Raw genomic sequence first — 72,089 nt, forward strand, 5'->3', positions numbered from 1 at the left:
GATTTTATTGATTTTTCATTCTACAAACCCCTTTTTCTTAACCTTATATGGTTAAAAGTACAGGGAGGGAGCACATACTACATAGAGCACAGGGACGGAGCACACACAAGCAGTGAAACACAGACACAGGGGACCAGCGCTGCGGAACCTGTCCCATTGGCCCATCCGCCCCGATTGCATACATAGCCACCACATTATTACATGATTAGCACCACATTACATGTATAGCACCGCACTACACGTATAGCACTCCATTACACAAATAGCACCACATAACACAAATAGCACAACATTACAGGTATAGCACCGCACTACACGTATAGCACCACATTACATACGTAACCACTGCATTACATAAATAGGCAAATCATCATGGACAGACATTGGGCAGGTATAGGGCTGAAGGACTTTGCATAAGAGATTTTCCTAGGGCAGGCTGTGAGTGCAGACTGAGCAGCTGGCATCTTGAGAATAAGGTACATCTTGCTCCTGTCCAGTCCCCAAACCATACAGTACACTGTGACCCTAACCCTTACACCATCATTATAATGCAAATAATGTAATTAAAAATAACCTCTCTGCAGGGTCCTCTTCAGTGCTCAGTTATAGCTCTGACCAGTTCAGTGAGAGTGCGGTAGCTGGGGTGGCAGCGGTTGTAGTGAACCCAGCTCCGACCATCGCTATGCTGCTGCTCCCGGGCTCGTTGAAGAGATTTTTGGCCAGGGCCAGAGAGAGGATGCTGCTGGGCTGGTTAACTTTCTCCAGGTCCCCCATTGGTAGAACAGCTTCACCACTTTTCATGGCTAGCGGCACTTGGAAGTGCCTGCTAGCCTAACTACCGGATTGCATTCCAAATGAACCGCAAGTACTGGAAGCAGTGTGAGCCAGCCCAGCCTGAGTGCAAACCGGCCTGGATGAGGGGGATATGGGACCGATCCATCGGAATCTTCATGGTGTCCTGGCAAATTCCCTGTCAATTTCTCTCTCTGAAAGGTGTTTCATGCTATACAGTATTTTGTTATCTGTAGCATTTTATTAAGGAGAAAGTGTGATTTTTAATGACTAACATGCTGTAAAAAATATCTTCCTCACAGCTGTAGCTCTTTTTAATAAGGTTATTTATTATTAATCTTACCAGACAATGCATCTGTAATAAGGACAATGTCACAGGCCTGATAGTTACAGTTGGAAGACTCTTTAAATATTTGAAGCAATTCATGAACTGCTGTATAACTTCACAGCATAACCCTGACATCAAAATTTGTTTTAAATATTATGGGCTAAAGGTAATAGCCTGCGAGAAGCTGAAAGTGCAGGACTTTGTGCGAGAATGCACGCATTTTTAAAGGCAAAACCAGTCCTGCAACTCTGGCTTCTTGCAGGCTATTACATTTAGCCCTATATGTCCATTGGGTTAGTCATACCTCTCAACTGTCCCAATTTTCACGGGACGATCACTTTTTTGGGACTGTACTGCTGACCCACCTGCGGGCCGCAGTGTCCCTCAGTAGGGTGGGGAGGTGGGGGGGCAGTGCTCTGCTTAGCAGAGCAATGGTGAATAGACACTGTAAGCATGCATGCAGCATCTATTTATGGAGACAAGAGGGACTGGGGGCATGGCCAGCAGCTCACAGAGTGCTGGCCATGCCTCCATAGTGACGGAAAATGGGGGCATTGCTTGTGATTGTCGCATTAACATGAAGCCACGACCCCTTTACTGAGGTTACACCACCTTTTCTAGGGTGGGCATGCCTACGCCACGACGGAGTCCCGCTTCCTTACTACTGAAAGTTGGGAGGTATGGGTTAGTTGATGTAACTGTTCACATTCCATTTACTACATTAAATTTATTTATATAAAATTAACTTTTATTTTGACAAAATCAAATTTGAAAAGCTTCCTTCTAGATGCATTAAATGTTCTGTAAATACTAGCAATATTATATTATCAAATAACAACTGTATTGTTTTATATTATTTTATTGCTCTAAGAAATATCATATAACTATTACAGTATTTTCAAATCAACCAATCAACAATCTTGATTTCAGTGACAGAAAGGGAATAGTGTTTCGAAAGTGAAATCATCTTTATTTAAGAATTCTATAGTTGATATGTGGCTATAATATCCCAATTGTCAAATGAAGAATGATAGGAGTTATGTATGTGCACCAGATAAACTTATCCCCTCCTCAGTAACATAATAAGAACATTTTTATGTAATTAATATGTTAAAGCAGTAATCATGTAAAAAAAGCTTATACCTAGCTTCTGATATATGCAAATTCATTCATATGTCAGGCTCCTAAGTGTATCCTAAATATTACATAGGACTCAATGGATCAGATGTATTAAGCCTGGAGAAGTGATAAGCAGTGATAAGAGGAACGTGATAACTTACAACGAGCCAATCACTACGGTTTGAAAACTTACAGTTAGGAGCTGATTGGCTGGTGCGTTATCACCTTCCACTTATCACTGCTTTGTCTCTGCTTTAGCACTTTTACAGGCTTAATACATCTGCCCCTAGTTGAATTGTAATTATACTCATACAGAGGGAGGAATAACTAAATCTCCAGTGTAACAGTTGTCAAATTTCACTCACAGGAGGAATATGATGTTCCTTGCAAATAAAATAGTAAGATGATATATTTCCTGTAACAGTAACTAACAATAGTGCCTGTAACTGAGAATATCTACTTATAAAATTCTGAAATAAATCTTCCACTCAATATTTAAGTGAAATTAGATAATTTGCTATCACGGCATCATGCAGTAAGGAACAGCAATGTTTATTCACCCTCACGGTAAATAATATATATGGATCTTGTAACAAATATTGTTAGTCAAATCTTTGTATTAACGATGAATATACTGTATGTGTACATATGTTATCTCACCATTTTCAAAGTAAACACACCTAATCTTACTATTCTCTCTTTAAATTGTAATACTATTTTTTCCATTAAAGTTTTTCATTTCCTTCTTAGAATGTGGTGCCCAAACTGTAGACCATGTTCAATGTGGTCTAACTATAACATACTGTATAATGTTTTCAACGTGTGCATTTATTACTCTATTACATGGCAGGAATTTAATTACCTTTACAGCTGCTTCCTCATGCAGTGTACAGCTGCATCATTTTCTGTCAGTTAGGAACCTAAAATTATTTTCTACAGAAATTCTCCTAAATTATATTCTATTTATTGTGTAAATTGCATAGTTATTACTATAATCCTAGGGGTCTAAGCCTCGATTTATCCATCTTTAATTTAATTTACAGTCTAGCAGTTTGCCATTTTGTCTGAATCTTTGTGTAGCAAATTACTATTCCACTCTGCAGTAATACTTCTTTATAGCTTAATATTCAGTAATACATACTGTACAAATATCTGTTTTCAGAGTTGACAGCATCTAGTGTGTGCATTGCCCCATCCACCACTACAAGTGCAGACTTGCACCTGTTCTATCCTTTTTTGCAAATGATCTATCTGAACTACTATCTGCTTGTAAGTCACACACTCTCACAATGACACTCTCACCTTGCTCCTGAATGCAGGCCCAGAGCCAGGAGAGGAATGGATAATGACAACTGGCCAAGGAAATACTGAGTGGTGTGATGTGCAGTAGGAAGCCTCACTCACTCACTCAGCCTATCATCTCTGAGATGAACAGCAGTCAGACAGCGGCAGTTAGCATTCCACTGGTGACTCTCACTCAGCCAAGGTGGGACTACTAAAGACACTGGGCCAAATTCTGCACAATTGTTCATCCACAGGGTAGGAAGGGTAAGGCAGGGGCCTTACACATCTGCACTCTGCAGACCACAAGGTGATTCTTTATGATAGGCTCCCAGCCACCTGCATCAGCCTACTCACTGCTCCTGTTTGGCTGTTCAGCATGTGACTCAAGCGTCTATTTACTAAGCCTTAGATGGATATAAAGTGGACAGAGAGAAAGTACCAGACAATCAGCTCCTAACTTACATGTCACAGGCTGGGTTTGAAAAATGACAATTGGCTGGTACTTTACCTCAGTCCATTTTGCCTCCACCCAAGGCTTAGTAAATAGACCACTTAGTCATACTGAAGCTACATGGAAATCAGCAGCATGAGCAATGCATAGGCTGAAAATGCTGTCACTCTGGGACTTGTATTGGATTGGTTGAACTCTCAGCTCCAAATCACACACAGACACACCAGTTAGCGTAGGGGCATTGGCACTTGACCACTGTGAGACCAGGCAGTGCGGATACCAGAACTAAAACTGGGACAAACTGCATCCATTCTTTAATCAATATGAGACACAGTCAGGGCCAGCCCAACTGTTACGCCAGCTACGCGGCTGAGTAAGGTGCGACAGTGATGGGGGGCGTCAGGCAGCAATGGAGCGGACCGGCAGAAAATTAGGCAGCAGTGGCTCTTTATTAGATGTTGGACAGCATAATCCAAATGGTTTGCCAACCGGCACCACATTTGAAATGGGCAGCTCAGCATCCAGTGAACCCTGAACTCCTGCAACATGTACTACGGTGGCGCCCTGAGACCCCCTGCCCTCACCTGCCTGTCGTGTGTCATCTGCTCCTGTGTGTGGGAAAGTACAATGGCATACCCAGTGTGCACCTGCATAGGTGCCGGCAGCTACCACCACTAGGACGAGGGACTCCAGCACTGCGTGACGGGGAACAAGCAGCTGTGCGGCCAGGACTGGGCTCAGGGCAGCTGCAGGAAGCACAATGGGCACCAGCTCCCGGAGGATGGGGAGGGGGAAAGGGGGAGGGCTTCCACCTGGTGCTGCAGAAGCTCCTACTCTCCTGAAGCTCATCAAGGAGGCGGGCAGAAGGCAGCACTTGTCAAGGGAAGACGCCATCACTGATCCTGATTTTGAAATCTTGCTTAGACTACGGTTCAGTGACCGCCAGTGCTCGGGAACAGCATGCTGTATGACCATGGTTTGTCAACCCTTGCCAGATAAGTAGCACAGCCTAGGATAACCTTTTAAATTTAAGGGTAATGTGAAACCTGACTCATTTATATTTGTGGGGTGTAGTATGGCTGACCGGCGGTCTCCTGACCGCCGGTCAGCTTACCGACGCCGGGATCCAGGCAGCATACCGACGCCGGGATCCCGGCGGGGAGAGGCGAGTGCAGCAAGCCCCTTGCGGGCTCGCTGCGCTCGCCACGCTGCGGGCTCGGTGGCGACCTACGGTCGCAACGGGTTCTATTCCCACTCTATGGGTGTCGTGGACACCCACGAGTGGAAATAGTCCCTGTTGGTCGGCATGCCGACCATCGGGATAGTGGGTGTCGGGAAGCTGCAGGAGGTCATGTGACCGTCGGTCTCCCGACCGTCGGTCACATGAATACCACCCATATTTGTGTGTATGTGCTGCAGCCAAATAGGTTAATTTGGTGTTTTTTTCCCCATTCTCAGTATTCCTCTCTATAGTTATTCCTATGTTCACCTCTCTCTTACCCTCACCTCTCTGCCTCTTTCTCTTGTCCTCATCTCTCTCACCTCTCTTTCTCTCACCCTCACCTCTCTGCCTCTATCTTTTGTCCTCTCTCTCTCTTCCTCACCTCTCACTCTCCTCACCTGTCTCTCTCTCGCCTCTCTCAACTCTCTCTCATCCTCATCTCTCTCTCTCATTATCACCCCTCTGTCTCTCTTTCTGTTGAACTCTCCCTCTCATCCTCATCTGTTGCTCTCACTTCTCTCTCTCTTGTCCTCACCTCTCTCATCCTCACCTCTCTCTCACCCTCACCTCTCTCTCACCCTCTCCTCTCTACCTCTCTCTCTTGTCCTAATCTCTAACTTGTCTCTCTCCTCACCTCTCTCTCCCACCTTTCTGCCTCTTTCTTTCTCTTGTCCTCTCTCGTATTCACCTCTCTCTTTCTCATCCTCACCTCTCTCTCTCCCTCCCTCACCTCTCTCTATTGTCCACTCTCTATCTTTTCCTAATTTTCCTCAACTCTTTCTCTCATTCTCCCCTCTTTCTCTCTTTCTCTTGTCCTCTCTCTCTAGTTCTCACCTCTCTCTCCCTCACTTCCCTCTCTCGTCTTCTCTCTCTCTTTTTCTCTCTTGTCCTTATCTTTCTCTCTCTCTCATCCTCACTTCTCTCTCTTTCTCTTTTCCATTCTCTCTCTCATGCTCATCTCACAGCTACTTCCATAGTTGCTCTACTGTAGTGTAACGTGTATAGGGGGCTCTACCATGACATAATGTGTATAAGTGTCTTTACTTTAGCGTCACATGTGTAATAGGCTCTACTGTGGTGTAACATGTATTAGGGGCTCTACTGTGGTGTAACGTGTCTAAGGGGCTCTACCATGGCCTAATGTGTATAATCAGCTCCTCTTATTGTAACATGTATAATAGGCTGTACTGTGGTGTAATATATTTAATGGGCTCTACTATGGTGTAACATGAATAAGGGGCTCTACTGTGGTGTAAAGTGAATAAGGGGTTGTGTTTTTTATGTGAATCATGTTTTTTATTATTTTTTCTTTGATCTATAGATTCCCTTGTATCATTGTTACATTATTACGTGTTCTTCTGATACACTGAGTAAATGACAATTATGTAAAAATCTATATCCGCTTACCAAAAAATTTAGGCTTGAGCCGGCCCTGGACACAGTGTGTCTCTAACAATTACAGGATGTTCAGGTATAATACAAGATGGGTGGCAACCCTATCCACAGTGTTCATCATGTGAGAAGCATATGTTTTTGCAAAGACTTGGATTTGCAACCTAGCTAGCTTGATCTTCCCCTGCCTCCTCTAAAGTCTCATGACTCTCCACTCAGCATCAGATTCAGGTCTGTGGGTGCCCCTAGGCAACATACTTCTGGGGACCCCTATCAATAAGTCATAAAGTGGTGCTATTTTATATTGTTATAGGTAGATACACTAAAACTTGCATATGATCTGTAGTTATTATACTAATTTGTGCACTGCAGTTTGAGTGTGCACTGAACCAACACACTCTGTGTTAGTGTCAGTGACACAGACTGAAAGGAAAGCACAGGCTACGGTGCATCACAACCATGGGTGAACTTGGCCACACCAAGCTGCTACCACCACCAGTGCCGCTGAGGTCGTCTGAGGCGAAGGGTAAATGGCACCTTACTAAGCAGCTCCGTGAGCTCCATTGGCCCTGGAATACTGTGACTCAAAGTATTCTACAGGGCCAGGGCGGATCTCTGAAGGAGAGTGTCTCACAGGATTTGAGTTCCCGTGAGATTGACTGGGTGTGCAGCTGCAGCACCTTGGTGGCTTTCGTGCCGGCGACGGCAAAGCACTGGGTTCCCGAGTTCGATTGGGGGGGACACAGAGTGTGGGGGCCATGGGATGATCACCAATCCTTTAATTTCAGCCCTGTCTCTACTGCTCCTTTCGGTCCTAATGTCCTATTTTTCTCTTCCACACATTGCAAACCCCTGAACACAGATAAATGAACTGACAAAACAGAGACACAAAATATTGGCAATTAAAAAGTTGATGTTATTATTATTATTATTATTATTATTATTATTACTACTACCAGTTATTTATATAGCGCATTCATATCAGTCTAACATTAATATCATGCTACAATTATGCACACAAAAAAAATTAATACATCAAATACTTTATACTGTAGACAGCAAACTATTCAACCTGACTAAATAGGAACAAGACTACAAAACAGAGCTTTAACTTCGTGTGTGCCAGGTGTGCCTGGCATAAAGCACAGTCGCCCTGAGGGTGCAAAGGTCAGCATTCGATGGAGGAGAAGAGGAGAGGAGCAGCGCTATGTAATTGGTAGCGGTGCCGCTGCAGCTTTCCCTCTCCTTCCGCATTGGCTGGCCAGTGCTGCTGTGAATGCTGGGATGCGCTTCCCTCATCCCAGCATTCACAGTGGCGGCGGCCAGCCAATGCAGAAGGAGAGGGACAGCTGCAGCAGCGCCAGCACCACTTACACTGCGCTGCTGCGGCTCTCAAGTCCCCCTCTCTCTTCCTCTTTCTCCCCTGCCCAAAATCTGCCTGACTGCATGCACCGAGGAGCCTGACTGCCTGAGCCAGCGGGGAGAGATGGTAAGTATATATCTGTCTATCTATCTATCTATCTATCTATCTATCTGTCTCTGTCTATCTATCCCTCTATCTATTCTGTCTGCCGTAATGTGCAAAAAGGGGATGCTGTCTGCCATACTGTGTAAAAAGGGGTCGCTGTCTGCCGTAATGTGTAAAAAGGGGGACACTGTCTGCCGTAATGTGTAAAAAGGGGATGCAGTCTGGCGTAATGTGTAAAAAGGAGACGCTGTCTGCCATAATGTGTAAAAAGGGGATGCTGTCTGCCATAATATGTAAAAAGGGGACGCTGTCTGCCATAATGTGTAAAAAGGGGGACACTGTCTGCCATAATGTGTAAAAAGGGGGACTGTCTGCCGTAATGGGTAAAAATGGGGACTGACTGCCGTAATGTGTGAAAAGGGGGACTGTCTGCCATAATGTGTAAAAGGGGCTTTACCTGGTGCAGTGGCGCTACTGTGTGGTGTCATTTGAATAATGGAGATTACTGTGCACCGTACTATGAATTGGTATTATTTTGTGGCCACACCCCTTCCCCATGAAGCCACTCCCCTATATTTTTTATGTGTGCCTACGGCGCGCACTGACCCTATATTACATAAAGGGGGGCGCCAATGCCTTTTCTTGCACACAGCGCTAAAATGCCTAGTTACGGCACTGCTACAAAATATAACAAGATAACTGTCAACAATCTCAATATTCAAATATACTTACTGAAATCCAACACTGAAATTCTCCTCTCCTACTGTATCACCTAGATCCAAATAACCCTTTCATTTTCAGGGCCAATGTAATACAACCAACCAGAAAAGGCTATTTAAAAAAAAACCTGTGTTTTTTGTATGAAACTAGCAGCATACAGTATTTGGGTTTTAAAATGGCTTCACATCAAAACAATTGTCACATTTTGATGGAGATTTTCATTTATACCTTTTAAACTGCTAAATGGTAGATTAAGCAACTTGAATGACAAAATTGGAAGAGACGTCTGTTAATTTCAAAACTCTATGAAAATGATTACATTTTAGTACATTTTGGTATTGCAGGAGGCAGTGGATGTTATTTAATATTCAGTTGTCTGGTGTGCTGATTTTTTTTTTTTTTTGTTTCTTTGCAGGTTAAAAATGTCAATAACTGACACAAGGGGGTATTTTTACTAAAAGTCAATTTTGGTCATTGGTTGATTTTTAATCGATTTTGTGTTTAAGGGTCTAAATCACATATTTATCTACAGATGATTTTTGACATCGTTTAAAAACAAATGTAAAAAATCATCTGTTAGTAAATGTGGCATTTAGACCCTAAAATACAAAATTGACCACACATTGACCAAACATCAATCAAACATTAACCAAAAATCGACCCACATCGATTTTTGGTAAATGTACTCCTAAATCCCACTTTTAGTAACTGTTTATTTTTTACATATTTTTTTTTAAAAAGTTGAGCTTAAATGGATGTAGACCTGCCCTCTCTTCTCACATCCAACTCTATTTTTACTAAAAGTCAAAAGCTCTCAGCAGAACCAATACAATATTCCTGGGGTTTTACAATACATATGTGAGAAGCCTTGGGCATTTATTTTCTAATTATCTACTACTTCCCCAGCCATCCTAGCAAAAGGGCATGAATCTGAAGGTTTCAAGGTCACACCTGTAGCCAGCATATAAGGCAGGATGGCTTACTGGCTCTATTCCATTCACACGTGTGACCATACGGGATTCCCATGATTTCCAAAAATGGGGAAAATCTCTCCCTATTATTGCATAATGTACTAAGAAAGGTACTACTCCCTCATTAACAATAGCTGAACCACAAGGGGTTTTAATTTTCACTTCAGCAGTATTGTGGGTATCACCATGCATGCAAGTTACACCCACAGTTGTTTGCATGAATTTTAAAGCATTTACCAACCCATCTTTCACAAGGGAAATTAAGCTTCCTAAGTCTTACAATGCCTCTACACAGTTTTCTTCTATAAAAATTTCACACATTTGTTTTTCGGGTTCTGCCAAAGGATGCCAGGCTAACCTGGCAGAATAAGACATTCTGCAACATTCAAGGGTAGCATCACATTGCATGGGTTCTTGAGTAACTGGGCATTTATGTCCTGGCATACCACACCTGAAACATTTAATCACAGGACTATCAAGTTTTTAAGGTGGCTGAGATCTTTCTGGCCCACTGGCTTGTCTTTGCACCGAGCACCCACAGTCTCTTCATTACTGAGTTCTATTAACCACCTATCAAAAAGCGCTGTTGTGGATCTAGAGGCCGCTGTGGTATAGCCAGTAGTTCCTTTAACACCAGATACCTCTCCAACATATCCACTAACTGGCCAGCTGTCTTAGTATCTCCTTTGCTCACCCACTTGTGCAAAACTATGGGCAGGGACTTCAAATAATGATCCATGACAGCTCTTTCCACCATCTGGGTTCCAGTTTATGTCTCTGGTTGTAACCATTATTTGGTGAGGTGGATGAGGTTGTGCACAGGGATGTTTGTCCATTTAGTACACCCAGAAATGCACATGTTGCGCTCGGACTGATAATGCATCACCAGGTTAGTTAGAATTTCTACAGTATTTTAGTTTTTAATCTGCAGTGTCTAAGTTAAAATAAGCATTTTGAAGCTCTCCTGAGAGAAAGCACTTCTTTAGGCCAACTATCCCTCTCGGCCATCCTCTCAAGCATGGTCAGATATGCCTCCACATCATCAGCCTCTGTTATTACTTGAAGGAAAAAACTAGCCATTATGGAGCTGGAGCTAGCTGGGACATTTGAGAAAGCATTTCCAGGCCATGCTACGAGATGCTGCACCACCTCTTTAACAATCTCATGTTTCTCGTGCTGTTGCTTTGGTATCTCCTGAACATCCAACTGATGTTGCCTGGTGGCTTGTTGCTGGACCCTGGTGGCTTCATGCTGTGCCACTGTAGCTTGCAGCAATGCCTTAATTACATCCACCATGTTGTCAGGTTTTTCCAGCAATTTTATATCCACTTTCACCCAGGACATGTATCAATACTAGTTTCCGAAAAGGGTGGGTCTCACCCTTTAACTGTACAGGTTTCCACAATCATGCAGACAAAGCACCACTTGAATTTGCTTCTATGTGTCAGGCTCCACAGATCCCAGCATGTCACACTATGAGAAAGCATCTGTAGACTATTGCACCTGCAGTTTTACTCTGTCATATCTTAGGTTTGGTTGAGGCTGACACAGACCTGCTTTCTGCAAGGTTCTCAAAGCTGCTGCTCTGTTCACTTATGCTCAGATTGTGCAAGCTACAGTAATTCTCCACCATGTGTAACAGGGTCTGGGGAACATCTACCATCTCCTGGAGTAGATGGCAGTGTGCAGCATCTGAGACATCACACAAGTCTGTTGGTTTGGTTCAACTGGCTTCAACCAGTTTTATTGTGTAGCAAAATAGAAATACACATCAAATAAAAATACCCTGATGGCTGGTGCTAACTAATCACAGGATAATAATGACTCACTAAATAAAACATACAAGGAGAAGTTTACCAGGCAAAGCATGTTTCTCTCTTACTATCATTTTTATGATCTGGCCATGGATCTGAGAATTATCCAACGTACAAGTCTGTATTCATCATTCTAGACCTCATTGGATATTTTCCTGGATCTCAGAAGGGACACAAGAGCATGTCGGGATGAGTGGGTTCCCACAGAATATAGGGATGACCAATTACTTTTTATGAATACTTATGGAATATAAATATTCTGGTTAAATATTTGTAGTACTATTTGTGTCGAAGCTCCATATAATCCAATTCAGCAATGATGTGATGCTGCCCACCTTTCCAGAAGAGTTCATCATTCTATACTGTCATTCCTTTTTAATTTGAGGCGCCCATCACCTCCTTTTTTTAGATGGGCTCATAAAAATAAAATTATATCTATGAATTTATATCAATAGTAAGTATTTAAGAACCTACACTGCATAATTGCCATGTTCGGATGATCATTCTGTATGTGATCCTGGCGGATATTACTAATTCCATTTGGGACGCTCTTTCAATCTTCCTATATGAATCTATCATTTTTTTTCTTACCAAATTGCAGATCTACTATTTTTTTTAGATGGTTTTATTAACCTATACTCATACTCACCTTTTAATAATATATACTTACTATATGCGGATAACTTACCTGTGTGTACCTTTGATAGGCACAAATGATTATGTGTATAAAATCCATAAAAATTCATTGATCTTTTTGAAGTTGATATAATAATAAAAAAGTAGATCTATCATAATTTTCTGATATTAATTTAAGGGATATTTAAAAGAACAGAATGGGACCCCTAGGTTTTCAAATATAACAGGGATCATCTCTTGAGTTTCAGAAGTATTAATTTCCTTATTTAGTAATGCAGATAGTATATGAAATAATATCTATGTTGTCTTTGAGGAGGCATTGGGGTGATCAGTCCTTTTCAATCTTCTGTGGATCTGGGACTGAATTGATATAGTTATACCCATAGTGTATATAAATATATATATATATATATATATATATATAAACTTTTTCAGAGTGATCCATCTTTTTGTAAATAGGATTATTAATGAATAATGGTTTGTATTAGAAAATTAAAAGTTATTACTTGAATTGGATAGAGGAGACTTGAGATACAAGCTCCCTGACCTTTATATAGATATTAAGATCATGCAATGTAGGATATGTGGAGGGTATTATGTTATATTATATATATTAAAAAGGATAATAGATATATAACACAATACATAATGTATGCTGCTTGGTAGGCTGCGCTTTTTCTCACATTTTGCTCATTATTTTATCACATTTTATTTATCTTTTAATGTTTTTTCACCAGTCTCATCACTAATTTCACACTGTTCATGACACAGTTTATTCATCATTCACTACACTTTATTTGGATATTTAAATAGTTCATTAATATTTGGTAATTTATTACCATTTCTTTTTGACAATGTTTGTTTACTTTCTAATAAAACAAGGGAACACCATTAATTGGTATAATCCCCTTTGATTATACTTCACCAAAAACAATAAAAATCACCTAACCTATTCACTTCACAATATTTTTTCACTCTTTTGTATCTCGTAAATTATTTCATTCCGTATTTTATTTTAATATTTTTTTACTCATGCTCATATTTAATTTATATTTAATTTATGGATATTAAAATTTTTTTTTTTAGCACTATTCATATATTATTATTGTTCCACCATATGTTCTTCCTTAGAATTATGCATGATCAATATTATACAATTAAACAGTTTTACAACTTTCATATATCATGCATATATATATCTTTGGACATAATCAAGGTAATGTAGTTGGGGAGCTGCAGAACAGGTCTCCTCTAAGTTTAATTATATAGAGTCTTAAATGGATATAAAATAAATATATTAATAAATAAACAAACATAATATCATTATTAATTCATAAATATAAATGTAAATGGATTTAAAGCTAATTTAGGGTTCTTTGTGATTAAATTCTTAAGGAACTTCTGATTTTAACCAATCCCCTAATTTGGATGAATAGCACGACCGAGTAGAAATAAGGACTATACACATATATGAATGTGAGTGCTGCTTGGGTACCAGCCCGTGATTGGTTTAGAACTGTCACGTGATTTGGGACAGCAGAATATGCGTTCCACCGGGACTGTTAATATATGAACTGAGAGGTTCATTGTAGCCTGAGACGATCAGTAAATCACATGACAGAGATTGACATTAGGATAGGTGGATTGCTCTGTTAAAAACACTCAGGATTGGACAATCGGGTTTGCCTCGTTAAAGCAATTGCGAAACGTGGACGTCGGCATTTCAGAGCAGTGCTGACAAGCCCGCTCGTACTGATCATTGTGCAGAAACATGCTCGAATAATCAAATATAATAGAATGTATTTATAGTAGGATTAGCAGGATTAGACAAATGTTATGTAGGGATTTATCATGATGTTAGAATAGCGGTGCTACCATAGCCATTATATGCAGCCAAGCATGAGGACTATTGAATCCTAAACGGATATAGCAGGAAAGAGCAGCTTTAGGTTTTGCATTTTGTCACACCTATCAAGTATCAATTAATTGATCCTGCTCATTAATACTTTCATAATAATGCAAAATATACCTTTTGAACTACATAAATCATAGTACATTTAATAGCTGCTGCTCATTTCCATCACAAACCCCTGGGAGACGTGTCGGACAGGAGTCTACCCAATACGGCGTGTGTGAAATAATGCAATCTTAATACAGCCATATACGGCACAGATAACACTGCAATTAGACTATTGCCATACACAGCAGACATAGGGTATACCGATTCCCTGATGGTGGCACGATTAGGGTAACATATGTGCTATGTACAAACTGTGGAGGGCACAGTCCATTATATCAAAGCTGCATTAACTCAAATGATTAAAGTGGCTATACAAGGTGGTGCGTTAGTAATACATGAACTTAGTATATAAGGTATCTACACTGAATGGCTGGTGTTACTGACGTATGCATGTACAATTTTTGTGCAGTAAATATGATCAGGGGTACAAACCCTTTATTTCTCATTAAGCTATCAATGTGTAACCCTAATTAAATACTGATGAGAGATGTATTAAAAACATAACAACCTAGCAGAAATAAAGCGACAGGCACTTAAGGCTATTTCCGCAGAGCTGCTGTGGATTTGGTGATCAGTGTAATTAAGGTGGGCAGTACGATTAGGGCTGTGGTCCCTTTATCTTCTGCCTAACAAATGTTGTGAGATCTTGGTCAATTATCTATAAGGTGTGTTAGAAATACATCAGCCTAACATAGAACCAATCCACAGATACAATTTGGCTGTAATCATGTGTGAAAAGTAAATATAGGTGCACAAGACAGCATCAATGCACGAGATGCAGTAACAAACCATGTTATTGTGATATTCAGTGGACTTACACAGCAGGGCTCTATAAAATAATGCAGACTCATTTGGAATAGAAATCACTTAATGTGCACATTAGACGAACAGACAAGGTATACGTCCTCTTATTCATGACTATATAGTCAAAATTACTATAAAAGGAACACATTGGGAAGTTATTCCTATAAAAGGTGTCATAGATAAATAATTGATGGGACCTAGGAAGTTAATCAGAGATAGTGGTGACAAATAAAGCTAATGTGGCTTTTAACCACATATTGGATGTAATAACCCCCAAATTATTAAGGGGACTCTTAAAGGCGGAAAATAATAGTGTATGCCTATAATGAGAGTCTCTGCACTCAAAAATGCTTATTTGATACGTAAATGGTGCCTATAGGATCAACCTGTCTAATAGACGTGACCCAATTTATACATAAGAGTTGGAGTAATTTATCAATCAGAGACCATTATTAATGGATCATGTTACGATCAGATCTATAAGAGAAATACAGTGTCATTGCCTATGAAGTCTCATCATTGTACGTCCATACCATTCCATAGATATACATTTTTGACACCTACCTTTGCCGTCTATGTGTGGAAAACATGTTGTCTAAACCTACATGAAATATAATTATTATATATAGTATCAACAATCGTGGAGCTATATGCACATATGCAATATAATAAAGTGAGCAAAAAGAGTTGAAGCACAGTGAATCAGTTTTTATTACTTTGTATCACAGAATTTATTTAATTTTTCTCACATGATCAATTCACGTTATTTCACATTTAGGTTTCTCAATTGCTATATTTTAAGATTAGTATCAATACAAGTTATATTTTAGACTTTATAAAAATTCATAATAAACAAATATCTCTTCCTTTTCTTTCAAGTGCACCAACGAAGAGACAATCTTTTTCTGTCCTTATTGTTCTTCTCTTACAGAGAGTAAGTCTCTTCTCTTTCCCCAGGCAGTATGAGAGAAAGATGATCAGTCTGACAGCCTTTTTAACACACACCTACAGCTGAAAGTCCTAATTAGCCTTCGGTGAAACTAATAGCCCAAAGACCCGGACTGGGCATAAATGGATGGAGTCCCTCCCTTTCTTCTCACATGCAAGCACAGGCCCCCTTATCTGGATTTTACTAAAAGCCAAAAGCTCTAAGCAAAACCAATACAACATTATTGGGGTTTTAAAATACATATGTAAGAATCCTGGGAAAAATTATATCTGCCTTCCACTGCTATTTCAGTGACCTTGTCACAATATGCAGTATGCATACTGTATATGGTTAGGTTGGATCCCGCCACGTAAATAAAAATTTTAAACAAGAACAGCACTCCAAACAGCTAGATTGCCCAAACAACTTGAGAATTAATCCAAAATTAGCAACACTGTTCCCAATTGTTATGATTCTTTATCAAGCTGTGCACAGATCCTAAATATTTCTACTAATTTTGCAAATAAACATATGTAGTTTATACAGTTCCAGACCAAGGAGGACCTGCCTATTTTGTCAGTCCCTAGCCCCACAATTTCTGATGGCAGCCCTGCATGTCACTGCTATTTAGGGGGCGGAAAAAGACCATGCATTGCTATGGTTGTATGGCGATTTCCTTTCCTCTGCGATGGGTGGATTGCATGACACCATGGGTGCCACAAGCCACCTGATGAGTGAGTGATCCAGTGTTGCGTCCTAGGATGCAGGTCAGATCCCTACTGTAGAAGGAGGCGTCTGCTTGTAATAAATGCCCCCTGCTGCTTTACCATACAGAGCAATCACTGCTGCTTCCAAGAAAGCAGTGTTGATAGCAACTCCAGCCCCATCTGAATCAGGCCCAGAGTACTCCAGTGCTCAATTGTGGCACATGAGGGAGAAAGTAGAAAATATGCAGAGGAAGAGAATAGAGTAACAGGACAGAGGAGGAGAGTAGAAAGGTGTCAAGGAGCGAAACTGACTGATGTAGTGATGAATGATGTTGTAGGGAAAAGGAAGAAAATAGAAGTAATAGAAGTGGAGTGGGAGAAATGAGTTAAAGGAGGATAGAGAAGGATGAAAGAGCATTAAGCAGATGAGGAGAATACATAAAAATGATGGAGAGAAATATACAAAAGGAGAAAGGAGGAAAAAGTAGGTGGTTTAAAAAGGAGGAGTTTAAATTTATTCCTATCTCTTAGTAGCATGAATGAAAAAGATTGTGATTTATCTATTTTATGGCAGCGTAGAATCAGAAGTGGTTGAAATAGGGAGAATGGTAGTTGCACTCATATACAGTAACACAGGCAGATAATGATCTGTGTAGACATGTAATTATGATGTTCTGTGTATATACAGTGCCTTGCTAAAGTATTCATCCCCCTCCTCCCCCCTTTGCATTTTTCATGTTTTGTTGCCTCACAACCTGGAATTAAAATTGATTGTTTGAAGATTTGCATCATTTCAGTCACAAAACTTGCCTACAACTTTGAATATGTTTTATTTTTTTACTGTGAAGCACACAACAAACAGGACAAAACAACAGAAACTTCAGCATGCATAACTATTCACCCTGCTAAAGTCAGTACTTTGTAGAGCCACCTTTTGCGGCAATTACAGCTGCAAGTCACTTTGGATAAGTCTCTATGAGCTTGCCACATCTTGCCACTGGGATTTTTGCCCATTTCTCAAGGCAAAACTGATCCAGTTCGTTCATGTTGGATGGTTTCCGCTTGTGAACAGCAATCCTCAAATCTGATCACAGATTCTTAATTGGATTGAGATCTGGGCTTTCACTAGGCCATTCCAACACATTTAAATGTTTTCCCTTTAACCATTCAAGTGTTGCTTTAGCAGTATGCTTCAGGTCATTGTCCAGCTGGAAGGTGAACCTGCATCCCAGTCTCAAATCACAGGCAGACTGAAACAGGTTTTGATCAAGAATATCCCTGTATTTAGCACCATCCATATTTCCCTAAACTCAAAACAGTTTCCCAGTCCCTACTGCTGAAAAACATCCCCACAGCATGATGCTGCCACCACCATGTTTCACTGTGGGGATGGTGTTCTTGGGGTGATGGGATGTGTTGGGTTTGCGCCAGACATAGCATTTTCCTTGGTGGCTGAAAATTTTAAATTTTAGTTTCATCTGACCAGAGCACCTTCCTCCATACATTTGAGGAGTCATCCACATGCCTCTTGGCAAACTCAAAGCGTGCCTTCTTATTTTTAACACAAAGTAATGGCTATTTTCTGGCCACTCTTCCATAAAGTCCAGCTCTGTGGAGTATATGGCTTATTGTGGTAACACGTGCAGATACACCAGTCTCTGCTGTGGAACTCTGCAGCTCCTTCAGGGTTACCTCTGTGCTGCCTCTCTGATTAATGCCCTCTTTGCCCAGTCTGTGAGTTTTTGAGGCCAGCATTCTCTTGGCAGGTTTGTTGTGGTACCATGTTCTTTCTATTTGAAGATGATGGATTTGATGGTGTTCCAGTGGATCATCAAAGATGTGGATATTTTTTTATAATCCAACACTAACTTGTACTTCTTAACAACTTTGTCCCTGACTTGTTTGGAGAGCTACTTGTTCTTCATGGTGTGATGCCTCTTGCTTAGTGGTGTTGCAGCCTCTTGGGCCTTTCAGAAAAGGTGTGTTTATACTGACAGATCATGTAACACTGAGATTGCACACAGGTGGACTTCATTTCACTAATTATGTGACTTCTGAAGGTAATTGGTTGCACCAGAACTATTGAGGGGCTCCATAGCAAAGGGGGTAAATACATATGCATGTGCCAATTTTCACATTTTTATTTATAAAATTATTTTTTATATACATTTTTATCATTTCACTTCACCAACATATGCAGTATAGGATGTGCTGCGCTCAACCCGGTGTTGTGATGCTCTTATACTAATACTCTGTGAGAGTAAATAATCAGTCTGAATTAATGTAAAACACTTTTACTTCGAATAAACAATTAAAAGAAATATAGTTTTAAATTAGTTGTATATCTTGAATTGTACACATTACATAGTTCATATACTTAACGTGGTGACGGATTTGTAAATGAGGGAAGCGGGGAGAGAATAAAAGAAGGAAGAAAGAAAGGTAAGTAATAAAGAGAAGTGTTAAACTGGAAGAAGTAAGTAAATGAAAAAATATGAATGGAACAACAATGGTATACATGCACTTTTGTGGCTATGATCGATCACAGGTGTATGAAAAATAGAAAAATGTAAAATTAAATAAAAATGAAGAATGGAAATCCCAATGCTGAAAGTCTCTTTATGAATTGTAAAAAGCAATGTATATGTTCCCTGGATTGCTGAATTGTAAATAATGTCTTTTAAATAGTGATGGCAGTGGCTCCAAATGATGAAAATGAGATTAGGTAGATAAAAAATTTAAAAGTAAGTCTGTGGGTGGCGGCGTGCCGCTCATTCACTATTGAATACCTTATGAGTCTGCAGTGTCTGTCTGGGCTGGATGGTTATTACCGCCTGTGTGCTCCTGAGCTCTGGATTTGATGCACTCCCAACGGGGCCACCGTCGAGGGGAGTGGTCACAGAGTGATCGTCCACTAGGATATGGAGCCCGGGCAAGAGCTGGTTGTTATCTGGGAAAAGGAACTAACAAGGTCAGATTTGACAACCTTTCCCTGAAGCTCCTCTACGCTATGGAGACATACCAAGGGCACCTCACAGGGGATGTCTTTCCTTCTCTCAGTCAGCGCTGCGGCTTGTTAGTTCTCAGTGGGTCCGTGCATGGATCTCCCTTGCTTGCTGTAGTAGTGCCTCCAATGTGTTTCAACCAGCAATTGGTCTTCTTCTGGGAATTGTGGGTAGTGTAGTATTTTTTGCTGGGTATTTCTACCATCTGGAGCCTTTTGATTGGTCTGATCTTTAATTGGTTGGTTTTGCTGTCCAAAAAAAAAAGTGTGTGGGAATGAGTGGGATATATTTAATGTTAAAAGGCAGACCAATTATGGAAGGGAATGAAAATGTGAAAAAAACAATGAAAAATGGAGAGTGAAAAAAGGGGGAGATAGGAAAGACATCCCCTGTGAGGCGCCATTAGTAAGTCTCCATAACAGAGAGGCGCTGCAGGGAAAGGTTGTCAAAACCAGACCTTGTTAGTCCCTCTCCCCATATAACGACCAGCTCTTGCCCGGGCTCCATGTCCTAGTGGGCGATCACTCTGTGACCGCTCCCCTGGATGGATGGAAGCGCGTCAAAGCCAGAGCTCAGGAGCACACAGGCGGTGAAAACCATCCAGCCCAGACTGACACTGCAGACTAATAAGGTATTCAAAAGTGAGTGAGCAGGATGCCGCCACCCACAGACTTTCTTTTTAATTGTTTATCTACCTTATCTAATTTTCATAATTTGGAGTCGCTGCCATCACTATTTAAGAGACATTATTTACAATCCAGGGAACTTATACATTGCATTTTACAGTTCATAAAGAGACTTTAAGCATTGGGATTTCCATTCTTCATTTTTATTTATTTTAATTTTTCTATTTTTCGATCATAGCCACATCAGTGGCTATATACCATTGTTGTCATATTTTTTCATTTACTTATTTCTTCCAGTTCAACACCTCTCTTTATTACTTACCTTTCTTTCTTCCTTCTTTTTTTCTCTCCCCTCTTCCCTCATTTACAAATTTGTCACCACATTAATTATATGAACTATGTAATGTGTGCAATTCAAGATATACAACTCATTTAAAACTATATTTTTTTTAAATTGTTAATTCAAAGTAAAAGTGTTTTACATTAATTCAAACTGATTATTTACTCTCACAGAGTACTAGTATAAGAGCATCACAACACCGGGCTGAGCACAGCACATCCTATACTGCATTCTTGTTTACGTATAGGCTGGTTACCTATTGATGTGCAGCAGCTAGCCACAACATTGTATTAAGGCACAGTGCGCAGGTGTATAACACTACTTCACAAACTTAGACTATTTTTTGCATATCCATCATATAAAATACAGATTAAAAAATAAATAAATTACAGGTTGTAATGTAACAAAATAGGTAAAAAGCCAAGGGGTGAATACTTTAGCAAGGCACTCTATGAAAGTCAGTTTGATGCTCTCTATATTGTACGTATTGCTGTCACTAGAATGCTTTCTACAATGTATGACTGACGAACTGTCTAATGATCATTGTATTGCATGGTATTAAATACGATATCACCTGTATTGTGTATTTGTCAACAGTATTCTTTCTTTATTGTATATCAGTCACTGAAATGTTCTCTGTTTTGATTGGTTGTCAAAAATATGCTCTCTATATTGTAAAGTGGTCACGGGTGCTCTCTTTACAATATATTGTCACAATAATGTTCTCTGTATGGTATAGTAGTGGGTGAGAGGCTTGGTTTATTTTATTGTGGTTACTGAGATGCTATTCTAACAAACAGAGAGATCAATGATCAGTACAGTATGTTCAATTTTTACATTGCTCTGTCTATTTCATAGAATTCATTAGGATAGAGAGCTGCCTTACATTTGTATGATGGCTATGCACACTCTGGTGGCATGGTGTGGAAATCCATGCAAAATTTTATGGTGTTGGGAGGCACTATCAATGTATTAGCCCAGGTTAGTGGTTCTCAAACTGTGTGCCTAGGCACCCTGGGGTTCCTCGGAGCACTTGCAGGGTGCCTTGGATTAGTGGTCCAGGACTAAATAAAATTTTTCAATGAAATAGGCAAAACCAATGCTTTTGGCTGCAATTGATAAAATATGTTGGCAAACAGAATCAAATCTCATCCCTTACCATACAATTGTACCTAAGGATGAAATATACAAAACACAATTTACAATTTACTTAGTATGTCTTTCTAAATTTCTTAATAAATAAGAGACTATTGGCCTAGGAGTGTGTCATGAAAAAAAATCCTGATGATCTAGGGTGCCATGATTGAAAAAAGTTTGGGAACCACTGGACTAGGTTGTCTGGAACCCTTCGTCAGGCCCCATTGCAGACACTTCCTCCACAATGAGGAAATTACCATATTAATTCAGTCTGTATAAATTTATAACATTCAGACTCATTTAAACTTTTGTAAATCAATTCACTTCTAACTAGTTGATGAGGCCTTACTCAAATTTACATTTACAGCAAATGGCCATTAGCCATGTCCATAATCCCTAGATATCTACATTTATTTGTAATAAAGCAAAGTACTGATGTATAACTTTTATGATACAGTGCATCGAGCGGCATAATAACAAACCTAAATGTTTAACTCATATTACATACTGCGATTAACTTCATCTCCAAACAGTTATTTTGTGTGCCTAATTACCCAAGATGCTATGAATATGCAATTATCTTTCCAAGAGCAGGTGCACACAGAAACGTACATGGTAAATGTCATAGGGAAAGCTAGACCACACAGAAACAATTTGCAAGTAATATGCTTAAATTTTAAAAAATGTTACAAGCAAATATTCAGCTTGAAATCAAAGAACAATGTACAATGAAATCATAAAATGCAATGATATATAGATATAAAGTCCCAAAATGTAATAAAGATTAATTGTCAGAGATTTTATCCAATTATTGAACCACCTTTTCCCTAATTTTGCAACAGCTGTGACTCCTTTGAGAAACAGTAACTGCAAATAGTGAAATTTCATCAAAATACACGTTGCTTTGTAAACAAAATATCTCAGCTTGATATAATCTTCCATAGAGAGAACACAAACCAAGAGCCCATATTTTTAGGATTTTAAAGCCAGGAAAACAAATTTTACCATAAAATACAAACAGAGAAATACATCTAAAATGCCACAATCTCTTCTTCTTACATTTGTACTATGAGTATTCCATGTATAGCAATATCAGAATTTTAACTTATAAGACTGTGCATTCAAAGAAAACACACACTCTACAGTACATAGTTATATAACATGGAAATGCAGAAAAGCATTAGTCTAAAGAAGATTGTAGTAGTTAAGCAAAAATTAGCTTATGGGGCTGATTCTGAATTCGATGCAGCGGCGTCCATGTCTGCACTTGTTGTGTTCACATGCTTGCTGCTACAAACCCTTTCCAGTTGTACAGCTTTGCATCTGAATGCGCAAGGACTCTAACTCCAGCTTCAGTGTCTTTAGATGCCCAAATACTGTTTTGTGCAACTTTAGATGCAACCATTGAGCATACCATCAAAACTTACACCAGACCCATTGTTCCCATCAAAGTATAGCCTCAGTGTGAACAATTGTGCACCTGATTTTGCAACTACTGCGACACACCCGCAACACTCCCATATCATTCCCATAGGATGGACCAACTTCACGTATCTTAATAGCCACTGCCCAGTCACTGCCTATTGATATTTTTGATACCATGCCTCTCCATACATCGCATTCTCAACTCTGGACATACAGACTCTAGACACATGTGCAGTGCAACTCAGATGTATGCAGCACAAAAAAAAATGGCTCAACTGTGTCCTATATGTGAAAATTATCCCTAGTAAAATAACTGTATGTGGGAGGAAGAGGGGAATGGAAGACTGGAGTACTGGTATGAAAACTCAAAGAATCATTGAGGATGGTAGGTATATTCCACAGTAATTGGAGATACAACTCAGCGCTAAATGAGATTACAATCCCAGCCTCGTTCTTTAAAGACTTGCAAAAACTAGTCTGTGATTTTATCTGGCACGGTGTTATGCACACCAGTGCCTGCAGGAAAGTACTGGTGTCAGAACTGTTATGCACTCCAGTGTCTGCAGGAATGTACTGGTGTTTGAACTGTTATGCAAAACAGATGGACTCACAGACAAACTGGGGGATATGACATAATGTACACAGAAGGTGATAGGGTAACAAAATACACACAAAGTGAACAGAGAAGCCCAGAGGCTAAGGAACTGGGTATCTCCCTTGTATTAGAACTGCTCAGATGGAAAAGCAAGATGTTGTGTTTTAATACGTAGAGAACCCGAAATGCTGTTGCTAAGGGCAACAGCAAAACCCTAAAGGGTTACCAACGGGTGTGGCAGTAAACTCCTTGGTCAGAGATGGAATGATAGACACAAGGAGAATCTCCACAATCCTAATTCTCACTTGCAGTGCACAGGTTTTAGCTTACTGCCACTAAACTGACCCCTGACACCTAGCACAGTGAGACAGGATTAGACAGGCAAGTCTTAGAATACAGCCGCAAACTTGCTAAGTTCACAGAGTAGTAACAGAACCCCAGCAAGCTAAACGACTGACTCCAGTCTTACTGCTAGGTCTGGATTGGCAGAGTGTAATACCAAATCCCCAGGCCTATTTGCAGTAAGCAACAAACAAATACAAAGCTACACAGTACTGGCTAACTTTCATGAACTGACTAACCAACAAAGATTCAGCAGCATCTGCTTACCCTGAAAAGAGGCCTTATAAAGCAGGTGCTGTCCACGCCCCACTCAGACCTCACAGACTGTGAGCACAAAAACCAGCACCGGATCCCCTGCCGTGCACAGAGCCTATAACCACTGCACAGCAAAAGACCCGAACCGGAGTATCAGCTGCGCTCAGGTTACACCACTAGCACTTGTCTCCCGGTTGCCATGACGACGTGGCAGCACAGGGCAGGAGACCCTAACAGTACCCCCCCTCTGACGAGGGGTCAAAGAACCCCTACCACCGGGTTTATCGGGGAACTGCGAGAAGAAAGAGCGTATCAGTCTGGGGGCATGAAGATCACAACTGCGCACCCACGACCGCTCCTCCGGGCCATACCCCTTCCAGTGCACCAAAAATGACAGCCGACCCCGAACCACCTTGGAGTCAAGAATCCTTTCAACAACAAACTCCCTCTGGCCACGTATCAGAAGAGGGGAAGGTCTTCCACTGGAAGAAGGATTACTAATCGCCCGTTTTAAAAGGAAACAATGAAATGTTTTATTGATACCCAAAGAACGGGGCAGATCTAACTGAAATGCCACCGGATTGATAACCCTGGTGATCTTATAAGGGCCGATGAACCGGGGCCCTAACTTATGAGATGGCTGTCTCAACTTCAAATTCTTGGTAGACAACCAGACGAAGTCTCCTAATTTGAAGCTGCAGGGTCTTTTCCGCTTATCAAAAACCCTTTTGGTCACTAATGACACAGACACAAGGGCTTTCTTCACTTTCCGCCAAATACCTCTAAGGACCGAAACCACAGAGGAACCACCAGGCGTGGAGTCCAGGGGGTCAAAAGAATTGGCCTTAGGATGATGCCCATACACACAAAGGAAGGGAGAGATCCCTGTAGCAGAGTGAGCCGCGTTGTTATAGGCAAACTCCGCCATGGACAGATGAGCAACCCAGTCAGTCTGACACTTGGAGACATAACACCTGAGGAACTGCTCCAAGGACTGGTTCACCCTTTCAGTCTGCCCATTAGACTGCGGATGGTAGCCTGACGACAAGCTGACAGAAATCTGGAGATCGGAACAAAATGCCCTCCAGAATTTGGCCACAAACTGGGATCCGCGGTCAGAGACCACATCAAGTGGCAACCCGTGGAGACGCACAACATGCAGCATAAATAATTCAGACAGGCGTCTGGCTGATGGTAGCCCAACCAGTGGAACGAAGTGCGCCATCTTCGAAAACCTGTCAACGACAACCCAGATGGCTGTCATCCCCGAGGATTTGGGCAAGTCCACCACAAAATCCATTGAAATGTGGGTCCATGGCTTAGATGGGATAGAGAGTGGATGTAATGGGCCAACAGGAACCCCTCTAGGAGTCTTATTTCGGGCACAGATGTCACATGCCCGAACCCACTGATCCACATCCTTAGCCACCGAGGGCCACCACACCGCCCTAGATAGCAACTCCCGAGTTCTGGCAATACCCGGGTGACCTGCCGACTTCTTGGCATGGAATTCCAGGAACACTCGCTGTCTTAACCTAGGAGGCACAAACAAAAGACCTACCGGAAGGTCTGGAGGAGCCTGCTCCTGTGCTCTAAGGACTAATGATAAGAGGTCCTGGGTAATGCCCACTTTAATACATGATGGGGAAACAATGGGCAACGGCTCCTCGGTGGTCTCCTGGATTGGAGCAAAACTCCGCGAGAGCGCATCAGCCTTGATGTTTTTTGACCCAGGGCGATATGTTATCAAAAAATTAAAGCGAGCAAAAAACAAAGCCCATCGTGCCTGCCTGGCATTGAGACGCTTCGCTGACTCTAAATATGCCAGATTCTTATGGTCAGTGAGAATTGAGACCACAAACTTAGCCCCCTCAAGCCAGTGTCTCCACTCCTCGAGTGCATCCTTAATAGCCAACAATTCCCGGTTACCCACGTCATAATTCATCTCGGCAGGCGAAAATTTACGGGAAAAGTAAGCACAGGGATGAAGGCGATTATCAGACACTCCCATCTGAGAAAGCACTGCCCCAATACCCATCTCAGAGGCATCCACCTCCACCACAAAAGGACGCTCTGGATCTGGGTGTCGCAGCACCTTGGCCGAAACAAATGCCCTTTTGAGACGGGCAAAAGCCGCTTTAGCCTCACAAGACCAGTGAGCAACATCCGCCCCTTTCTTAGTGAGTGCCACCAAGGGCGCCACTATAGACGAAAATCCAGCGATAAATCGTCTATAAAAATTCGCAAAGCCCAGGAAACGCTGAAGCGCCTTCAAACTAGTGGGCTGCACCCAATCCAGGACTGCCTGTACCTTGGAACCCTCCATTTGGAAACCTTCTGGGGAGATAATATATCCTAGAAATGCGATTTGCTGAACTTCAAATTCGCACTTCTCCAGCTTCGCCCCAAGCCGGTGGTCTCTGAGTTTCTGGAGGACTAAGCGTACATGCTTCCGATGTTCCTCCAGGGAATGGGAGAAGATTAGGATGTCATCTAAGTATACAACTAAGAATCTATCCAAATATTCCCTGAGCACATCATTCATGAAATCCTGGAAGACTGCCGGGGCATTACAGAGCCCAAAAGGCATCACCAAATATTCATAATGCCCTGAGTGGGTATTAAAGGCAGTCTTCCATTCATCCCCCTCTCTTATTCGGATTAGATTGTACGCACCGCGTAGGTCAATCTTAGAAAAAATGGTGGCAGTACGAAGCCGGTCAAACAAGACCGAAATGAGAGGCAGTGGGTATGAGTTTTTAATCATGATACGGTTCAATTCCCTGAAGTCGATGCAGGGTCGCAACGAACCGTCCTTTTTACCCACGAAGAAGAACCCCGACCCAACTGGAGACTGTGAAGGTCTGATAAATCCCTTAGCCAAGTTCTCCTGAATGTACTCTGCCATAGCCTGAGTCTCAGGACGTGACAGGGAGTACAACCTGCTCTTGGGAAGCTTAGCATTTGGCAACAAATCAATGGCACAGTCATAGGGGCGATGGGGAGGTAGTACCTCTGCAACTTTTTTGGAGAACACGTCCGCAAAATCTACATAACACCCTGGCAATCCTGGCAAACTTAGCTGCGAGAGCCTGACTGGAAGGCTCAAGCAACTCCTGAAACAATCAGTACCCCAATTAAGAATCTCCCCAGAGACCCAGTCAAATTGAGGATTGTGGGCCCTTAACCAGGGTAACCCCAACACCAATGGGGCAAAAGTACAGACAGTCACATAAAAGGACAATTTTTCAGAGTGTGTGGCTCCAATAAACAAAGAAATCTGGCTAGTGCAAGAGGTAATTTTACCTTGGGATAATGGTTCCCCGTTTAACCCACAAATCTCAATTTCCGATGCCAAGGGTACTAAGGGAACAGAGTGTTTCAGGGCGAATTGGCGGTCCATAAAAACCCCGTCGGCCCCACTGTCCACAAAGGCCTCAGTCTTGACAGTTTGACCGAGGATCTTCAAGGTCACCGGAATGATAAAAGTCTTCTTGGGAAATTCTGACTTCTGGCCTGACAGGATATTTCCCATCACCCTCAGGCCCTGAAGTTTTCCGGCTTTTCTGGGCATGATACTACCACATGACCTTTATTCCCACAGTACAAACACAACCCCTGCTGTCTCCTCCGCGTCTTCTCACGCGAGGAGAGGCGGGTAGCCCCAATCTGCATAGGCTCCTCAGAAAATTCCTCAGAGTCTGAGGTTCCCTTGGGAAGGAAGGAAATCTCAGTCTCCCTTTCAAGCCTACGCTCTCTCAGCCGTCTATCCACCCGGATGGATAACTGCATGAGCTGATCCAAGCTATCAGGCAAGGGATATTGTACCAGTTGGTCCTTTATCTGGTTAGAAAGACCTCTTCGGTACTGGTGTCTCAGGGCTGGGTCATTCCACTGGGTATCATGGGCCAACCTCCGAAACTCCGTACAGTAAACCTCAACTGGCCTTCGCCCTTGCTTAAGGATCGAAATCTGAGCCTCGGCTGAGGCCGTCTTGTCAGGGTCATCATACAACATGCCCAGTGCCGTAAAAAAAGCATCAACACTTTTAAGCGACGGACAGTCAGGCTGCAACCCATATGCCCAGACCTGTGGGTCTCCTTGTAGCAAGGAAATCACTATGCCCACCCGCTGAATCTCCGACCCAGAAGACTGAGGCCTAAGCCGGAAGTATAGCTTGCAGCTCTCCTTGAAACAAAAGAACTGCGAGCGATCTCCAGAAAAACGATCCGGGAGATTTACTTTCGGCTCCTTAACCCCTGCAGGTGCTGCTGCTGCGGGAGCTCCGCCAGCAGCCTGGGAGGTGTGCATTTTAATGGACAAATCATTAAATTGTCAAATCAGGACCTGCACCTGATCGACCACCTGTTGCAACGTATTTTGAGGGGTATGCTCCATATTCCCACAAAATTTCAACAGGAGTATTAGGCTGCTGAATATGTTATGCACACCAGTGCCTGCAGGAAAGTACTGGTGTCAGAACTGTTATGCACTCCAGTGTCTGCAGGAATGTACTGGTGTTTGAACTGTTATGCAAAACAGATGGACTCACAGACAAACTGGGGGATATGACATAATGTACACAGAAGGTGATAGGGTAACAAAATACACACAAAGTGAACAGAGAAGCCCAGAGGCTAAGGAACTGGGTATCTCCCTTGTATTAGAACTGCTCAGATGGAAAAGCAAGATGTTGTGTTTTAATACGTAGAGAACCCGAAATGCTGTTGCTAAGGGCAACAGCAAAACCCTAAAGGGTTACCAACGGGTGTGGCAGTAAACTCCTTGGTCAGAGATGGAATGATAGACACAAGGAGAATCTCCACAATCCTAATTCTCACTTGCAGTGCACAGGTTTTAGCTTACTGCCACTAAACTGACCCCTGACACCTAGCACAGTGAGACAGGATTAGACAGGCAAGTCTTAGAATACAGCCGCAAACTTGCTAAGTTCACAGAGTAGTAACAGAACCCCAGCAAGCTAAACGACTGACTCCAGTCTTACTGCTAGGTCTGGATTGGCAGAGTGTAATACCAAATCCCCAGGCCTATTTGCAGTAAGCAACAAACAAATACAAAGCTACACAGTACTGGCTAACTTTCATGAACTGACTAACCAACAAAGATTCAGCAGCATCTGCTTACCCTGAAAAGAGGCCTTATAAAGCAGGTGCTGTCCACGCCCCACTCAGACCTCACAGACTGTGAGCACAAAAACCAGCACCGGATCCCCTGCCGTGCACAGAGCCTATAACCACTGCACAGCAAAAGACCCGAACCGGAGTATCAGCTGCGCTCAGGTTACACCACTAGCACTTGTCTCCCGGTTGCCATGACGACGTGGCAGCACAGGGCAGGAGACCCTAACACACGGCAGGAAGCCTAGGTACTGCCATGATATCCTCTATTACACTAAATCTACTGGATGTCTACAACTTCCTAATTTTCTGTTTACTACCAAGTGGTCCATCTTAGCAGGACCTTGGACTGGTCCAAATCTACTCCGAATAAACAATGGGTCCGTCCCCTTACAAATGTTGCCATGGAAAAATGGTGGTTGTGCCCATCTCTAACCCCCTTCTGGACCCAAATTATTCAGCTAGCAAAGGATATTGCAGGTGAAGGGTTCCCAGTGAATCCAGAATTTGGTAATCTTAATTTTATTCAATAATAATAATAATAATAATAATAATTTCCTAAAATAACAATAAATTCAAAGATAAAAGGTACTGAAATACTGATGTTGGATTTTAACCCAAATAATTTCATTTGGTTTTGATTACCTACTAGCAATACTGTAATATCCAACATTCACATGTTGTGAGTCTATAATTTTTCCAACATTGTATTAACCTGCTGTTGCATTTTTTCAGCGAGTGAGACCTAAAATTTGGTCCCAGTTTTTTTTTAACCTGGGACCAAATTTGTTCATGTGCATCTATAAGCCCTGTGACTCCACGCAGTTCCAAAAAGAAAACAAATATATATTACTATTGTTTGCACTGTTTTGTACACTGTAGCCTAGTACACTGAGGCAATATTTCATAGATGTGCTATAAACTGCTGTGTGAGTGTGTGTTGCTGCTCTGTCACTTGATCATCCAGATCGCTGCAGAATTTGGCTAATATTGGTGAAAACAATATTATGAGCTGCAAGGTGGTCAAAATTGACTGGATATTACTGAAAATGTATGTTATTGAGGTTAAATAATACCCTTGGAACAAAAAAGGACCAAATTATAGGATTTTAGGCTTTTTGTCAATTTTTTTGAAGAAACAAGAACTAATGCTAATCCAAAACCAGTCACGGTGGTTTGGCAAATCTAAATCCAGACAACAAATCAGAGACAACCCCAACTCCAAATCCAGCAAAAATTGTTAGTACTATGGGCCTTATTCAGTTTTATTAGGAAACCAATAAAGTACAATAATGGGCAAAACCATGTTGCACTGCAGGTGGGGAAGATGAAACATGCAGAGAGAGTTAGATTTGGGTGGAGTGTGTTCCAGTGTAAAAATATACAGATGTAGCCACAGTCATTGTGGCTGTGCCTAGTCGCAAAGTAAGAATGCACTATTATATTACCTCTGAAACTTCCCCACTCTTATCCATTCTAACATCATATCCTTCATTGACTACTGCATTCTCTTCCAACCTGGCATTCCCCTTACTCATATGTGCCCACTTCAATACATCATAAATGCTGCAGCAAGGCTCAACTTTCTCTATCACCATTCCAGATCCACCTCACCACTATGCAAATACCTACACTGGCTTCCCATAGCCATAAAAATACTAATTAAATGTCAGGTCTTACTCAAAAACACTCAACAATATTGGCAGATGCCTACAAGTTGGTAGGTGCTTAGTGAATATGAGCAGGGAGGATAGTCCATAGTACTGCAGGCATGTCCAAACTGCGGCCCTCCAGCTGTTGAGAAACTACACATCCCAGCATGCACTGACACAGCTTTAGCATTCTCTGACAGCAAAACTCTGTCAGGGCATGCTGGGATATGTAGTTTCACAACAACTGGAGGGCCGCAGTTTAGACATGATTGCCATACTGTATGTTGATTTCAAACCAGAATAGCTTTTATTATATATAACAGGATACAGGTGATAGAAAACAAAAAGCAGTCAATACAGTAAAGTACCAATCTCTCTTGGGCTAACTACTATATAGCCATACAGTACTTTGGTGCTCCAATAACACAACAAAAGACTTGTGCACAAGCAGATACTTTTGTAGAGGCATGTAAACAAGTCTTGTACCTGGAGTCTACACAGTCTGACTTTTAAGTTTGGTAAAAAATATTTACTCAGATGTGATGCTACAGTATTTAGACAAATGAGTCATGAACACACAGCTAAGAGACAGCACCTAAATATTATCCATTTAAATACATATTAACAAAAAACACTGTTTTCCATCTCAAATCTGATTTCAAAATACTGTACACTCCTTTTAGATCTGTTTATCATCAATGCTTTGCCATATCTAAACAAATTTTATTTTCATGACAAGAATTCTGGCGTCTACTCTTCTACAAAATTCACTACCATGCATGTTTGTTCTCTATAACCTCAACTTATTTAACAGAGTATTCCTTAATACATACTTCCCAACTTTTTCTATCTGGCTTGCAGAAAATCAGGGGAGGGAGAGATCCATTCAAGAGGGGCAGAGACAAGGTGCCAGTTCATTATTCCTGGCATTACATCAAGGGTGAGTACAATAACATGATTCACTGCAAGTTGCATCATCATGCCCCTCATCATCTACTCTTCAAAGTGATTTTTGTATTCTTTTATTGTGTTTTTGTCTTTTTGCTTGTAGAACTTACAGAGAATACTGTATTTAGTATGAATGGTGTAAACATGTCCCTAACTATGTGGAGTTTGTATATTCTCCTCGTACTTGTGTGGGTTTCCTCTGGGAACTCCAGTTTCCTCCCACAATCCAAAAATACACTGGTGGGTTAATTGGCTCCCAACAAAATTAACCATAGCATGAATGTGTCTGCGTGTACATGTAGTGGCATAGCCAGAACTTTGTGGGCCCCATAGCAACATTTTGAAGAGGCCCTGTCCCAATGCTTCTTGAGAGACACTTCTCTGCATCAGGTGTTAATTTTATGCCCTATGTTAGTGCCCTAGTTCATTTTCTGAACAAGAGCCTTATTTCATGTTATGCCCCATAGTAGTGCCCTAGTTTCTTTTATGAAGTATACAAGTCGGATAAATGGCGCTCGTGTGTACGGATATTTTGTGTGGGCTGCAACCTGTAAATGAAGTACCTCCAAAAGACTTTGCATAAACAAGATTGTTAATGGTATAAGGTCAAATCCCCAAAGAGAGGGGAAAGAAAGAAGAAATCAGTTATTCCTGGCATTACATCAAGGGTGAGTACAATAACATGATTCACTGCACATTTCGCTCATAGGCTTCCTCAGTGCCCCGAGGAAGCCTATGAGCGAAATGTGCATTGGCCTTGAGCTAGTGTGTCTAATGTGCAGAACATAAATGTTAGAAATAATGTCCTACTAATGTATGTGTATACCGTACGGAAGGGAATTGCTACAATCAGCCTGTAGACAGCGTCTCAGACGAGCGGTGCAACTGCCCATCTGGCTATATAATATATGTGATTGTTAGAAAAAGAAAATCAACGACGGCACTGCCAATCTCACGGCAGCAGCTATAGGGATTAAGAACTTCCTTGCTGATATCCCACTGACGTGATGTACTATATAGGAACCATTAGAGTGAATACCTAATGGTATATCAAATATGCTGATCTAGCCGTACAACATATGAGGTTACTATATGTGAAATATCCGCAATGACACTCTGAAGTATGTGGCAGCAGCGGCAGCAACTAATAATCTTATCCGTTTAATGTTAGATATATAAACATACGGGTTTATGTGAATAATGACCTCAATTATGATACGTTGAACTGCGCATTATCAGCAGGAGAATAGCAATAATTTGACTATAGAGGCACTATTCATAACTGCAGATTGTACATTGATATGTATATATTGTGCATATCATATTAAGTGTGGCATTATATGATTATATAGGTGTGATTATTAGCCCCAATTATCGAATTAACTGACCATACTTAGGTCCTTTTGAGCAGCAGATCATATGGAAAACACAATGAAGTGATTCAACAACATACGATATCACATCAATAGGGTCTCACAGCAGATGCACAGTCTGTGTTGCTAGGACCATCGAGGCAACTGTGCCGATATAACACGAGATGTGGGCAACATAAAAAAACCTTAGCTGTCGCATTGAGTGATCGTGGTTTTTACCTCATATATATTTGCTGTGTAATAATAATAACACACAAGAAATCATTCTCAGCAATTTAATTATGCAGGCATAATATGCAATATCCCATGGGGAGGATCTTGTGGAACCCCTAATAATTACTAAAATACAGTATATGTCTTCTGTTGAAGCTATCTGTAAATTGATGTATATTTATCATCACATCTATGAATACATTACACTGTACTTTTGGGTTACATCCTATTAATGAATCCTATTGGACTCTATTATCCACGGATCTCCCAGTGAGAACATCTAATCTCAGTACAACATAATAGGAACCAGTACGGTCTACGCATATTAGGATTATTGAACAATACTATTACAAAATGCACTCGACACACTAGCGTTGTTTTTAAATCTTTATTCACTTATTTCTATTCTTTTTCACTTTCCTTACTATCTTTTATTACTTCGCTTGATTCTAAATAAAGGACAATACCAGTCTGGAAAATTATCTCAATTATATATGAAATTAATAAACATTAATTGTGGCATATTTGCCTATATGTGTGAACAATATAGGGATTTTTAATGAATTATCAATAAAGAAAATATTTTTAACACAGTAGATATGGGGTTGTGTGCACCGCACGAATAACTGATTTCTTCTTTCTTTCCCCTCTCTTTGGGGATTTGACCTTATACCTTGACCTAAATCAGTTGGTAGCACCTATAATTACCTTGTGAATGTTCCACGATTTATTCACTTAATAGTGACAGTGGTAGTAATTTATGTAAAGGTATCCCAAACATATATATTACTTGGAAAATTATATCTTGGTGCGGGTTACCCTCCAACCTGGAGGAGAGTTATACTCTCTCCATTGTTTGGGAAACTTGAAAGATTGTTAATGGGTTTTTACAGGTGCGCCTGACAAGGATTATGCCTGAAAAGAATTGTGTACTGGTCTCTTTCCTAATAGATTGTGCATTCAGTAAAATAGTGCTGCTGACAAATGAAAGCTATGGTATAGATACTGGCAATAAACAATATTGTTGAAATGAAATCCTGTTTTTTTATTTTTGTGTAAATATAATGAAATATCTACTGCTGTAGGATATGGGGGGGTAGAAAAGGGGGGGGGGGGCGGGATCCACTGCTATGAATAAAGCAGTGATAAAGTTCTTGGGTGAACAAAGGTAAGAATATGGGTACTGATGTTTCACTTCAGAAAAGGTGGCGTCCCACCTCTGAGTGGAATCTAGCTTGAATGAAAAATGTCCAGAGCTGGTAGTTAAACTGTAAAATGTCTTTGGTACAGGTGGGATCCAAAAAAAGAAAGAAACAAGGGGTACCCCCGAGTTGCCGCTGGCAGTAAGAGGTCAGGGTAGGGCTGGTGCTGTTAGTAATAAGGACTCCGGAAAGACCGTACCCCTCTACGCCCTGAACCACCCTGATGTCGCTCTAATGAGCGCAGCGCGGTGTCCCGGGCAGAAGGGGATCGATCGTGAGTCTTGGAGAGGGAGGTAGGGACTGCTTCTAGCCCTGCTTGGGCTGTCTGCCGCGCCTTCTCCTCTCCTACAGAGTCCCTTACCTTCTAGCTTCTGCTCCGTCTCCTGTCCCTCCACCAGCGGTCTGCTCTGTAGTTGCTGCTGCGCCCGGCGTCCTCCCGCACTTCCGGGTTGGTCCGACCACGTGACCAAGCTGAGATCTCACTGGGTCCCGTCTCTTTCCTCTCTCGTCCTTCCTCCTCCGGGTCTCGAATCGCTCGCTCTGTTGTTCAATTTAGAAGTATATTGTGAATTGATTTTATGCTTGTGTGCTCCAACGCGTATCGGCCAGTGTTGGCCTTCGTCAGGGAGTCCTTGTCCGCCATCTTGGATGTGGGCTATTTATACCCACATACAGCGGGAGTGGCCTGGATTGGTTTGCTGCATAATTGGAAAGGGGGAGGGTAGGGGTGGGGAAAGGAGGTGTGCTAAAGAAAAACAAATGGGAATAAAATGAAATAAAATAAAATAGAATAAATGGGTTTTAACCCTCTCATTCCTGTGTGTGTTGTATCCATAAACAGATGAATGGGAACTATCAAAATCATGCCACTTATTGCAGTGCTGTACATTAACTTCATGACAGTCATTCGTCGTGGTCTGGTTATTAATCAATAATTACAAAGAAATGATTTCTTCAGAAATAATTAGGTTAGTTTGTATGTCATGCACATATGCGTCTATGTAGGCAGCTGTACGCACACATACTTTCCCTTTTGTCACTGAGGGGGTGAGCTAGTAGGACTCTAAAGTCCAATGAGTGTCCTGTCTCGATTACTTTCCCTAAATATTTGTATTTTTAGTTGCCGGTCACTTGCCTGTGATTACTGCTCTTACCTCATTGTTTTAGCCCGTGAGGTCTTAAGGTTTTTAATGTAAAACATCCATTTCAACTTTTCCTTATTAATCGTCCTTGTGAAATTCCCCCCTCTCCAGTTGTATGTGGGCATAAATAGCCCACATCCAAGATGGCAGACAAGGACTCCCTGACGAAGGCCAACACTGGCCGATACGCATTGGAGCACACAAGCATAAAATCAATTCACAATATACTTCTAAATTGAACAACAGAGCGAGCGATTCGAGACCCGGAGGAGGAAGGACGAGAGAGGAAAGAGACGGGACCCAGTGAGATCTCAGCCTGGTCACGTGGTCGGACCAACCCGGAAGTGCGGGAGGACGCCGGGCGCAGCAGCAACTACAGAGCAGACCGCTGGCGGAGGGACAGGAGACGAGGCAGAAGCTAGAAGGTAAGGGACTCTGTAGGAGAGGAGAAGGCGCGGCGGACAGCCCAAGCAGGGCTAGAAGCAGTCCCTACCTCCCTCTCCAAGACTCACGATCGATCCCCTTCTGCCCGGGACACCGCGCTGCGCTCATTAGAGCGACATCGGGGTGGTTCAGGGCATAGAGGGGTACGGTTTGTCCGGAGTCCTTATTACTAACAGCACCAGCCCTACCCTGACCCCTTACCGCCAGTGGCAACTCGGGGGTACCCCTTGTTTCTTTCTTTTTTTGGATCCCACCTGTACCAAAGACATTTTACAGTTTAACTACCAGCTCTGGACATTTTTTCATTCAAGCTAGATTCCACTCAGAGGTGGGACGCCACCTTTTCTGAAGTGGAACATCAGTACCCATATTCTTACCTTTGTTCACCCAAGAACTTTATCATTGCTTTATTCATAGCAGTGGAACCCCCCCCCCCCCCTTTTTACTCCCCCCCATATCCTACAGCAGTAGATATTTCATTGTATTTACACAAAAATAAAAAACAGGATTTCATTTCAACAATATTGTTTATTGTCAGTATCTATACCATAGCTTTCATTTGTCAGCAGCACTATTTTACTGAATGCACAATCTATTAGGAAAGAGACCAGTACACAATTTTTTTCAGGCATAATCCTTGTCAGGCGCACCTGTAAAAACCCATTAATAATCTAGTTTCTTTTATGAATCGTAGCAGTGTTTAAGTTCACCCTATGTCACATTTCAGAGCTGCCAGTACACATTATGCTGCACAGCACCCCCAATTCACATTATGAAATATAGTGCACCCCGTTCATATTGTGCTCATTAGTGCCCTGGTTCATATTATATACCATTAAAAAATTCCATACAGTTAATTTTATACCACTCTACAATGAGCAGGTCCAGGGGCATACCTAGATATAATGCAGGCTCCAAGAAAAAAGTTTGAAAGGACCCCAAGTACTACCCAATGGCGAAAAAAGAATATAACACATGTAACTGTGACAGGGAAGGTGTGCCCCTCTCAGCTCTATGCCCCATAGCAGCCGCACTCCCTGCACCTATGGTAGCCACGCCCTGGTGTACATGTGATAAGTAAAATTACATGTACATTGGGGCAGGAACTGATGTGAATGGCCAAATTTTCTCTGTAAAGCGCTGTGGAATATGTGTGCATTATATAAATAACTGGTAATAATAATAATTCATAATTTAGTCATTCACATTAGTCTCTGCCCTAGTGGATGATTCCGTTGCCTACCACAATCAATCAATCTTTTTTTCATTCTTATTTTATTACCTCCATTTCCCTGTTATCCCCCCCCTCCCCCAGGCCTCTGATATAGTTCTTGATTAATGAAAACATTCTTGATTACTTTCTATGGGGTTGTATCTGCCACTGCACTACCATTACGTGTGTGTGCCGCCCACTGCAGGTGCTTAGCTAACTCAGCGAGCTAGCACGGTGCAACCGTTTGGCCTTAACTGGATGAAAACAATATTGTGAGCTGTGAGGTGATCAAAATTGACAGGAAGTGACTGGAAATAAATGTTATTGAGGTTAATAATACTGTAGGAACAAAAACATCCCCAAATTATGTGATTTTAGCAGTTTTTATCAATTAAAAAAAAATTGGCAAAACCAAAACCAAAATTCAAGTTACTGTAATACATATTCAAAACCAAAATACAGGGGTATTGTACATTTCTAGTTTATACTTCCTCATGGATCACCCAGTCTAACAACTGTCATTTTGATGATTATGTATATGATAATAGGATATCACAGTCCTTTCATGTACTCTAAACAAATATAATATTGGATTGTGTGAGTGAAGTAAATATGCACTATTTGACCTTTGCAGCCAACACAGCTCACTCATTATCTGTGTGTCTGAGTAGATGGTAAAGAACATGTACATTGGACAAACAGTATGCAAGGTGGAAAGAAAGATTTAGGTATGATTTTAACATAACATAACAAGTTACTGTAGGATAATCAAATTGCTCTAAAGCTCAAGTTGTCATTCAAGTCCCTTCTAATGAATGTGGGAATCCAAATCAAGCATGTTGTCTTGGATATTCCATTGTTTACAATGTGATGTAAATACAGATGTAGCCACGCTCATCCATCCCACGCATGGATGGCGTGACTAGTGTGCCTGCGTCTATGTTTACACAGGCACATGCCATAGACTTGTATGGAGCGAGCACTGGCTCCGACTAGTCATAGCCCCACGACTGCACAGCTACGAACAACTCGGAATGACCCCCTTTATGCATTATGATAATGTCGATATTATCTTAAACCATAAAGCTATTCCGTTAAACACACTTTTACCATGGAGCCGCTGCGGCCGCTAGACTTAATACACACGCTACGTACTTTGTACGCTATTTGCGTACAGCGTCCCGTACCGTGTACGTACTTAGCGTACAAACGCCGCGCTGGGGGTACAAAGTACACACAGCGCGTACACACTCTTGATATACTTTAAACCTTTTTAGTAATACAATGCAATGATATTATTACACTCTAAACCTTATGCAGCAAAGCACTGCAATGATGTTACACCTTAAACCTTATGCAGCGCTGACGGTACAAAGTACCCGCAGTGCGTACACACCTTATTAATACACTTTTAATCCTTATACAGTTAGGTAATGTAATACGCTTTAAACCCTAGCAGGGAAAAGAGGACACAACACCGATTTGTAGTTAAACACTGGGCTCCGACACCTCAGCGTATATATCTGGAAGGGGATAACAATACAATTTATACACTACAATATACAACAGAGTAAATGGCTACAGTCAATGGCCCTCATTCCGAGTTGATCGCTCGCAAGGCGAATTTAGCAGAGTTGCTCACGCTAAGCCTACGCCTACTGGGAGTGTATCTTAGCTTCTTAAAATTGCGACCGATGTATTCGCAATATTGCGATTACAAACTACTTAGCAGTTTCAGAGTAGCTTCAGACTTACTCGGCATCTGCGATCAGTTCAGTGCTTGTCGTTCCTGGTTTGATGTCATAAACACACCCAGCGTTCGCCCAGACACTCCCCCGTTTCTCCGGCCACTCCTGCGTTTTTTCCGGAAACGGTAGCGTTTTTATCCACACGCCCCTAAAACGCCGTGTTTCCGCCCAGTAACACCCATTTCCTGTCAATCACACTACGTTCGCCGGAGCGAAGAAAAAGCCGTGAGTAAAAATACTATCTTCATTGTAAAATTACTTGGCGCAGTCGCAGTGCGAATATTGCGCATGCGTACTAAGCGGAATTTCACTGCGATGCGATGAAAATTACCGAGCGAACGACTCGGAATGAGGGCCCATGTACATACGTGAGAATATTTGCATGCGCTTCCTGGTCCAGTCCTCCGCTAATCAGGTAGATAGCGTTAAGAGTCTTCTGACCGGCCAGGCAGCAACAGGCTTTTTATACACTACTTCCAAAAGCAATACAATGGATACTGTAATCCCTTTGTCCATTGGACACAGAGATGCATCTTTACATTACAGGAGAGGTCATAGGTTGATTTGAAAAGGTGGGCGATGTCATCCTCAACTGCTCTTGTGGGTGCAATGTCCGAATAAACCTCTCCTCACTCAAAAGAGTGGGTATGCCACGCGCTTGATAGAGCTGGTTTCTCCTGAGTAGCTGTATAACCTTGGACAGTCACTCCAAAACTAAACACACAACACAATACGGTAGTACTTAGAGTACTAATACAGCGCTGGAAAATGAAACTATGCAGACAGGTGAAAAGGATTAGTCAAAAATGTAATATAGATTAAAAATGGGTAAAATTATGCCCAGGGTACCACTTATTGAGCACCAATACATGCAAAAAAACTGTTAAAAAACAACAACATGGCTCATTTAAAAAAGCCTGATTAAATCAGCAATGGGACGAATCCAGTGGTTGGTGGACTGCAATTTCTTTTTACCATTAAGGATGTATGTCCTTCCACAGATATATTTACCAATCCTGGAGGTACAAATGCAAGTTTCCCAGATGGTGTCTCAGCAGATGAGTGATTTCAACACATCTATTGAAAGGGAATGGGTTAGTACTCCATTAGCAGTAGGATGGTTGTGGAGGAATGGTTCCGAGTTCCTATAAGAGTCCACCGTCCAAATGATCCTGGATAATTTATGTCCCAGTAGCCAGCAAATAGATCCTTACGCGTTTCGCTGTCTTCAGGGGGCAGCTTTGTCAAAGGTAAGTGCTCTCTGTAAAAATCATCCCTTATATAGGGCATAGATTAATTAATCCACATCACCTGTCTGCAATACCAATCAGTTACACATTTATTCAAAATAAAATTTAAATAACATAATTCTAATAAAGGAGGCAAAACTATTATCATCCTTATTTTTAATAATAAAAACGAGTGTTTTATAACAGTATTTTAATGTGTAGTACCATAAATAGCAGACTCTAACATTTGATCAAGGGGAATAGATATAGATGACAATCCACTGGACTTCACTGTCCTCGATTCTATTTGTGCTCTAGTAGCTGCACATTGTGTGGTCACGTGGAATAGCTGTCATACATCACATGACCCACACTACCAATCATACTTTAATAAATAGTTTGCAACCCTTGTTGTCATAGTTACCATCTCCCTACGTTCCGATCACATGGGACCGGCGTCATAAATCACATGACTCGAACTCCCAATCACGTGGGACCGGCGTCATAAATCACATGACTCGAACTCCCAATCAGCGCAAAGTGTACAATTATGACTATCATGGTCACATGGCTCAAAATGGACCTATCACGGCCCTTTCAACTCTATGATGGGTGACCTAAGGGCACCCGACCTGATCGCGCGTCACGGAGCCGCGTCATCTTAGCTCCGATCACGTGACTCGGAGTAGACCTATCACGGACATTCTTCCTCCACAGTAAAAGACCTAGGGGCACCCGACCTAATCACGTGTCACGGAGCCGCGTCATTTTAGCTCCGATCACGTGACTCAGTCATATGTTCCAAAGTCATTCAAACTATAGGTTAACTAACGGCTGTATTCATTGGACAAACTGCGTAGCCCACAATCATTCTTATTGGTCATTATATTTTATCTGTAATGATATTCTCTCAGACTGTCATAAACATTAGTATGCTTGAAATTATAATGCGCACACACATTGGATTAAAACGATGTCCCTAAAAGTTAATTCAAAATTAAACATTATTTCAATAGACTGATATTTCCTACATACTTAACAAATACTAATGTGGTCAACATAATTTATAATACACAGTTTCTATTGACAAGGTTAACTTAATCACAGTTACATGATTAATAGATTATATAGCTGCATAATGATAATTATATAAGTACTTGAGTCTCATAATCTACTCTTTTAATGATTAATCTATATCCTTTAATTGTGCTATTAACATTAATACACAAAATCTATCATGATACAAAAAATAATAAATAATAAATAATAAATAATAATAAATAATAGTACCTTCAGATGAATAAATATATCCTTAATGACTCTCATATTACTGCATTCAGTTCCATTCCCTCATTTAGCCCATACGGATGAAGTGTATTCATTTTAAAAATCCAGTGTATCTCTTGTTTCTGTAACCTATTGAACCTGTCTCCTCCCCTTTCAGTTTCCTTAATATGTTCTAAACATATTAATTTTAGGGAGTCCGGATTACTTTTGTGGTGTTCAAAAAAGTGTCTAGAGACACTGTGATCAATTCTTTTATTTACAATATTTCTTCTATGTTCTAAGAATCTTAGTTTGACCTTACGAGTGGTTCTTCCTACATAACCAAGATTACATTGGCACTGTAGAAGATATATCACCCAACTAGTTTCGCAATTCATGTATTCCTTCAGTACAAAATTACTTCCATCAAGTGTACATTTCATATTTTTAGTTTTATTCACTACATGTTTACATGTCAAGCATCTGGATTTATTACATCTATAGAAACCATGTGGTTTCGATGAAAGCCACATACTTTTATTGTTTGTATTCGATATTGAAATCTCTTTCAAGAGACTTGGAGCTAAGGTGTCTTTTAAGGTTTTATTTTTCTTAAAAATAACTCTTGGATTAGTGGGAATATTCTCCTTTAGGATGGGATCTTGTCTAAGTATGGGATAATTACGTAGAATAATTTTCTTAATCTCAGCCGATTTACTATTAAACTTAGATATAAATGAGATGTCATTTGATTCTTTATCTACAGATTTCTTGGCCGTTGTTTTCCTTATCAGCAGTTCTTCTCTATTCATTTTTTCTACGTCTCTTAACGCACCCTCTAATAAGTCTTCAGGATAATTTCGTAGTCTGAAAGATTTCACCATTTCAGATGCTTGTTCCAAAAACCCTGAGTGTTCCGAACAGTTACGTTTGAGGCGTTGTAATTGTCCCCTTGGAATATTCCTCTTCCAAGGGGCATAATGTGCGCTAGTGTAATTCAGATACGCATTCTTCCCTACTTCTTTAACATAATTGGAAGTTTCAATTTTTCCATCGACAATTTTCAATGTAATATCTAGATAGTTTATAGTTACTGGGTGAAAATTATAAGTGAACTGTAAATTAAAAAGGTTATTATTAAGGTGTGCTACAAATTGGGTGGCTGAATTTTGATCACCATCCCATATGAAAAAAAGATCATCAATGAAACGGCCATAGAGGACCAGGCTCGCGCCGAATGGGCCCCCCCACACGAGTTTATCTTCCACCTGACCCATGTAAAGGTTGGCGTAACTCGGCGCGAACCTGGTCCCCATGGCCGTCCCCATCCTCTGCAAATAGTACGTTTTGGAAAAAAGAAAATAGTTATGATTTAATATGAATGCAATAGAGTCCAAAAGAAATCTAATCTGTACATCTGACAGGTCACCATCCGCTCTCAATTGGTCATCAACTGCCTTTAATCCTTTTGAATGAGGGATATTTGTATACAAGCTTTGGACATCTAATGTCAAGAATGCATAAGTCGGTTTCCAAACTATATTTTTAATCAATTGTAAAAAATGGGTGGTATCACGAATATGTGATCTTAACCGAGATACTCTTGGTTGGAGAAAACTATCTACAAAAAAAGATAAATTTGATGTAAGTGACTGGATGCCCGATATAATGGGGCGACCTGGAGGGGAAATAATGGATTTATGGATTTTTGGAAGATGGTAATAAATCGGTGTAACTGGGAAAGATGGAAATAAAAAATGATATTCTGCCTTAGAGATGGTATCCAAAGACGCTGCCTTATCAAGTAACTGTTTCAGTTCTAATTTAAATTCCAATGTGGGGTCATGATCTAGTTTGATGTAAAAATTAGTGTTCTCAAGTTGCCTAGAAGCTTCTTTGAGATAATCGGCCCGATCTTGTATAACAAGACCACCACCTTTGTCGGCCTGCCTAATAACCAGCGAAGTGTCTTTACTCAATTTATAAAGGGCCCTTCTTTCCCATTTATTAAGGTTTCCTGTTCTAACTTTTATAGGGGCTGATGTACATTATGACCTAAAGCTATCCAACGTAGTCTTATTAAAAACTTTCAATTGAACTACTTTTATATGTAATAGGAAAAAATTCAGATTTTGGCCTAAATCTGCTCCTATCTATATTTATATCAAATATTTTTTGTGTTTTATACAGATCTCCAGTGGTACTTTCTTCTTGTAGTTCCTTCAACATTTGAACAAATGGCTCATCTGTTGAATCTAAAAGGATCGGCTCTGCATCATCATCTAGTCTATTTAGTCTTTTTTTAGCAAAGTACCTTTTCCTGCAAAGGGAACGTATAAATCTATTCAATTCAACAAACAGATCGAACAAATTCGGTTCTGTTGACGGGGAAAATTTTAACCCTTTAATTAACAGCAATGTTTCATTTTTGGATAAACTTTTAGATGACAAATTATGTATAGAGCCTACTAACTCATTTAATTTCTGTTTATTTAAAACCTTGTATTTTTCCTTTTTCCCTCCCCTTTTTCCTCGGCACTTAAATTTCGGTTTCTTTTGGGGGTATAGCGCTGTTCGCTTAGGTTGCTTCCCCAATCTTGGGGTGCATGTAGTCTCTGCTCTAAAAAAGATTCCTGTGGGTCTACTCTTTTGGGAAATCCTGTTTTTGGTCTTGCCCCGGAATAAGTGAAATCATTTTCATTTCTAGTAGGTCTCCTATTAATCATCTGGGTGCGAGTATCCATTTGATCCCTTGATGAAGACTCACCAGCATTATTCCATCTTGGGTTTTTTCTATAGTCCCCATTTGCTCTCTCTGGGAGTTGTTGTTTAAAAGAATAGGACCTATTTTTATTACTATTAAGGGGCTTTATGTAAGTCTGGTCATCGGGTTGTTTGATAAACTTCTTTTTATTATAAGTATACACCTCTCCTCTTTGATAATCTTCCAAATTTCTTTTAAATTTCTTAGATTTGTTATCCGTAATCTCACACTCAAATTTTAGAATCCTATCCATTATACGTTGATCTCTCATTTTAAACTCTGTATCTGCGCTTAAAGGTTCTAATTTCTGTTTCAATACTTCTATTTCTTTTTCCAGTAGTGAAAACTTCTCGTTTCTAAATTTAATCACCAATTCTATTAATGCATGGGAACATTTGTCCAAGATGGCTTCCCATCTATTTTAGTAATCTTTATTATCACCAAAGATAGATGGTTTCGTTATACGCAGCCCTCTTGGGATCATTTTAGCATCCAGATATTTCTGTAAATTCACAGCATCTAACCAATTTTTTGTTTCCATTTTTATGAGATCTTCCATTTTATAAAAATTCTCCTTTAATTCAAGATTCTCATCAGACAAACCAACAGATACTTTTTCTATTCCTCCCCATTTTGACAAATAGGTTTGCCTCCTTACAGTCCTATTATCAAAGCTGGAGAAACAGCTCATATCGGCAGCGTGGTAGTGACTAAGTGTAATGCAATGTCCGAATAAACCTCTCCTCACTCAAAAGAGTGGGTATGCCACGCGCTTGATAGAGCTGGTTTCTCCTGAGCAGCTGTATAACCTTGGACAGTCACTCCAAAACTAAACACACAACACAATAGTACTTAGAGTACTAATACAGCGCTGGAAAATGAAACTATGCAGACAGGTGAAAAGGATTTGTCAAAAATTTAATATAGATTAAAAATGGGTAAAATTATGCCCAGGGTATCACTTATTGAGCACCAATACATGCAAAAAAAACTGTTAAAAAACAACAACATGGCTCATTTAAAAAAGCCTGATTAAATCAGCAATGGGACGAATCCAGTGGTTGGTGGACTGCAATTTCTTTTTACCATTAAGGATGTATGTCCTTCCACAGATATATTTACCAATCCTGGAGGTACAAATGCAAGTTTCCCAGATGGTGTCTCAGCAGATGAGTGATTTCAACACATCTATTGAAAGGGAATGGGTTAGTACTCCATTAGCAGTAGGATGGTTGTGGAGGAATGGTTCCGAGTTCCTATAAGAGTCCACCGTCCAAATGATCCTGGATAATTTATGTCCCAGTAGCCAGCAAATAGATCCTTACGCGTTTCGCTGTCTTCAGGGGGCAGCTTTGTCAAAGGTAAGTGCTCTCTGTAAAAATCATCCCTTATATAGGGCATAGATTAATGAATCCACATCACCTGTCTGCAATACCAATCAGTTACAAATTTATTCAAAATAAAATTTAAATAACATAATTCTAATAAAGGAGGCAAACATATTATCATCCTTATTTTTAATAATAAAAACGAGTGTTTTATAACAGTATTTTAATGTGTAGTACCATAAATAGCAAACTCTAACATTTGATCAAGGCGAATAGATATAGATGACAATCCACTGGACTTCACTGTCCTCGATTCTATTTGTGCTCTAGTAGCTGCACATTGTGTGGTCACGTGGAATAGCTGTCATACATCACGTGACCCACACTACCAATCATACTTTAATAAATAGTTTGCAACCCTTGTTGTCATAGTTACCATCTCCCTATGTTCCGATGACATGGGACCGGCGTCATAAATCACATGACTCGAACTTCCAATCACGTGGGACCGGCGTCATAAATCACATGACTCGAACTCCCAATCAGCGCAAAGTGTACAATTATGACTATCATGGTCACATGGCTCAAAATGGACCTATCACGGCCCTTTCAACTCTATGATGGGTGACCTAAGGGCACACGACCTGATCGCGCGTCACGGAGCCGCGTCATCTTAGCTCCGATCACGTGACTCGGAGTAGACCTATCACGGACATTCTTCCTCCACAGTAAAAGACCTAGGGGCACCCGACCTAATCACGTGTCACGGAGCCGCGTCATTTTAGCTCTGATCACGTGACTCAGTCATATGTTCCAAAGTCATTCAAACTATAGGTTAACTAACGGCTGTATTCATTGGACAAACTGCGTAGCCCACAATCATTCTTATTGGTCATTATATTTTATCTGTAATGATATTCTCTCAGACTGTCATAAACATTAGTATGCTTGAAATTATAATGCGCACACACATTGGATTAAAACGATGTCACTAAAAGTTAATTCAAAATTAAACATTATTTCAATAGACTGATATTTTCTACATACTTAACAAATACTAATGTGGTCAACATAATTTATAATACACAGTTTCTATTGACAAGGTTAACTTAATCACAGTTACATGATTAATAGATTATATAGCTGCATAATTATAATTATATAAGTACTTGAGTCTCATAATCTACTCTTTTAATGATTAATCTATATCCTTTAATTGTGCTATTAACATTAATACACAAAATCTATCATGATACAAAAAATAATAAATAATAAATAATAATAAATAATAGTACCTTCAGATGAATAAATATATCCTTAATGACTCTCATATTACTGCATTCAGTTACATTCCCTCATTTAGCCCATACGGATGAAGTGTATTCATTTTAAAAATCCAGTGTATCTCTTGTTTCTGTAACCTATTGAACCTGTCTCCTCCCCTTTCAGTTTCCTTAATATGTTCTAAACATATTAATTTTAGGGAGTCCGGATTACTTTTGTGGTGTTCAAAAAAGTGTCTAGAGACACTGTGATCAATTCTTTTATTTACAATATTTCTTCTATGTTCTAAGAATCTTAGTTTGACCTTACGAGTGGTTCTTCCTACATAACCAAGATTACATTGGCACTGTAGTAGATATATCACCCAACTAGTTTCGCAATTCATGTATTCCTTCAGTACAAAATTACTTCCATCAAGTGTACATTTCATATTTTTAGTTTTATTCACTACATGTTTACATGTCAAGCATCTGGATTTATTACATCTATAGAAACCATGTGGTTTCGATGAAAGCCACATACTTTTATTGTTTGTATTCGACATTGAAATCTCTTTCAAGAGACTTGGAGCTAAGGTGTCTTTTAAGGTTTTATTTTTCTTAAAAATAACTCTTGGATTAGTGGGAATATTCTCCTTTAGGATGGGATCTTGTCTAAGTATGGGATAATTACGTAGAATAATTTTCTTAATCTCAGCCGATTTACTATTAAACTTAGATATAAATGAGATGTCATTTGATTCTTTATCTACAGATTTCTTGGCCGTTGTTTTCCTTATCAGCAGTTCTTCTCTATTCATTTTTTCTACGTCTCTTAACGCGCCCTCTAATAAGTCTTCAGGATAATTTCGTAGTCTGAAAGATTTCACCATTTCAGATGCTTGTTCCAAAAACCCTGAGTGTTCCGAACAGTTACGTTTGAGGCGTTGTAATTGTCCCCTTGGAATATTCCTCTTCCAAGGGGCATAATGTGCGCTAGTGTAATTCAGATACGCATTCTTCCCTACTTCTTTAACATAATTGGAAGTTTCAATTTTTCCATCGACAATTTTCAATGTAATATCTAGATAGTTTATAGTTACTGGGTGAAAATTATAAGTGAACTGTAAATTAAAAAGGTTATTATTAAGGTGTGCTACAAATTGGGTGGCTGAATTTTGATCACCATCCCATATGAAAAAAAGATCATCAATGAAACGGCCATAGAGGACCAGGCTCGCGCCGAATGGGCCCCCCACACGAGTTGGTCTTCCACCTGACCCATGTAAAGGTTGGCGTAACTCGGCGCGAACCTGGTCCCCATGGCCGTCCCCATCCTCTGCAAATAATACGTTTTGGGAAAAAGAAAATAGTTATGATTTAATATGAATGCAATAGAGTCCAAAAGAAATCTAATCTGTACATCTGACAGGTCACCATCCACTCTCAATTGGTCATCAACTGCCTTTAATCCTTTTGAATGAGGGATATTTGTATACAAGCTTTGGACATCTAATGTCAAGAATGCATAAGTCGGTTTCCAAACTATATTTTTAATCAATTGTAAAAAATGGGTGGTATCACGAATATGTGATCTTAACCGAGATACTCTTGGTTGGAGAAAACTATCTACAAAAAAAGATAAATTTGATGTAAGTGACTGGATGCCCGATATAATGGGGCGACCTGGAGGGGAAATAATGGATTTATGGATTTTTGGAAGATGGTAATAAATCGGTGTAACTGGGAAAGATGGAAATAAAAAATTATATTCTGCCTTAGAGATGGTATCCAAAGACACTGCCTTATCAAGTAATTGTTTCAGTTCTAATTTAAATTCCAATGTGGGGTCATGATCTAGTTTGATGTAAAAATTAGTGTTCTCAAGTTGCCTAGAAGCTTCTTTGAGATAATCGGCCCGATCTTGTATAACAAGACCACCACCTTTGTCGGCCTGCCTAATAACCAGCGAAGTGTCTTTACTCAATTTATAAAGGGCCCTTCTTTCCCATTTATTAAGGTTTCCTGTTCTAACTTTTTTAGGGGCTGATGTACATAATGACCTAAAGCTATCCAACGTAGTCTTATAAAAACTTTCAATTGAACTACTTTTATATGTAATAGGAAAAAATTCAGATTTTGGCCTAAATCTGCTCCTATCTATATTTATATCAAATATTTTTTGTGTTTTACACAGATCTCCAGTGGTACTTTCTTCTTGTAGTTCCTTCAACATTTGAACAAATGGCTCATCTGTTGAATCTAAAAGGATCGGCTCTGCATCATCATCTAGTCTATTTAGTCTTTTTTTAGCAAAGTACCTTTTCCTGCAAAGGGAACGTATAAATCTATTCAATTCAACAAACAGATCGAACAAATTCGGTTCTGTTGACGGGGAAAATTTTAACCCTTTAATTAACAGCAATGTTTCATTTTTGGATAAACTTTTAGATGACAAATTATGTATAGAGCCTACTAACTCATTTAATTTCTGTTTATTTAAAACCTTGTATTTTTCCTTTTTCCCTCCCCTTTTTCCTCGGCACTTAAATTTCGGTTTCTTTTGGGGGTATAGCGCTGTTCACTTAGGTTGCTTCCCCAATCTTGGGGTGCATGTAGTCTCTGCTCTAAAAAAGATTCACGCGGCTCCGTGACACGTGATTAGGTCGGGTGCCCCTAGGTCTTTTACTGTGGAGGAAGAATGTCCGTGATAGGTCTACTCCGAGTCACATGATCGGAGCTAAGATGACGCGGCTCCGTGACGCGCGATCAGGTCGGGTGCCCTTAGGTCACCCATCATAGAGTTGAAAGGGCCGTGATAGGTCCATTTTGAGCCATGTGACCATGATAGTCATAATTGTACACTTTGCGCTGATTGGGAGTTCGAGTCATGTGATTTATGACGCCGGTCCCACGTGATTGGGAGTTCGAGTCATGTGATTTATGACGCCGGTCCCATGTGATCGGAACCTAGGGAGATGGTAACTATGACAACAAGGGTTGCAAACTATTTATTAAAGTATGATTGGTAGTGTGGGTCACGTGATGTATGACAGCTATTCCACGTGACCACACAATGTGCAGCTACTAGAGCACAAATAGAATCGAGGACAGTGAAGTCCAGTGGATTGTCATCTATATCTATTCCCCTTGATCAAATGTTAGAGTTTGCTATTTATGGTACTACACATTAAAATACTGTTATAAAACACTCGTTTTTATTATTAAAAATAAGGATGATAATAGGTTTGCCTCCTTTATTAGAATTATGTTATTTAAATTTTATTTTGAATAAATTTGTAACTGATTGGTATTGCAGACAGGTGATGTGGATTCATTAATCTATGCCCTATATAAGGGATGATTTTTACAGAGAGCACTTACCTTTGACAAAGCTGCCCCCTGAAGACAGTGAAATGCGTAAGGATCTATTTGCTGGCTACTGGGACATAAATTATCCAGGATCATTTGGACGGTGGACTCTTATAGGAACTCGGAACCATTCCTCCACAACCATCCTACTGCTAATGGAGTACTAACCCATTCCCTTTCAATAGATGTGTTGAAATAACTCATCTGCTGAGACACCATCTGGGAAACTTGCATTTGTACCTCCAGGATTGGTAAATATATCTGTGGAAGGACATACATCCTTAATGGTAAAAAGAAATTGCAGTCCACCAACCACTGGATTCGTCCCATTGCTGATTTAATCAGGCTTTTTTAAATGAGCCATGTTGTTGTTTTTTAACAGTTTTTTTGCATGTATTGGTGCTCAATAAGTGGTACCCTGGGCATAATTTTACCCATTTTTTATTCAATATTAAATTTTTGACTAATCCTTTTCACCTGTCTGCATAGTTTCATTTTCCAGCGCTGTATTAGTACTCTAAGTACTATTGTGTTGTGTGTTTAGTTTTGGAGTGACTGTCCAAGGTTATACAGCTGCTCAGGAGAAACCAGCTCTATCAAGCGCGTGGCATACCCACTCTTTTGAGTGAGGAGAGGTTTATTCGGACATTGCATTACACTTAGTCACTACCACGCTGCCGATATGAGCTGTTTCTCCAGCTTTGATAATAGGACTGTAAGGAGGCAAACCTATTTGTCAAAATGGGGAGGAATAGAAAAAGTATCTGTTGGTTTGTCTGATGAGAATCTTGAATTAAAGGAGAATTTTTATAAAATGGAAGATCTCATAAAAATGGAAACAAAAAATTGGTTAGATGCTGTGAATTTACAGAAATATCTGGATGCTAAAATGATCCCAAGAGGGCTGCGTATAACGAAACCATCTATCTTTGGTAATAATAAAGATTACTAAGATAGATGGGAAGCCATCTTGGACAAATGTTCCCATGCATTAATAGAATTGGTGATTAAATTTAGAAACGAGAAGGTTTCACTACTGGAAAAAGAAATAGAAGTATTGAAACAGAAATTAGAACCTTTAAGCACAGATACAGAGTTTAAAATGAGAGATCAACGTATAACGGATAGGATTCTAAAATTTGAGTGTGAGATTACGGATAACAAATCTAAGAAATGTAAAAGAGATTTGGAAGATTATCAAAGAGGAGAGGTGTATACTTATAATAAAAAGAAGTTTATCAAACAACCCGATGACCAGACTTACATAAAGCCCCTTAATAGTAATAAAAATAGGTCCTATTCTTTTAAACAACAACTCCCAGAGAGAGCAAATGGGGACTATAGAAAAAACCCAAGATGGAATAATGCTGGTGAGTCTTCATCAAGGGATCAAATGGATACTCGCACCCAGATGATTAATAGGAGACCTACTAGAAATGAAAATGATTTCACTTATTCCGGGGCAAGACCAAAAACAGGATTTCCCAAAAGAGTAGACCCACAGGAATCTTTTTTAGAGCAGAGACTACATGCACCCCAAGATTGGGGAAGCAACCTAAGCGAACAGCGCTATACCCCCAAAAGAAACCGAAATTTAAGTGCCGAGGAAAAAGGGGAGGGAAAAAGGAAAAATACAAGGTTTTAAATAAACAGAAATTAAATAAGTTAGTAGGCTCTATACATAATTTGTCATCTAAAAGTTTATCCAAAAATGAAACATTGCTGTTAATTAAAGGGTTAAAATTTTCCCCGTCAACAGAACCGAATTTGTTCGATCTGTTTGTTGAATTGAATAGATTTATACGTTCCCTTTGTAGGAAAAGGTACTTTGCTAAAAAAAGACTAAATAGATTAGATGATGATGCAGAGCCGATCCTTTTAGATTCAACAGATGAGCCATTTGTTCAAATGTTGAAGGAACTACAAGAAGAAAGTACCACTGGAGATGTGTGTAAAACACAAAAAAATATTTGATATAAATATAGATAGGAGAAGATTTAGGCCAAAATCTGAATTTTTTCCTATTACATATAAAAGTAGTTCAATTGAAAGTTTTTATAAGACTACGTTGGATAGCTTTAGGTCATTATGTACATTAGCCCCTAAAAAAGTTAGAACAGGAAACCTTAATAAATGGGAAAGAAGGGCCCTTTATAAATTGAGTAAAGACACTTCTCTGGTTATTAGGCAGGCCGACAAAGGTGGTGGTCTTGTTATACAAGATCGGGCCGATTATCTCAAAGAAGCTTCTAGGCAACTTGAGAACACTAATTTTTACATCAAACTAGATCATGACCCCACATTGGAATTTAAATTAGAACTGAAACAGTTACTTGATAAGGCAGTGTCTTTGGATACCATCTCTAAGGCAGAATATCATTTTTTATTTCCATCTTTCCCAGTTACACCGATTTATTACCATCTTCCAAAAATCCATAAATCCATTATTTCCCCTCCAGGTCGCCCCATTATATCGGGCATCCAGTCACTTACATCAAATTTATCTTTTTTTGTAGATAGTTTTCTCCAACCAAGAGTATCTCGGTTAAGATCACATATTCGTGATACCACCCATTTTTTACAATTGATTAAAAATATAGTTTGGAAACCGACTTATGCATTCTTGACATTAGATGTCCAAAGCTTGTATACAAATATCCCTCATTCAAAAGGATTAAAGGCAGTTGATGACCAATTGAGAGCGGATGGTGACCTGTCAGATGTACAGATTAGATTTCTTTTGGACTCTATTGCATTCATATTAAATCATAACTATTTTCTTTTTTCCAAAACGTATTATTTGCAGAGGATGGGGACGGCCATGGGGACCAGGTTCGCGCCGAGTTACGCCAACCTTTACATGGGTCAGGTGGAAGACCAACTCGTGTGGGGGGGCCCATTCGGCGCGAGCCTGGTCCTCTATGGCCGTTTCATTGATGATCTTTTTTTCATATGGGATGGTGATCAAAATTCAGCCACCCAATTTGTAGCACACCTTAATAATAACCTTTTTAATTTACAGTTCACTTATAATTTTCACCCAGTAACTATAAACTATCTAGATATTACATTGAAAATTGTCGATGGAAAAATTGAAACTTCCAATTATGTTAAAGAAGTAGGGAAGAATGCGTATCTGAATTACACTAGCGCACATTATGCCCCTTGGAAGAGGAATATTCCAAGGGGACAATTACAACGCCTCAAACGTAACTGTTCGGAACACTCAGGGTTTTTGGAACAAGCATCTGAAATGGTGAAATCTTTCAGACTACGAAATTATCCTGAAGACTTATTAGAGGGCGCGTTAAGAGACGTAGAAAAAATGAATAGAGAAGAACTGCTGATAAGGAAAACAACGGCCAAGAAATCTGTAGATAAAGAATCAAATGACATCTCATTTATATCTAAGTTTAATAGTAAATCGGCTGAGATTAAGAAAATTATTCTACGTAATTATCCCATACTTAGACAAGATCCCATCCTAAAGGAGAATATTCCCACTAATCCAAGAGTTATTTTTAAGAAAAATAAAACCTTAAAAGACACCTTAGCTCCAAGTCTCTTGAAAGAGATTTCAATATCGAATACAAACAATAAAAGTATGTGGCTTTCATCGAAACCACATGGTTTCTATAGATGTAATAAATCCAGATGCTTGACATGTAAACATGTAGTGAATAAAACTAAAAATATGAAATGTACACTTGATGGAAGTAATTTTGTACTGAAGGAATACATGAATTGCGAAACTAGTTGGGTGATATATCTACTACAGTGCCAATGTAATCTTGGTTATGTAGGAAGAACCACTCGTAAGGTCAAACTAAGATTCTTAGAACATAGAAGAGATATTGTAAATAAAAGAATTGATCACAGTGTCTCTAGACACTTTTTTGAACACCACAAAAGTAATCCGGACTCCCTAAAATTAATATGTTTAGAACATATTAAGGAAACTGAAAGGGGAGGAGACAGGTTCAATAGGTTACAGAAACAAGAGATACACTGGATTTTTAAAATGAATACACTTCATCCGTATGGGCTAAATGAGGGAATGGAACTGAATGCAGTAATATGAGAGTCATTAAGGATATATTTATTCATCTGAAGGTACTATTATTTATTATTATTTATTATTTATTATTTTTTGTATCATGATAGATTTTGTGTATTAATGTTAATAGCACAATTAAAGGATATAGATTAATCATTAAAAGAGTAGATTATGAGACTCAAGTACTTATATAATTATCATTATGCAGCTATATAATCTATTAATCATGTAACTGTGATTAAGTTAACCTTGTCAATAGAAACTGTGTATTATAAATTATGTTGACCACATTAGTATTTGTTAAGTATGTAGAAAATATCAGTCTATTGAAATAATGTTTAATTTTGAATTAACTTTTAGTGACATCGTTTTAATCCAATGTGTGTGCGCATTATAATTTCAAGCATACTAATGTTTATGACAGTCTGAGAGAATATCATTACAGATAAAATATAATGACCAATAAGAATGATTGTGGGCTACGCAGTTTGTCCAATGAATACAGCCGTTAGTTAACCTATAGTTTGAATGACTTTGGAACATATGACTGAGTCACGTGATCGGAGCTAAAATGACGCGGCTCCGTGACACGTGATTAGGTCGGGTGCCCCTAGGTCTTTTACTGTGGAGGAAGAATGTCCGTGATAAGTCTACTCCGAGTCACGTGATCGGAGCTAAGATGACGCGGCTCCGTGATGCGCTACAGGTGTGCCAGCTGCCATCATGAAATTTCTGAGGCGCCATAGGGCCCCGAAATCATGCACTACTCCAAAGGCATACCTAGAATCTGTATATTTATTGGCTGACTTACCCTTGGCCAATTCACATGCTCTGGTTAAGGCGACCAGCTCAGCAACTTGTGCTGAGTGCGGTGGGCCCAGGGGTTTAGCTTCTATGATACCTCTGTCATCTACGACTGCGTATCCAGTACACTAATCTCCCGAGTCCGTCTGTCTGTGGCAACTACCGTCAGTATAAAAGGTAAAATCTGCACCTTCCAGTGGGTTGTCACTAATGTCGGGTTTTGCAGTGAAAGTCTGGTTCAGATATTCCATACAATCATGCGTGTCAGTATCTGCACTAAATCCTCCTTCACCATCATTCTCATCCTCCACCCTTTGTGCCTGTCCAGGCACACCCGGCAGATAAGTTGCAGGATTTAGTGTGCTGAATCTCTTTATGGTGATGATTACAGGGGCCATTAGTGCTAACTCCCACCTTGTAAACCGTGCTGATGAAACATGTCTGGTTTGGGCGGAGTTCAGTAAGGCTGACACTGCATGAGGCGTATGGATTGTCAGGTTGTGTCCTAACACTACGTCTTTGCTTTTACTTACTAGCAAAGCTATTGCTGCAACACTTCGCAAGCATGTGGGGAGAGACCGCGCTACGGTGTCCAACTGTGCACTGTAGTAAGCTACCGGCCTGCTGGCATCACCATGTCTCTGGGTTAGGACATTTGCCGCACACCCAGCACTTTCCATACCGTACAGTTCAAAGGGTTTCCCATAATCTGGCATGCCTAATGCAGGTGCCTGTGATAGGCACTATTTGAGTCTCTCAAATGCCAGTTCGGACTCATCTGTGTGCGAGATCCGATCTGGTTTGTTTGAAGAGACCATTTCTTGCAAAGGTAAAGCCAGTATGGAGGACCCTGGGATCCAGTTTCGGCAGTACCCACACATTCCAAGAAAAGTGCGGATCTGTTGCTGGGTTTGTGGCAGAGTCATGTCGCGAATCACCTGTATTCTATCAGCGGTAAGGTGTCTAAGGCCTTGCGTCAAGCAATGTCCCAAATATTTTACCCTGGTCTGGCACAACTGCAACTTATCCTTTGAAACCTTGTGTCCCGTATTAGAAAGGTGAAACAGAAGCTGTTTCGTGCCTTTCAAGGACGATTCGAGTGAATCAGAACACAGCAGTAAGTCATCTACATACTGTATTAATACTGATCCGCTCTCAGGTTGAAATGATTGTAAACAGTCATGCAGAGCCTGGGAGAAAATACTTGGGCTGTCAATGAAACCTTGGGGGAGACGAGTCCAGATGTACTGTACTCCCCTGTATGTAAATGCAAACAGGTATTGGCTGTCAGGGTGCAGAGAAACAGAAAAGAAAGCAGAACAGAGGTCAATGACAGTGAAAAATTTTGCAGTAGGGGGAATTTGCATGAGGATGACAGCTGGATTTGGCACTACTGGGAATTGGCTCTCAACTATTTTGTTTATCCCTCTTAGATTCTGCACTAGCCTGTAACCCCTCCCCCCACTCTTTTCACAGGGAAGATGGGACTATTGGCAGTGCTGGATGTCCTAACTAGGATGCCCTGTTGTAGCAAGTGCTCTATGACTGTGTACACTCCTAATTCCACCTCTGGCTTCAGAAGATACTGAGGGATTTTTGGAGCTATCCTACCATCTTTTACTTGCACTACTACTGGAGCTACATTCGCCATCAATCCAGTGTCTTGTCCATCTTTGGTCCAGAGGGATCCCGGTATTTGTGAGATCATTTCCTCCACCTTGGATGGGCACCTGTCTATACCAGCAGAGTGCGACATTAGCCTTTGTGGGGTGTCTAACATATCCTGCACTTCCTGAACGTGATTCTTGGGTATATCCAAGAAGACACCCTCAGGAGTACAATATATGACACACCCCATATTACACAATAGATCTCTCCCAAGTAGATTAGTCGGAGCTGATGCAGCTAACAAAAAGGAATGCTTGGTCTGCAAAGGCCCTATCGTAATCTCCGCAGGTCTACTCAAAGGGTAGTATTGTACTACTCCTGTTACTCCCATTGCCAAAATTGTTTTGCCCGTGGTTGTCATACCTACCGTTGAACTTAACACTGACCTGGCCGCCCCTGTATCTACAAGAAAAGGTAGTGATCTACCAGCTACATCAACTGTGACCAAGGCTAGCAATCAACTTCACTGGCTGCAGACTACAGGTGTGGCCCAACCCCTATTGTATATTGTGACCCTCCCGCAGCGCGCTGGCAGCTACAATATGTGAGGGAGGTAGCTCAGAATTTTCAGAGGTCTGCCAGTCCCTCCTAGGTGGGTACCTCCTTGTTTCCCCTGCATGCGGCTCATAACTTCTCCTATGCGATCCCTGATCCCTATCATGTGTATTATAATGTGGTTCATATCCTGGTCTAGGGGGTCAATATACCTTATGTGTGCCTTTATAACTACAGTTCCGTGCAAAATGTCCTTCCTTCCGACAGTTATAGCATACTACTACATGCGACTTACCATCAGGGGTCTGGGGTTTTGGCTGATGCGGCTTCGTTGTAAGGGCATTTATACTTACTGTCATCAGCTTATCCCCCTGTGACTCCATGTGCTTAATGACGTTCCGATCGTGCTCGATAGCGGACTCTCTTAATGCAGCCACCGAGATACCTCTCCAGTTAGGTAGAGACGTTTGTACCCTTGTTCTTAATGCCTCCTTTAACCCGTCCATTAATACTGACACAGCTACATCCCTGTGATGTATATTGTCCTTAATGTCCTCGATCCCAGTGTATCTAGCCATTTCCTGCAGTGCCCAGTGGAAATATTCAGATGCCGTTTCACCTTCTTTTTGTCTTATGGAAAAGATTTTATTCCATTTGACAACAATAGGGAAATATACTCCTAATTGCAGATTGATCTGTCGTACATTCTCCTGAGTGTACTCATCAGTGAGAGGTACTTCTGCATCTAATTTACAATCAATAATTAATTTAGCGGGCTCAATATTGGAAGGTAAACATACTCGTAGCACTGTTCGCCAATCTTTGTTTGTGGGTTCGGTGGCGTTACCTAATTCTTTAATAAACCTCTGGTATGCGACTAGATCCTTTCTGGGATCGGGAAATTCAGACATAATTGTACTCAATTCTGTTCGGGACCAAGGACAATGCATAGCAATGTTCCTGATGGGAGTGACTCCCTGAGCGTCAGTCTTCCCATTGGGGACTGCGATCACCATGACAGGATTTAATTCAATTACATCATTCTGAGTTGACTCCACAATCTGAGGTGCTATTGTCTCTGCATAATGTATGGTACCGTACTTACCTGTGGACACGACCTCACTTATCCCTCCGCTAGGGGGCCTTACAACTGATCTTACTGGTTGGGCCATGCCCACCTGAGTGTTCTGTAAGGTGGCTGCTAGAGAGAGTGCCGATATCGTGCTGGGCTCATCTTCTTGCTCACAGTCCTGAGGAAAGTTTAAAATGGGATACAACTTGCACGGGTTAGCATTAGTACATTTATCAACTATATTCTTATTAGGTACCAATATGCCATTGTCTGTAGCCACTTTCTCCCCTACAATATACGGTGGTGGTGGTGCGGTTGCCATAATTTTCCTGCTAGGTTTGGAACCTGCTGCGTAAGCTAGTTCCCTTTGCATATCGCCCTCTTGCTGCCATAAATTTAAACAATCTGTATGTCTAATCCTTTGTTTTCTGGATTTTATTAGACATATCCTACTCCTTAAATTCTGCAAGACCTCTGGTTCAAAACTACCTATCCCAGGAAATGATGCTTTATCCCCCACAGTCATTTGTGTCCATTCATCACAAAAGGTCTCAGTGTGGGGACCATACTTCCCCCACATTACCAACCGAGCTGACCCCCTGGGTCTCAATTCTGCTGTCTGAACCCTGACTAAGGAACGTCCCTGTGTTGTGCACTTGGCTCCCATTGTGGACCCTTTTAACACGGGAAAATGTCCTAAAATGCTCCAAACACAGTAGTCTAACGGTGGAAGTCCTCAAAGTTCTACCACTAACTTCTTCTGCTCCGAGTACCACGGATCCCCCCTATTTAGCAGACATGTGTAGCCAATGCAGGCCCTACTTCGGCCTATATCCCCTGGGCCTTTAGGAGTAACTTACCGTACCCAGTGAATATCTGCCTAAAAAACAATTTTTACACAAATCACGCTTGCATGTGCTCTACACAACGCGTATGATGACGAGATTTACACACAAATATGCAAAACTTCATATCACGTTGCGCCACGTATTGCTCACACAACCGTGCGGTCCAATCGTACCGCTTATAGACACTTGCTATCTATAAGTTGTAGGATCACTGGAGTCTTCACACTGTGCTCCAAAACAGCCAGAGTGTAATACCAAGAAAACAACAACTTCACAAAGCTTTATCACACTCCGTTGCACGTGTTCACCTAGACCGTGCTCACCAAGTTCACCGAGTTTCACCGAGTTCAGCCAATTTCACCGAGTTCACCAAGCGGGGTTCAATACATTCACACCTTTTTCAGCCCACACTAACACTATATAGTTTTCTGATTAGATAAAAATATACTTTCCTGTTAACTGATAGCTTTCCCCAGAGGTAATACAGTAGAAAAGGTTTTATTTAAACTAAATTTTGGAAACCGAGCAATTTGTGCTATTGTAGCGTGGCTACTGTTCCGCCCCTAAACTAAACAATGCTATTGTGTAATTTGTACTTAACGGTCGTACCCTTACGCATGTTGCGTAAACACGCGACCATGCTTATGTCTTTACGTTGCGTACGCAGTCCCGTACTTTGTCCGAGACACGTGTACAAAAACCGTACGTCCGCAATAGTACAAATCCCACACTTCTATAAATGTAAGCGATATTACCTATAATCGTTTACTTAACACAACACAGTTTCTTTCTGTATAAACCTGTTTAACTAGGCCAGACTGTATTTGTGTTTTACGTTTACTTCCTTAATATTTATTCTATATTTTAACAAAATAGCAACAAATTTATCCGTACAGGTCTAAATGAATCTAGTAATCAGTATTTATGGCAACAATATGAGCAGGTATACAAATACAAAGTACAGGTGTATGCTTGTGTTGTGTGCGCATTTGGATCCAAAATAGAAATTCACAGATTTTTTTAAAATAGCTTTGCGTATTTACTTTACGGGTCCCACCAGCATCCCTACAAACCATGCAGAGCAGACGCCATCTAATCAGCAATAACTTAGGGTTTCCAGTGTATTCTACGGCCAGGAAAAGGTTCACGTAGGATACCCTTCCGCCCTTTGCTGATAGATAAAGTCTGCTTTAACCTGCTAGGCTGCGGGTATGAGGAATATCCCGGACGAGCCCAAAATTGATAATGTCGATATTATCTTAAACCATAAAGCTATTCCGTTAAACACACTTTTACCATGGAGCCGCTGCGGCCGCTAGACTTAATACACACGCTACGTACTTTGTACGCTATTTGCGTACAGAGTCCCGTACCGTGTACGTACTTAGCGTACAAACGCCGCGCTGGGGGTACAAAGTACACACAGCGCGTACACACTCTTGATTTACTTTAAACCTTTTTAGTAATATAATGCAATGATATTATTACACTCTAAACCTTATGCAGCAAAGCACTGCAATGATGTTACACCTTAAACCTTATGCAGCGCTGACGGTACAAAGTACCCGCAGTGCGTACACACCTTATCAATACACTTTTAAACCTTATACAGTTAGGTAATGTAATACGCTTTAAACCCTAGCAGGGAAAAGAGGACACAACACCGATTTGTAGTTAAACACTGGGCTCCGACACCTCAGCGTATATATCTGGAAGGGGATAACAATACAATTTATACACTACAATATACATCAGAGTAAATGGCTACAGTCAATGTACATACGTGAGAATATTCGCATGCGCTTCCTGGTCCAGTCCTCCGCTAATCAGGTAGATAGCGTTAAGAGTCTTCTGACCGGCCAGGCAGCAACAGGCTTTTTATACACCACTTCCAAAAGCAATACAATGGATACTGTAATCCCTTTGTCCATTGGACACAGAGATGCATCTTTACATTACAGGAGAGGTCATAGATTGATTTGAAAAGGTGGGCGATGTCTTCCTCAACTGCTCTTGTGGGTGGTCTCCTCTGGATTCCCGCTGCATACATAATATACAGTAAATACAGTTTATATCTATTTTCTACTTCTGCACATAACTATACGCAGGAACATGCGATCTTCCTCTAACCAACACCGGAATGTTACCCTTAAAATACCCTATAGCTGGATACCAGACATCACCTTATAACCTTAGTCTGTCCCTTCCTATCATGCAAAGGCGAATCCCTTTGTCCTGGAATCATTTAAACTGTTGATACTTGCTGATGTGGTGCAGGGGGGCTATGTGTACAATGTGCACTATTTGGATTAAATATGTAATGTTTTGATAACCCTCTATGCGCTCACAAACTCCGCCGTAAATACCCATGCCACGCGCAGGACCGCGGGAGCGACCATACGCAAATTGCGGATATGTGCACACACGGCGGAACAAGTGCACGCGCAGCGGCATGTGTGTGTGGTTAGTATGCGGTGTGTGTACTACAATATTTTTCGACTTTGACAATTACTATTCAGTTCTGAGAAATTTGAAAATTGTTGTGCAAAGATGAACTTACTGTGGGTCTATCTATATTTTTCTATGCAATAAATAACATTTAATATGATTGGTTAATTATTTTACATAAGTTAAATATATATAGTTTTGATTTTTATTGTTATTGGTAGATTTTTTTTTTACAAAGTTTTAGTATACAACGCTATGTCTGTCCTGGATTTCTGAAGAACTACTGTATCTCAGAACAATTATCATCTTAGTGTGTTTCTCTTGTACATACAAATAAATTAACGTTTTCATTCAGACTTACTTTATGAACTGAGCTATTTTTATAACATATACCTGTAGACAATACACAGTGTAGTGAGGATTCTCAGGGATATGTGCCTATGAGACCTCAGTGTTCAGGAGTCCTAGGAGATCCCCAGTATATAGAAGGCCAGGAGAAGAGGACCACTTGCCTGGATGTTTTCATTGGCGCTATCGCTGGTGCAATCTCTAAAGAAGTGAACATTTTCGGAGGGCCATGATAAGTTAATGCTCCTATCTAACTTTGTAAAAATTTTATGACTGAATGAATAAATGACTTAATTAATTAGTTAAAAAATTTAAACTGTTTTAATCAAGAGGGAAGTTTTTAAGATTGCATTACTACATAATTGACCCATCATTTTGCTCTGACTTATTTTAGCTGGTGCTTGGTTTACTATCAGTGACAGACAAGTAAAGACCTCCTGAAGAAAGAAGATGGTACAAATTTGGAAATAAGGTGCCTCAGGAAGATAGGAAAAGCAGACATTGGATAAAAGATACAGTAGTAGACAGCAGGTGAAGAGAAACTCCCAAGTCTCAGCAGCAAGGGGCTCTTTTGTAAAAGAGTATTTGCTTGACCTCTTTATTTCCAGGTGAAGACTTGTTGTTGCATCAATAGAACTCCTAGAGTCAAGGAAGCACCTGTTGCCTGTCAAGTGGAGGAGTAGTGCTGGTTCCTGTGGAAGGGTCAGCACAAAGGGGCACCTATGCAAATGAGCAATCATGGTGGGATTACTTTGTGCCCAGGATGGTCAAACAGGAAAGGTCCCAGTGAGCCACATTTGTTTGTATGTTGTCCACATTTGTTTGTATGTGGTCCTGCTATACCACCGTCACTGGGGGCATAAGACACCAAGCAACTCTCCAGGCTCTTTATCATTCCAGGAAGAAAAATATATTACAAAACCACCAAAATGCTATGTGTAGTGCACTTAATAGGCTTATAAGACTATAGCAAGTAGCTTGCTGGCCTGTCATAGTTTTTTGCACTGGGTATTAGACACCAGTGCTCCACATAGCATCCCAGGTCTTTAGCTTCCCTAAAAGCAGCCTATTCCCCATAGCTATTTTTCCACAAAAAGAGTCACAATTTTGTCTCTGAGTCACAACCACTGCTGATGTCGGATGCAGTGGAGCAATTCTTCTGCCAATTCATGTGTCACACTGTGCATGTTGGCTGGTGCAGGTTTATATGGTCCAACTGATGATGGACCAATTGAAATTTTAGTGTCTGCGAACACTGATAGTGGGTGTCTCAGTCCTTGCACATTTACACCATATAAGGGCTTTTTTGTGCATTTGCAGAAAGTTGCAGTCAGTCAACTGCCAAAACAAGCACACATTGAAGCAGGAGCATTCGACTCAGAATCAGCCCCATTGCGTCTTATTGTAGGTACTGACTGACTTGATTATATTACAGTATGTGACTGTTATTTCCATTGTTATGTTGTATATTGTGTCTGTTTTGTGAGATAGATAGAATAGTAGAGTAGTAAATTTCTTCTTGTTGCTGTAGCTGTTATAACAGTGGGGTGGTACACATTGGCAAGAAACTGTATGCCCTTGCACATGCTCTTACACTTGTAAGAACAAAAGACAAATTAAGTTGCCTAAGCGTTATAGGTACAGTATAAGGAAAAAGGATGTCTCTACCCAATCTGGGTCTCTCTCTATTTATGTGACTTGGACGCAAAGTGGCTGTACTTATGTGGCAATGTGAAAGCAAATTTTCTACCTTATACAAATGCAAGATTGCATTCAACTGATGCAAGGGTTCATGCATGTGAGAGCAGAAACCTGTATTGCCCATTTATTTTACATTGGCTGCCGCCACCATCATTATTAGTTTTGGCAATTTGACAAACCAGCTTGCCTTTCCCAAATGCTCAAGAATAGCATGGAGATTCAGATATATTCTCACATCACTTCCATGACACTCCTACAAGTCAAGGTAGTTATGTATAATCACATTGAAACCCACTTCCTTCACACCCCGAAATGTCATATTGCACATAAAGACAGATATGTCCAAGTTCCATCTGATTTAGAATAGGATAAACATGTGCAAAAATGTGTAAATTCATATTTGCTCATATGCTGTATGCCATTTGTGTCAATGAAAAGTGATCCATGCATCTCAGAACTAGCACCTCTATATTTAAGCAAGCTATACAGTAGTTTTAAAGTTGTCTGCAGAAATAGAATTTCCTATGCATACAAAGTACAACAATCGATATTAACCTTACATGTCCTTCAAAGTTTGAGCTGACCATTTGGTAAACTACATGTTATTGTACCTCAATATTTTTAATATTAAAGTAATATGTATTTTTTCACACATATGGCATTATTTTGGCATGACTATTGAGCACACCCAATAAATGCTGACTCAGAGCATTTAACACCTACTGTACTCACGAACTAGGTAGTATATGGACTAACATACTGTAAGTGCCATCACATTCCACATTCCTATCAAGAGAATTATAATCAGCAGATCTACAGCATCTATTTCAGACTGGCTGATTGTGTATTGACCTCTCCAGCCGAAGTTGCTTAAAGCATTGGACTACTCATGGCTACTGAGACCTTTAGCAGGGATGGGTGCTGGAAGGGGTCATGGCCTTCAGAATCCTGAGCCTGAGTAAACTGTACCCACTTACCCCTCTAGTATCCCTGGGGTTACTGCTGCAAATAATATTCCCATTTGATTTTTAAAGGGGTAAACATGCAAAAAGAGGTTTGTATTTAAAATATACTGCTTTTAATATATTTGAATTTTGTATTTGTCTTTGTTTCTTAATTGGATTTATATTAACGAATGCTTTTGCATCATCTAGTAACTGTCAGGAAACTCAAGACACTATTCTGTCATGCATTGAAATGTTGTTACATTATTATATTGTCTACACATTGAATATTTTGACTTTAGCATTTACCAATAAATCTGATAAGCTACTATACGTCTTTAAACTAGTATGGGATTTAAGTATATACACTTATTCATTTACTGTAAATGTCTGGGGAAAAGGCTACAGTTTCATAACTAAACATGTGCATTTAAAATCTTTGTCCATTTTTTCCTACATACTGTACAGTATATGCAGATCACAAATACATCTTCCTCATAATGGCTCTTATTCAAGATAATTCTTAAGTGTAAAGTGAGGCTTTTTTTCAGTGTCACCTCATTTTTTTCCCCATTTACTGCACATGCATGTCTTTTCACAATACACATATTTTTCTGTCTCAACTCTAACTCTGTGCAATAAGGGGCTGAGACTGTAGCTGGAATGGCAATGGTATCATGGAAAACGTACATGAATGTGACTACAGTACAGTCGCAGCTTGTTCTGGGCATTTACTCAGATGTTATGACAAACATGGCCATTGAAATGTCTAAAACTGAGCATCTTGGAGGAGAAACAAACAGAAAAAAGGTTTGTAGGCGCTGAGCAGGGGCGTGCAAATATAACACTGATAATGGCAGCCACTTGGTAAGGAGGTAGCCGGCCTCCTTAGAATAAAACAACTTAAAACAAACCACCAGGTAGGCGCACAGTACCAATGATGTTGATAAAAAAACAACAATTTATTAACATAAAAACAATAACAGACTCATTAAAAGACCACAACAATACACAGAGCATATAACTGAGGTATTATAAGCCTCTAATACACACATATGGTGTATTAATATGTGAAAGGGACGCTAAAATACGGGAGAGCCCGTCTCTGTAGGATAGGGTTAATCTCTCACATTAATTACATATCTAACAGTTCAAGTGGAAATGAAATCCTGCAAAAATGGTGTAATAAGCGTCTATGACCATATAGAGGTGTCCAGATTTAAATAGCTGTTTCCTTGGAGCAAAATGTGAATAATAAACCAACCGATTGCTGTTACTCACTGAGACGTTGTAATCTCTTACTGCACGGGATAGGTAGTTGAAAAGCACAGGGTGATAACAAGCGGCTTTTCAACTACCTATCCCGTGCAGTAAGAGATTATAACGTCTCAGTGAGTAACAGCAATCGGTTGGTTTATTATTCACATTTTGCTCCAAGGAAACAGCTATTTAAATCTGGACACCTCTATATGGTCATAGACGCTTATTACACCATTTTGCAGGATTTCATTTCCACTTGAACTGTTAGATATGTAATTAATGTGAGAGATTAACCCTATCCTACAGAGACGGGCTCTCCCGTATTTCAGCGTCCCTTTCACATATTAATACACCATATGTGTGTATTAGAGGCTTATAATACCTCAGTTATATGCTCTGTGTATTGTTGTGGTCTTTTAATGAGTCTGTTATTGTTTTTATGTTAATAAATTGTTTTTTTTTAATCAACATCATTGGTACTGTGCGCCTACCTGGTGGTTTGTTTTATCTTGGAGGAGAAGTCTGACTTGCATCAGTGGAAGGTTGATAGTGATGACAGCATGCAATTTTAAAGTGATTTTTTACTACAATCCACTCCTGCTTTACACATACATATAATACTTCAGACTCAGGTAGTGATGGGAAAGCCTGCAATTGTACAGTATTCATGAGTGGGATCATTAAAAAAATATATAATAATTTTTTACCTGCTTTACATGGCTATTAACTGTAATTTGTTTCTATAGTGTAGAATGACTTTCAGCATTTTATGTACTGACAGATGCCACCCCTCCAGTTGCAATCCAGTCTCATCTTTATGACAATGGGATGGAACCACAGCCAAGGGGAGGGAGTTGCAGTTTGAGATTTACATTTGAGAAATGCAACTATTCAGATACATTTTGACTTTGAGGGTCCTTTTGCATACAACTCTGAATAAGGTCCAAAGTCTCATTTTAACATATTGAGAATAAAGAGTTAATAAAACAAAAACAAAAAAAATATTTATCCAAAGGCTGCAAAGAAAAACATTATATTTGTATCCTGGAGGAAAGAATGCAAATTAGTAGAATATTAAGATTACATTAAGAAAACTAGGTGAAAGAATGCTGTGCAAGGATATTGGCAGTAAAACAATTGGGGGGAAAAGGTTACTTCCTTTAAAGCATTTAATTTAAAATATATCAGATTGTTACAACATAAATGGATTATATCTGAATAAATCTGAATTACATACATTATTCTTATATTTAAGTGTTTTAGTATAGAAAATACAATTGAAAAAATACATCACTATTTTTAAGATAATGCATAATTTAGTTTTTATTTATTTACTAAGTTAAAGTTTTATCAAAGTAAAAGAAACACAACCTATAAATAAGCAAGGCAACACATATTGCTTAAGTAAACTTTTTTTGGTATTGTTAGAACTGGTTACTGATTTTAATGATTGATTTTATGATATAATTTCAAATTCACTGAATCTGAGAAACTGGAGTTGTCTTCTCTGTATAAATTTTTTTAGAAAAACACCTGCTACTAAACATTAACAGTAAAAAGGGAAAAACATTATCTAAACTTTGTCCATATTATAAACTGAGATTTGCTTTTGTATTTAGGTAAAAGGAGACTGATTGAAGTTTAATGTGATTGATGAAAAATAAATAAATTGACACTAAACCCTACAGAAAAACAGTAGAATTAACAGTGATAGTTTATCTTTGTTGCTGCATACATTTATAAAAACTACTTAAAAAGCAAACGTGTGGAGTAATGTGTATGAGTGAAAACAAACACCGGAAACCAAGTGAAAATATGGGATAATTAAAAGCACAACAGATTCCGACCTCAAATCAGTGCTCAGTTGTCTCATTATCTTATACAGTGTATTGAATTTGCTGTTGGTAAATGTGATTTTTCTGTTAATTTTTAACACTTCCCTTTCAATTATTGTAAATGAATCGCTTGATATGTTTTGCTAATGTGGGGCTCAGCTATGAGTTATTTTGCCACATAACACAATACCAAGCTTATATTGAAGAAATGCAAATAATGCATATACAGATGGAGTGAAAGTACATGTTAGGAGCAGATATGAATGTCTGGGCATTATTAAGTGTGTTGGTTCATTTTTGGTTTGGTATTGAATTCCTAGTAAAATTGCTAAAAATTGTCAAACATGTATTTATTTATTGATTTGTTTATTATTATTTATTTATTTTGGGGGGGGGGATTTGACAGACAAACTGATGTATCACCCAGAACATAGTGATATGTGTTCTTTTTTTTCTAAATTCTGCTGTAACTATAGTCTCTGTTATGTATTTAGCACTTCTCTGTTGATGTATTCACTGGCCGAGAATCTGGAGGGCACACAAAAGTCAGTAAATGTAATTAGTGAAGCAGGTACTAACTATTGACACCAGTAAACTCTCTTTGAATAATATAGTAATTGTTTCAGATAGTTTGTAAAGTTGACAGTTTTCAGGTGCTGGATATGAAGGAAAATCAGAAATAAGATCTGCAGTGTCAAATGTCCAGTACAATCAGGTGTATAATAGGTCACTAACATTTGTCATTGCATATACATTGCAGTGCAACATAGTTTTTTTCTTCTAACATTACAGTTACTTCAATGCATGTTTAGAAATACACTAAACCATACAGACTTATAAATACAGCCTTATAAATGGAAGAATATTTTCTCTATCTATCTATCTATCTATCTATCTATCTATCTATCTATCTATCTATCTATCTATCTATAGGCGCCATCACATCAAAGTCAAATTGAAAATATGCTTCCAGGTTTAAAGCTCACCTGCCAATGAACTTATGGCTTTTAAATATATATGTATTAAAAATGTATACATAATACGTATATATATTTCAGCGACCTCACTCCCCATCCTCAGGAAGATACAATAAAAATTACATGTGTAACAAGCGCTTATCTTATACCCTTCACCAAGTAAGACACGAGGCAGTGCTGATCACAAGGTCACATTCCCGGAGAGCTGAGTGGTGGGCCCCAATGAAGTCACCTGCTCCTGCTCCCGGAGGTTCCCATACCAACACAGAATGCTCCCAGATTACCAGATACTGTAAACAAGTTAACACAAATACACATTGTAACACCAAACTAAAGCAGCCATAGCTACAGAGATACATGGATACATTTGAGTTACATTACCCAGGAGAGCAATGTACTCTTCACATTGTTACTTTCTAAATGTATTACTTATTATATGTATCAAACAATGCATTCTTTCTGTGTTGTTAATACATTCTATTCATACTTTTATATATTACATTCTATGCTATCAGGATATTGCATGGAGAAAATTATATTATGTCAAGTACAGACCAATAAAAACAGACTTTAAAGGAGATGTAGTGCTGCATATCTGTAAAATAAAAAGGAATGTCATATTAATGTGTTCCAAGATATTATTTTATTCAGTCCATGTGGTGTCCCAGCATTGAGTCTATAAATCCTTGAGGTTTCTCTTTCAATGAGCATGGACATACTGTCAATGCCCCGGGTAGGTTGGGGAGTGTAATCAATATTTTTTTACCTTAATGATACCATGTGATGCCCTCTTTCCCTGAAGTGTGCCACCACAGGCTGGACCATAGGTTTAGTTTCCAATGCTGCCTTGATGGCCAAACAGTGAAGTGCCATTCATTCTTTAAATGCACATGATGTCATTTTGATGTAGTATAAGCTGCAAGTACAAATAATGATGTACACTACGAATTTATTGTTACAGGATACTACATGTCAGAAGTTTCATTGTTTGCCAGAGTGGTAGTGATCAAATGTTGCTCCTGTCATTATGAAATTACAAGTAACACAAGGCTTGCACTGGTAACAACCAGGCTGCTTAGTTTAATAATTATACAGGCTGTAATCCGTGACATCTGTACGGACCAACCAGTCACTAATATTACAATTCCTTCTGTAACAACTCATTGGACGCAGCTTTTGTAATCCAGGCAATTATTTGTCCACACCAATAATCGGTCATGTGGCCCTGGTGGCTCTTGGAATGACCGCACTTGACTAATAAAATGTGTATAATCAAAGCCTGTATAATTAACTGTGAGGGATGTGCTTGACCAAAGAATGCGAAGAGCTAACTTGTACAGGGTTCTAATGAAGATTGTCCTGCAAATGTGTTCATATAGCTATCATGCTAGTGAAATTTGATCACAGGTGAAGTTGGTTTATAATTGTCAAACATTTCTACTACCAATATGGTAGATAAATTTACATTCACAAAGGAGTTTAAACTATTGGGTTGAGACAAAAGTAGATTAATGTCTAGCACATGCTATTTCTGGCAAGTATTTTGATGAGGAGTATCTGTTTCTTGCAGCAATACTTGTACTAATTCTGTATAGTTTATTGTATATTTGGGCTATAAAACATTCTAAATTAATACACAGAGGCTAAAGAAATTAGTTTATTGCCTATATCCTTTGCTTTTAATATTTACATTTTTAGTTGTCAATATACATAACTAACACTGAGATCAATCTGTTTTTTATAAACAGATAAATCATTTTACTTATTTAACATGCTGAGTGGCACAATATCTACAACATGGATGTCAGGGTTTGTAGAGAGAGAATGACATATTGAATGTTTAAACAAAGACAAAATTAAGTCTGGAACCGATATTGTTTATAATAAAATGAACGTTTCTATGGCATACTGATTTGTAAATGGAAAATGACTGTAAAGTGGCACTTAAGAAGATATAGCATATACAAGTTAATTGACATTGAGGCACTCACCAACAAAATATTTGTTTGTGAAATACTGAAAAGCTCTTGCAAGAATAACATGATTAGAATAACAAATATGTTAAGTTCATTACACATTTTTAAGTTTTGCATTTTTACTAGCTTCATGTTTTTAAACCTCTCACTACAGCACTAAAATAACCAGTGCTGCTATTTCATTAGTAGCAATATTAACCAAGACTTAGAAGAACCTGAACTAATGTGTGTTAAACAAACTCATCTTAATCTTGTTGTAATTGTGTACAAATAAAAAGCTTCTCTGCATGACTACGAAGCCAGTGGTTGTACTGTACAGTATGTGTTCGATGCAAACATAGACAATGCTGGGCTATATTGCACCAAGCAAAGGGCATACTATGCAGTAAAAATCTTGTCCTTCCCTTTCCTTCACCTGTTTCCCATCCCTTGTCTTGTATCTCACATTTTGCATTTGCTTCTCACAATCTCAATCATACCTTTTTTATATATTTTTTTACCTACTGTATGTTTATATTTATAATGTATGGGTGTTTTTTATGTTTTCTGATGGTCTGTGACTATATTTGCTTTCCTTTTCTGTGTATATTTCTCTTGACTACTGGATAGCCCTTTTTGGCTCAATTCTTGTATAAATGTAATAGCAGTGATGTGCGTTGAGGTCACAGGCTGGGGAGGCACATATATATATCTCAATGCACAGTGCCCCCCCCCCCCTCTCACCTGACAGTGTAGGCGCCTGGGATTGTGCTGCTGCTGGCTGGCTGGGAGGGTGGAGGAAGGATAGCGAAGAGCGCTGCCCTCCATTGCTCCCGCCGCATGCACCACCTCTCTGGGTTTCCCATTACCACTGCTCCACCGCTGCTGTAGCCGACACGTCAGTCACCGATGGGTCCCGGTACCACTTCCACCTGCCGCACCACATATGGGTGATTGGACAGCAGATGAAGCACTGGATCCACTGTCCAATCAAAGCTGTCT

The sequence above is a fragment of the Pseudophryne corroboree genome, chromosome 1 (genome assembly GCF_028390025.1).
Source record: "Pseudophryne corroboree isolate aPseCor3 chromosome 1, aPseCor3.hap2, whole genome shotgun sequence".
NCBI lineage: Eukaryota > Metazoa > Chordata > Amphibia > Anura > Myobatrachidae > Pseudophryne > Pseudophryne corroboree.